Genomic DNA, 72,089 nt, shown 5'->3' with positions numbered 1-72,089 from the left:
ATATTACATTATATAATTTCACTGCAGGTTTAATTTTAATTTTTTTGTTCCTACTTTATTTTCTATATTCCTCTTATATTAATTTGAACTGCGACCGAACACGAGCGCTGCTCATTCGGTCCTCAAATTTTGTTAATATTACTGTATCCTCTTTTTATATTGATTGTATTATTTTATTCCTATTTCTATTGTTGTAATTATATTCTGTATTATTATTCTGTATTATATGTTCTGTTGTGTATTATTATATAAATTTGTACGTGACCATGTTATAGCATCTTCCGATGCATTTGAAAATTTGAAATATAATAAAACAGACATATAAATGAATTAATATACTCAGAGATTATATGAAAGAATAAAAAATGAAAATAAAAAATGACTGAAGTTTACAGATTGCATAAAACACTTAGCAATTAGCCAGCACTATACATTAAATTGATGTTAATCATAACCATGCATATTAGCATTTTTTAATGCATCTGGAGACCGAGAAATACATTTAGAATTTCTAGTATAAAACTTTTTTTGAACTCTCAATTCTTTAGTAGGAATACAAAAGCTTAACAGATAATGTCACTTGGTCACCTTACAAAATAATACGAGTATGTAATCAAGTTCTTGTCGCCTAGCATATAAGCTTCCACATTTAAAGTATTCATTATTTACCTCATAGCTATTACCAGAGGAAATTGGTAAAATCTATATGCACATAAGGATATACTTTTTCTTTGGATATTTTCCATTTTCACTGAATCGTCCACACCTGTGGAGTAACGGTCAGCGCGTCTGCCCGCGAAACCAGGTGGCCCGGGTTCGAATCCCGGTCGGGGCAAGTTATCTGGTTGAGGTTTTTTCCGGGGTTTTCCCTCAAACCAATACGAGCAAATGCTGGTTAACTTTCGGTGTTGGACCCCGGACTCATTTCACTGGCATTATCACCTTCATATCATTCAGACGCTAAATAACCTAGATGTTGATACAGCGTCGTAAAATAACCCAATAAAATAAAATAAATTCACTGAATCAGTAGCTGTAAGAGATCTCCAAACTATATAGCATATTCAAATTTTCATCTCACTAATGTATAGTATAACATTAACAGGGAGTCTGATGTAGAAATACTTTAAGTTATTGACCTTATTATACCTAGCATTATTAAGGAATGATTGTAATCAATATGGTTATGGAAATATAATTTAGAGTCAAGTAAAACATCAAGGTCTCTTATGCAATCTTTTCTGTGGAAGTGGATAAGGAAAAAAATAATATCTACAATCCTACCATTCCCTATTACCTCAAAAAGTACCAGCTAGAAGAACTTGAAGTAATCGGACTTCTGGTTGGAGCAAGAGGTACCGCTACTCTCTTCATGAAAGATGTGTTTAAGAGGCTTGGAATACCTACATCTATTATTCCGATTGTAACTTTAGCTGCATTGAAAGGATCAATTGCTCTACTACAGCATCACCTATATTCGAAATGAAACCAAGTTCATTAGCATTCTTTACTTTTTTGTAACACTTGCCTCGCTAAAACTAGGTATATTTCCACCAATCACAAAATGTATTTGCAGCTATACTTGTAGGACTTTCATTGTCAAAACAAAATTAATGGTTCACTGAACTTGTAAACATTTATACGGTTAAGTACTCTTTGTCCCTTGTGGCAGCTCACGAATAGTGAGAAGATTTCTAAATTTCAAATTTCAAAGTACATTGTTTAGGAAATAGTTAAATTATAAAGAAGTAGTTTTATGTGTAAATGAAGTACAAAATATTTGGTTTCATTGATTATCATCCCGTTATCAATAGACCATTTTGCAGTTGAGTTGATATCATCTTGAAGAATTTGACAATCAACCGAACTTAAGATTTTACGAAAAATTGTAAATTCATCAGCGGATTATAAACAGTCGGAACTTTTACAAATATCATCAATAAACACTAGAAATAGGATAGGTCCCAGTATAGAGCCCTGTGGAACACCACATAAAATGTTGAATGGATCAGAGAGAGACTAATAATAAAATTTATTGAATCTCCATTTATTAATAAAATCCTATTTTAAAAAAGTATGTTAAGGTTATAATAACAAAAAAGGACCCTAAAACGATGTGGTGCATATTTTAATATGCGGAACATGATAGCAGAAGTACTTGCAAGACTGATTTTTCAAGTAGCACTGGCAGAGGTCAATTAATAATATTGTAATTACGCTGTACGTAGAACAAGTGACGACTGCACCAACTTGAAGACAAGATGAGGACCATATTATTGTTGAAGTTTTTGTTTGTTTGTTTGTCTGTGTAAGAGCGTTTCCATGTCAAAACACTGAAGTTGACAAACACATCAAAACAAACCAATCATGGATATCGAGTGGGTGTGTGTATTTCCTTCACAGGTATTTACTGATTGGGATGTTTCTTTCACATACAGAAGTGAATTATAAGAGAAAGGAATTCGTTTCTGAGCGCAAGCCTCCTCTTACTATAAAATGGGTTTCATGATCTCATTACAAGAAATGTCAAGAGAAAGTATTGTAACAAAATAACTGTGCATACAAGGACTACAAATTACACATGTCTGCCGCGAATGGATGTGATAAGAATCATATTCAACTCTCAACAGTAATTAATATGATTTAAATGGGATTGAAATGAGCATTTTCCAAAATTTGAACATTCGTAACTACCATCAGTTTTTCTCCTGATGACATACAATAATTCATCATTGTGCAACAAAATACAAAATAGTAGGAATAGTAGTCGATGTATTACGAATATCCGTGGCATTTGATATTGTTTTATTTACTGAACAAATAGATTAGTAAAGAAATGTATTAATAAATAAATATATTAATTAATAAATAGATTAATAAATGAATAGATTAAAAATGAATAGATAAATAAATTAATAAATTGGTAAATATATTATAAAATAAATATATTATTAAATAGATAGATTAGTAAATAGATTATTGAATAAGTAGATTATTAAATAAATAGTTTAGTAAATGGATTGATTAATAAATAGAATAGTAAATAGATATATTAGTAAATAAATGGATCAGTAAATAAATACATTATTAAATAGAGTAGTAAATAAATAGTTTAGCAAATAGATATATTATTAAATAGACTAATAAATAAATATACCAGTGAATAAATAAATTATTAAATAGCATAGTAAATAAATAGTTTAGTAAATAAATATATTATTAAATACAGTAGTAAATAAATAGTTTAGCAAATAAATATATTATTACATAGACTAATAAATAAATATACCAGTGAATAAATAAATTATTAAATAGCATAGTAAATAAATAGTTTAGTAAATAAATACATTATTAAATACAGTAGTAAATAAATGTACCAGTGAATAAATAAATTATTAAATAGCATAGTAAATAAATAGTTTAGTAAATAAATACATTATTAAATACAGTAGTAAATAAATATACCAGTGAATAAATCAATTATTAAATAGCATAGTAAATAAATAGTTTAGTAAATAAATATATTATTAAATACAGTAGTAAATAAATATACCAGTGAATAACTAAATTATTAAATAGCATAGTAAATAAATAGTTTAGTAAATAAATACATTATTAAATACAGTAGTAAATAAATATACTAGTGAATAACTAAATTATTAAATAGCATAGTAAATAAATAGTTTAGTAAATAAATATATTATTAAACACAGTAGTAAATAAATAGATTAATATGTAATTACATTATTAAATAGAGTAATAAATATATAGATTAGTAAATATATTATTAAATGCAGTAGTAAATAAATAGATTATTAAACAGATTAGTAAAGAAATAGATTATTAAATAGAGTAGTAAATAAATATAGTAGTAAATAAATAAATTATTATATAGAGTAGTAAATAAATAGATCGGTAAACAAATATATTATTAAATACAAAAGTAAATGAATAGATTAATAAATGAATATATTATTAAATTCACTACTAAATAAATAGATTAGTAAATAAATATATTACTAAATACAGTAGTAAATAAATAGATTAATCTGTAAATACATTATTAAATAGAGTAATAAATATATAGATTAGTAAATATATTATTAAATGCAGCAGTAAATAAATAGATTATTAAATAGATTAGTAAAGAAATAGATTATTAAATAGAATAGTAAATAAATATATTACTAAATACAGTAGTAAATAAATAGATTAATATGTAAATACATTATTAAATAGAGTCGTGAATAAATAGAATATTAAATAGAGTAGTAAAGAAATAGATTAGTAAATAAATAAATTAATAAACAAACAAATTAATAAATAAACAGATCAGTAAATAAATAGATTATTAAATAGAGAGGATAAATATATAGATTAATAAATGATTAGATAAATAAATAAATACATTAGTAAATTAATTAATTATTTTGTACAGGCTTTGCTTCTACAGAACTAGAGTTGAGTTCCAAGCTGCGGCCGCATTAACCCCAGAGAACAATAAAAGGGATGTGCCTTGCTTTTGTTTTGGTCTGTGTTGACCGAGCTCTTCTGTTTCACGGCGTCCTTGATGCAGGTCAAGGTGCACAAACAAAATTTTCACCTGCAGGAATGCCAGTCAGCTCTCTTCTGTGTTACGTAACCAGATCGGCCCCATTAAACGGTGACTACAATGTATTGACCAGAGTTAACAGCTGCTCTTGTGTCTGCACGTTGCATGTTCATTTCTGCCTGCCTGTCTGTCTGTCTGTCTGTCTGCTATATGTCTGCCTTCCGTCTATCCATCCGTCTGATGTCCTTTCTCAGCTATAACTGGAAGGCTAAATTTATCAAGAGAACAACTGATATATAGGACCAATTTCAGTCTATTCACAGCCACTTTTCTGTTCTGTCTGAAACAACAACAAAAATGGAAGTACATTATTCTCTACGTTTGTGATATCAAAGCACTCGCATTATTCTGACCTTGACATCGTGCGCGGACATCAAGCGCTAAGTATGGAAAGAGGAAGGGTTGATTATATGAATAAGCAGCCTGTTGAATTAAGAAAACAGTGGTGCACAAACTTCAAACGGAACGTGAAATTTTATGTCGTTATTTTTATATGGCTTCTTTCTGTTTAATATTATCTATATTGTCTGTAAAACAAAAGTACTAACACTGATTTCTTAATATTGCACTTGTGTTTTAAATCTTAATAACATAATAGAGAGTTAAGAAGGAATATTCACTTAAATTCCATAGTAGTATAATATTATATTGTATTAAGTGGATGAAACACATCATTCATAAAGAAAGTGATATTCCAAAGAAAAAGATTGAGTATGACATGATAAGTTGGAATTTATATTGATGCTATCTTTAGCCTTACAAAAGTAATCAATAAACTAAACAAAACTATATTACAGTACAAAGCAAAGTTACCTAGGTACTGTATCTGTTTTAAGTGTAACTAATATTACATAACAAAACTCTTATCGCATTATGCTTTTAAGGTGATATTTGAGAGCAACTTCCTATCATCAGAATATGAAATTATTTTCTCGAAATGTGCTGAAGCTATAGAGCTGACATTTTTACAACACATGGGCACGTATCTTTTGCTTATGATGTAACAGTAGTTGCTTTGTTAATTCATTTCCTTACAAACAATTTCCATGCGAATATTTTCAAAATGTTCAATACACTATCTTCAGTAATACGTATATACGATATATTAGATTTACGAAAACATTCTGTAAGGCTACTAAATAAATAGGCTTATACCTGAAAATTTCACTTTTCTATACGAAAAGTTGATAAAATATTTCTTTTGAATAAAAAAATCAAACTTGAGAAAAATGAGCATTAAAATTAAAACTTACATTCTTATAATGCACTTATACTTGTCAGGCAAATCTAAAAATTAACATGGATACAGTTTTAATAAGTTCTCTTCCCTTTATCTATTGAATCAGTGCTGGCCATCCCTGAATATAGCTCGACCAAGCGGCATATACCACCTCTTTCGTCTGTCTCTTTTCTTTCCGCTGTAAAGCGCTCAGGCTCTCCTCAGCTCTAAAGCGCGCGCTTGCTCATATGGGCATTAATTGACATGCCTGCTCTACTGTAAGAATCCTTATTCTTAGTTAAAAATGTTTTTGATGTTTGATCCCTGAAACATAGGCCTATGCAAAAAAAAATTACGTTTGTATAAAACTTCATTCAGTGATTGCATAAGATTTTGAATACCATTTTGTTTGTAAGATAGGAAAATTGTTACATTCTAAAGCAGCATTAGGGGAGAGTCGGGTAGTATCGGACATCGGGTAGTATCGGACAGTGCGTTTCTTTCATCTACCACCATGTGGTAGTACCTGAATGACATGGTTACGTTTCTCTATGCGACATCACAGAAACGTAACCATGTCAATCAGGTACTATCATCGTGTAATAGAAGAAAGAAACTCACTGTCCGATATTACCCGATGTCCGATACTACCCGACTCTCCCCTAATATTAGATGAGGAGTTGGCACAAAAATAAATATGGAATTTGTGCCATGCACCTTTGACTTCTTGTGATGTGGAGAGATCATTCTCGGTGTAAAACAATCTGTTTTGTAATAGACCTAGTAGCTTCACCATGGAGAATACGAAGATGACATTAATGGTTTCCTGCAATTCTCAGCTTTAATATGCAAAAACGACAGAAATGTTTAATATTTGAGTAATATAGTCAAATTCAGGTTTGTCATGTAACTGTATTTTATAGCAGTGTACAATGTTTCAAACAACTTGCAGTAAATTGTGTATGCATTGAGGTTTAAAAAAATTGCCATCTTTTCATTGCCTTTAAAAGTAAAATTATTTACGAGTTGTTATTTTGTTTACTTTTTATTGCATATTTTACATTTATACTCAGTGAAACGTACAGCAGAGTCCGTATAGGTCAGTTTCTGTCAGATGCTTTTCCAATTCACTGCGGGCTAAAGAAGGAGATGCACAATCACCTTTACTTTTTAACTTTGCTCTAGAGTATGCCATTAGGAAAGTCCAGGATAACAGAGAGGGTTTGCAATTGAACGGGTTACATCAGCTTCTTGTCTATGCGGATGACGTGAATATGTTAGGAGAAAATCCACAAACGATTAGGGAAAACACGGAAATTTTACTTGAAGAAAGTAAAGCGATAGGTTCGGAAGTAAATCCCGAAAAGACAAAGTATATGATTATGTCCCGTGAACAGAATATTGTACGAATTGGAAATATAAAAATTGGAAATTTATCCTTCGAAGAGGTGGAAAAATTCAAATACCTGGGAGCAACAGTAACAAATATAAATGATACTCGGGAGCAAATTAAACACAGAATAAATATGGGAAATGCCTGTTATTATTCAGTTGAGAAGCTTTTGTCATCTAGTCTGCTGTCATAAAATCTGAAAGTTAGAATTTATAAAACAGTTATATTACCTGTTGTTTTTTATGGTTGTGAAACTTGGACTCTCACTTTGAGAGAGGAACAGAGATTAAGGATGTTTGAGAATAAGGTTCTTAGGAAAATATTTGGGGCTAAGAAGGATGAAGTTACAGGAGAATGGAGAAAGTTACACAACACAGAACTACACGCATTGTATTCTTTACCTGACATAATTAGGAACATTAAATCCAGACGTTTGAGATGGGCAGGGCATGTAGCACGTATGGGCGAATCCAGAAATGCATATAGGGTGTTAGTTGGTAGGTCGGAATGAAAAAGACCTTTGGGGAGACCGAGACGTAGATGGGACGATAATATTAAAATGTATTTGAGCGAGGTGGGATATGATGATAGAGACTGGATTAATCTTGCTAAGGATAGGGATAGATGGCTGGCTTATGTGAGGGCGGTAATGAACCTCCGGGTTCCTTAAAAGCCATTTGTAAGTAAGTATTTAATAATCCCTGCTGATTGATTTTATCTATAAAGGTAGGCCTACTCCATATGATAGAATAGGTAGAATAGTTCCCTTGTATATTATTTTCGTCACATCTGGTTTTATGTGTATGTACGTGTGTGTTTGTGTCTGTATGTGTTAAATTGTTAAATTTTTGCATACATTTGAAGGTAGATACTTTCGAGTGGAATAAACTGATTGCGATCGCATGTTAATTAACTTGCAGTTGTGTTTGTGCCAACGATCTCGGCCGATGTTTGAACCCAAGACCTTCGTATCTAAGGGGCTGACTGAGGACGACAATTTGTGTTAAGAACCACTCATTTAGTCACAATTATCTGGAAGGACAGACAAACACCGACCCTGACATGGACAATACAAACAGTTTTGCCAGGAACTGAATTTAATCACATTGACAATAATTGCGTTGCGGTTGAGTTTATGTAACTTTCAATGTGAAACATCGTATGTAAATGAGCACTGCGTACCGTGTCAACTCGTGCTTGACTCATGACGTAGCATAATTCGACACTTGAGATGTAAGACAAACAATGTTGGAAAATGCATTTTCACAGTTTACACTCGCGGAAGGTCCTAAACTGCGATACCTGAAGGTGTTCGCAAATAGTCAATATTGGAACAACCAGCGCGAACACTAAGGATCATAACATGTCATGTTTCTTGTAAAAGCTAATGACTTGTTTAAATGTTCATGTTTTGGGTACGAGCCCCTAGCACGTTGGACTTGTTTCAGAGCATGTATTACATCTGTTATTGTTTTAAGACCAATTTCATAGCACGTTTTCAGTTGTAGTACATGAAGTTTGTTTTAAAATGGCATTTCTAGCAAATCAGGCATGTTTGCAGACTTCCTTCTTAGTATATCAGACTTTTCAGACCACCTTCCTAGCACATAAACCTTATTTTCAGACTAACTTTGTAGCTCATCAGGCTTGTTTTCAAATGACCTTCCTAGCACATCAAACAATTTTCAGATCTCTTTCATAAAATATCAGATTTTTTTCAGACCGCCTTCCTATCACATAAACCTTATTTTCCAAACTATCTTATTAGCACATAAATCTTATATTCAGACCACCTTACTAATACATGAATCTTGTTTCTAAACTCCTTCGTAGCACATAAACCTTATTTCCAGACCACCTTTATAGCACATAAACTTTATTTTCAGACCACATTCCTCGCACATGAACCTTATTTTCAGACTAACTTTGTAGCTCATCACGCTTGTTTTCAAATGACCTTCCCAGCACATCAAACAAATTACAGATCTCTTTCATAATATATCAGATTTTTTTAGACTACCGTCCTAACACATAAAACTTATTTTCAGACCACCTTCCTATCACATAAACCTTATTTTCAAACTACCTTATTAGCACATAAATCTTATATTCAGACCACCTTACTAGTATATGAATCTTATTTCCAAATTACCTTCGTAGGACATAAACCTTATTTCCAGACCATCTTTACCACATAAACCTGATTTTCAGACCACATTCCTAGCACATGAACCTTATTTTCAGACAACATTCCTAGCACATGAACTTTATTTTCAGACCAACTTCCTGGCACATGAACCTTATTTTCAGACCACCTTCCTAGCACATACCGGTGAACTTTATTTTCAGACCACCTTCCTAACACATAAAACTTATTTTCAGATCACCTTCCTAGCACGAAAGTCTTATTTTCAGAACACCTTCATAGCACATAAACTTTATTTTCAGAACAACTTCGAGGCACATGAACCTTATTTTTAGATCACCTTCCTAGCACGAAAGTCTTGTTTTCAGACCACATTCCTAGCACATGAACTTTATTTTCAGACCAACTTCCTGGCGCATGAACCTTATTTTCAGACCACCTTCCTAGCACATACCGGTAAACTTTATTTTCAGATCACCTTTCTAACACATAAAACTTATTTTCAGATCACCTTCCTAGCACGAAAGTCTTATTTTCAGAACACCTTCATAGCACATACCGGTAAACTTTATTTTCAGACCACCTTCCTAACACATAAAACTTATTTTCAGATCACCTTCCTAGCACGAAAGTCTTATTTTCAGAACACCTTCATAGCACATAAACTTTATTTTCAGACGACCTTCCTAACACGTAAAACTTACTTTCAGATAACATTCCTAGCACATGAACTTTATTTTCAGACCAACTTCCTGGCACATGAACCTTATTTTCAGATCACCTTCCTAGCACGTAAACCTTATTTTCAGAACACCTTCATACCACATAAATCTTATTTTCAGACCACATTCCTAACATATAAACCTTATTTTCAGACCACCTTCATAGTACATACATAAACATTATTTTCAGACTACCTTTGTAGTACATGAACCTTATTTTCAGACCACCTTTCTTGCACATAAAACTTATTTTTGGACCACCTTCCTGATATACAAGCCTTGTTTTCAAACCACCTTCCTAGTACATCAATCTTGTTTTCAGACCATCTTCCTAACACATAAACCTTATTTTCAGACCACCTTTGTAATATATAAAACTTATTTTCGGACCTTCTTCCTACAACTTCAGACTTACTTTCAGGCCTCATTCCCAGCACAGCAGGTATGCTCGCGAGCATTTTTCTTGGCATGTCAAGTTGGCTTTCTTCTTTCCTTGCAATGGTTCTATCATTATAGTTTAGGATATAGCTGATCTTTCCTGTAAATGGAATCCTCGTTCAATTTAATTGATTAATTAATTAATATTATTTCTTATTGATATAAATAGATTTATGAGCAGGCACCGAACTTTAATTGAACATCATTTCTGTCTGTTATTTTACGGACAGTTTTAAATTATTATTAAAAATATAATTACTATTTTTATGTGTCTCACGCTAGTCATGATGAATCACCCTGTGTTGGCTGAGGTCCCATCCCCCAGATATTGGCATCCTGTTGGTGGGTTTAGCCCGCAGTTTGCGCATCCATTGTTGACTGATGGTCAAGGAGGGCACAATGCTGTCAATATTGTCTCTGGGTGACATCACGACACTTGTCGCCTACCTGCCACTCCCGGATGTAGACAAAATAACGAATATTTGATCTTTGAAACTACCAACTGGTTACACAGCTTCTGTCCAACATTGAATCGGCAGATAATGAGCGAAATAAACAACGAAACAAAAGTGCGTATATTTTATTATATTATATTGGAAGCTCAAAGAACTTGATTAAAACTTTGTAAAGCCTTCGCAGCACCTGTGTTTGATGTCAGACTAAGAGTCATCCTCATTATCAGACATAATATATCCTCTTACAATTCCAATAACTCTAAGGTCGTATACATTGAGTTGGAGGTCTTTTAATGTATTATTTTTTTTACAGTTCTTTGCTATATGTATGCGCATTCAATAATAGTTTATTATATTACAATACCCCTTCGTTTTTATAGTAAACCTTCAAGGTATTATTTCAGTGGTTCACCCAAACGTAAGAAATGCTTTTTCTGTGGAGCGTAAATAAAAAATGTCTTAGCTAAGATCTTCCTTACCTAGTCACCACTAGATTTAAAAATATTTCTCTGCGGAAACTAAAAAGAGTTTCTATATAGTAATCAACTTCACTTTGCCATATGTTTTTCTGTATGTTACAGTTCACTTACTTACTTACAAATGGCTTTTAAAGAACTTGGTGGTCAGAGTGCTGCTTTGGAGTTAAATCGCTCGCTTGAACTCGGTCGAGTGTCGCACCCTCGAGTGAGATACGATCGGTCGTGATACGCTCGTAATAAATAGAAGCACAGTACAAGGTCATCTCACCGACATGTCTTATCTTGTATGGAAGGCGACAGATAAGATACACATATGTTTTGCTCACACGGTAAAAATAAGGCTTTATTTTCTGCGTTTATGACAAACGTTTAATGGAACAGTCAATGGAACGTACCAAAACAGGAACATGAAGTTATAAATAAAATAGTATGAAAAACTTCGATAAATAGTTATTATTGCTAATGAATAATTATTCAATATTTGATTTACCACATATATAATATGATAGGTCCATACATAGGCCTAGTGTTCCGCCTATATACTGCGACAATGTAGAAACGTTTTACAAAATATTATTGATATAGCAGTAGATTAATAACAATATTAGTACAGAGATAACGTCACAGAAAATATAATAAAACGAATGATCATGCTGGGCAACTGTTACCGACGCAAAGATTGATACACTAATAATTATTAGAGATTATTATTATTATTATTATTATTATTATTATTATTATTATTATTATTATTATTACTACTACTAGAAAACTTGATACAGTTCTTGCATTATCGTGATTGTGTTCTCCGTTTATAATAATTACATTTACATCCAATAACATCTATCAGATGTGGCAAAAACAAAATCACTCCTGTGTGGGGGAAAAAAAAAAACATTTACCTTCAACATTTATATTATATTTTAAAGCAAGTTTTGTAGTTGTACTTTGGCGAGGTTAGTTAAACACTGCAGTGTTTTGAAATGATAAACATCTATGATGTTACTACACAGTTCATCACTGTAACAAGAACGAATGTCTAACGCTCGGCTTATACCGTTCGAGGATTTATCGCTCGCGACAATTTTACTCATCATGCATGTGCGCTACCTATCGGATTATGCTATGAACTACTTGGCGCTCGAGCGAAAACGTCCGATGCAGACCTCTGCTGGTGGTTCATTGCCGCTCTCACATAAGCCCGCCATTGGTCCCTATCCTCCGCAAGATTAATCCAGTCCCTACTATCATATCCCACCTCCCTCAAATACATTTTAATATTATCCTCCCATCTACGTCTCGGCCTCCCCAAAGGTCTTTTTCACTCCGCCCTCCCAACTAACACTCTATATGCATTTCTGGATTCGCCCATACGTGCTACATGCCCTGCCCATCTCAAACGTCTGGATTTAATGTTCCTAATTATGTCAGGTGAAGAATACAATGCGTATAGTTCTGTGTTGTGTAACTTTCTCCATTCTCCTGTAACTTCATCTCTCTTAGCCCCAAATATTTTCCTAAGCACCTTATTCTCAAACACCCTTAACCTATGTTCCTCTCTCAAAGTGAGAGTCCAAGTTTCACAACCATACAGAACAACCGGTAATATAACTGTTTTATAAATTCCAACTTTCATATTTTTTGACAGACTGGATGATAAAAGCTTCTCAACCGAATAATAACAGGCATTTTCCATATTTTTCTGCGTTTAATTTCCTCCCGAGTATCATTTATATTTGTTACTGTTGCTCCAAGATATTTGAATTTTTCCACCTCTTCGAAGGATAAGTCTCCAATTTTTGTTTCCATTTCGTGCCATATTCTGGTCACGAGACATAATCATATACTTAATCTTTTCGTGATTTACTTCCAAACCTATCGCTTTACTTGCTTCAAATAGAATTTCCGTGTTTTCCCTAATCGTTTGTGGATTTTCACCGCAAAAAACAGCTTGTTAAGAAACCTAACAATAACAAATTTACATTATTCGTATTATTATAAATTAGCATCAAACAAATAATTGCAAAATTTATCGTAATTATAAGCAATTATTATTATTTCCTGTATCTCACATGATTCATAATATGATGTTAAATTCTACTGCTTCTTGCAGTAACAAACATCAACAATTCCGTATTGAATTTATTGTCAGAAAGCATTTAGTCGCTCGATGTACTATTCGTTACCATGGAGATGATGTTTAGTTTGTATGATTTTCAGAAAGTTTCTCTTTAAGAAGTTGTGTACAAGAGTGTTAACATGTATGTAAAGCGGCAGCAAATGTGATAAAATTTAGAGTGAAATTGGTAATTGTTCTATTTACTGCAAATATATAATGTTTGCGTATTTTATTTAATAATTAATTAGGTTATTCTTGTCAGATCCTCATTACGTCCTACGAGCAGATATACTGATTTATGCAAAATGACGTGTGCAATTCAGCGATGATCCAACAGGAGAAAACGCTTGTTTCGTAGCTTTTGTACAGAAAAACTGTGTATTGATATTGAATTTCACTTCAATTAATATTTACTGTATTCAGTCCAGTAGCATGTAGATTTCTCTTCGTGAAGTTCAATTCTATTTCTTCAATTAGTATTGCCAACACTGATATATGTATTACTACTACCAAAAGATTACTGATGCTGCTACTACCATTTCTACTAGGTCTACTGCTAACATTACTGCTACTACTGTAATAGTAGTACTACCACTATTACTGAAACTCTATAGCTAATACTGCTTTACTACTAGACTAAAAGTTTAGTACTACTGCTGTATTATTATTATTATTATTATTATTATTATTATTATTATTATTATTATTATTATTATTATTATTATTATTATTCAACTGTGAAGTCTTCGACTTGAATATTGAAACTCAATAAATTATTTCTTTACCATTTATTCGTTCAGATATTTTTGCGGATGCCATCAAATTAGAACTCCTGAATAAACACGGTCAAGGTAGAGTAAAGGTTAGGTTAGGTTTGATTAGGTGCGTAGTATTATTACTATGTTGGCGACACTGAAACCCACTGTCACATTAAGGAAATATGGCCGTATTCTTCATTCACGCACGACGATTTTTATGTAGGCCTATAAGTAAGGTACGTATTTAGGGCGGGTTGGTTGGGATACGGCTCTTCCAGTGATCACATCAATTTCTAATAAATCAATACTATAAATCCAAGGAATTTTCAAGATATTTTAGCAATTTCCTATAGTGGCCGGGACATAAGTAATCTTCACCAAAATATGTGTTTAATTAATTATTTATTTATTTACATATTATTTATTTATTCATTCATTCATTCATTACTCTTTCATTTATTTATTTAGTCGCCCGTTAAATTGTTTATTTAATGGTTTATTTACTTATTTATTTATTATCTGTCTATCTATTTATTTACTTATTCACTTATTTATTTGTTTGATTTTTATTTATTTACTTGCTTGTTTATTTATTTATTTATTTACTTACTTTACTTATTTATGTATTTATTTACTTATTTACTCACTACATTATTGATTTATTTATTTAGTTATTTATTTATTTATTTCCATGTTTATTTATTTACTTACTTCCTTATTTACTTACATTCTTGATTGATTAATTTAGTTATTTATGTATGTATATTATATGCTTATTTATTTATTTATTAATTATTTTCTTAGTCACTTTTCTTATTCCTGTTTATATATTTATTTACTTGCTTCCTAATTTACTTACGTTTTTATTTATTTATTTATTTATTTACTTATTTATTTATTTATTTATTTATATATTTATATATTTATTTATTTACTTATTTATTTATTTATTTACTTATTTGCTTACTTCCTTTGCTTATATACTTAGTCATTTATTATTTTATTTATTTATTTATATATTTATTTATTTATGTATTTATTTATTTATTTACTTATTTATTTATTTATATATTTATTTATTTATTTACTTATTTATTTATTTATTTATTTATTTATATATATATTTATTTATTTACTTATTTATATATATATTTATTTATTTATTTAATTATTTATTTATTTATATATTTATTTATTTATTTATTTATTTATATTTATTTATTTATTTACTTATTTATTTATTTATTTATATATATTTATTTATTTATTTATTTATTTACTTATTTATTTATTTATTTATATATTTATTTATTTATTTATTTTTTTGCTTACTTCCTTTGCTTATATACTTAGTCATTTATTATTTTATTTATTTATATATTTATTTATTTATGTATTTATTTATTTATTTACTTATTTATTTATTTATATATTTATTTATATATTTATTTATTTATTTATTTATATATTTATTTATTTATTTACTTATTTATTTATTTATATATATATATATTATTTACTTATTTATTCATTTACTTATTTACTTATTTATTTATTTATTTATATACATATTTATTTATTTACTTATTTATTTATGTATTTACTTATTTATTTATTTATTTATTTATTTATTTATTTATTTATTTATTTATTTATTTATTTATTTACTATAGTCCATTGCATAATGTGGGCGAGGCTACTATATGAGGCCTCCCATCGGATGTGCACATCGAGGTCCTTGGTTCGAGATATGTCGTCGAGCTGCATAATGCGCTGGTTGGGAAAGACAGCCGTGGTGACAGGTGCAGGTGGTGCCATCGGCTCTCTTGCCTGCAAGAAGCTGGCGCTGCTGGGCATGAACGTAGTGGCCGTGGACCTCCAGAAATCCAAGGCGATGGTCAGTCTTCATTACTGTTTTATACCAACAGAACATCGTCATCTGCCATTGCCATACTATCATTTACCATATACCGTAATTAAGTATATGTAGCCTGTATAGTATTTTAATAGTATTTATGTCAGAATATCAACCATGTATCATTTATCATATCACATCGAATATTTTATCAATATACAGAGTGTCCCAAAAATAAACCCACAAAATTTTCTTAGAAGTTCTGTAATGTAAAAAACACAAAAGCAAAAGCTTTCAATCTTCCAACTTAAATACATCTTGAGATATTAAACAAATATAATTTATGGTTAAGCAGTACATCATAGATATCGGACATTCAATTTCTAACTTGCTGCAGAACCAGAGAACGGCCCGCCATACACTGCCTAATCCCCTATGGGTAAAGTCAAGTTTACATAATTTTTTTACTATTAAAAACTGGATATGATTTGAGCGAAAAAAAAAAAACAAAACATTCTACAAATAACACAAACCCTTTCCCTTCTTTAAGCCTCTCCGAGATTGTCTAACTTTCTTTCATTATTGAGAATGGTCTTTAACAAATTCACAGAATAATAACTTGAAAAATATTTAAAATTTGACTGTGGGGTTTTCATTGGCATATTTATTTATTCTGTGACTGTACAACTAATCTGTCGGTCTATTTTTGAGACAACCTGTATATCATAAAATTATACATAGATAACATACCATAAATCAAAAATGTCATGCACCTTATTATCCAGACTCTTCAGTAGGAATAGTATACAGGGTGTACCGTAAATAATGTCATTAGTTTCAGGTGTTTATTCTTTGAGATATTTCAAACAAAAAAGTTTAATACAATTGAGTAGCTAAGTTCCAGAATTGCCTAAGCCACAATTACACTACAAAGTGACCTCGTTTCTTAGAACTAGGCCTGTACGCTCTCGATTGGAAATTATTTCTCATTTACTCTAATCTAATATTTATCTAGCACATTTACTTTGGCACACACACACACACACACACACACACACACACACACACATATATATATATATATATATATATATATATATATATATATATATATAATTTGAAATTGCAATGAAAATTACAGGAAAACGGCTGCACGGATTTTAATGAATGACCTGTCATTTTGAAGCTTGGCATCCAAGGATTTTCAGAAAAACAGTAACTTTCGGTGAAGCGTTAGTTTTGCTACATAATTTTCCTATTTTCCAAAATCCATCTTTTGTCAGTTTTGAGAACTAATTGCATTTCAGAATAAAACAAAACACATACTACAATAAACAATAGGCTATTACATGAAGGCCATGACCTGCAGGATTGCTGACATATTTAGAGTTCAAATTCAATTGGTTATTAAAAACTTCAAGACTTACTAAAAATAATTTACAGGTCTGATTCTGCGGTGTGTAATTTTCTGAGTACTGCTGTGTATTGGATATTAAAATCTTCTTCCCTTCCCTTCTAAGAAGGGAACGAAGTTTCCAGATTAGCGTTCGTCTGTAAGATATTTTTTTTTTTTTACATTTTAAATAGCATTTTTATAGTTTTTTGGGCATTTATGAATTGCATTACCGCTATTTTTATTTTAAATGTAGGCTACACAAAATACTAAAAATGTGTTTTTAAGGAACAAACATTGTTTTTAGACATTTATAGTAGTTTATGATTCATAGATCGTAATAGATCGACTATTGATCAGATTTTTTGTATTCGACAGATAATGGAGAAAAAAATGGGAGTATAAGGGTACAGTGCATCAGTTATTCATAGATTTTAAAAAGGCATATGACTTGGTTAAGAGGGAAGTATTATATGATATTCTTATTGAATTTAGTATTCCCAAGAAACTAGTTCGATTAATTAAAATGTGTCTCAGTGAAACATACAGCAGAGTCCGTATAAGTCACTTTCTATTTGATGCTTTTCCAATTCACTGCGGGCTAAAGCAGGGAGATGCACTATCACCTTTACTTTTTAACTTCGCTCTAGAATATGCCATTAGGAAAGTTCAGGATAACAGGCAGGGTTTGGAATTGAACAGGTTACATCAGCTTCTTGTCTATGCGGATGACGTGAATATGTTAGGAGAAAATACACAAACGATTAGGGAAAACATGGAAATTTTACTTGAAGCAAGTAAAGGGATCGGTTTGGAAGTAAATCCCGAAAAGACAAGGTATATGATTATGTCTCGTGACCAGAATATTGTACGAAATGGAAATATAAAAATTGGAGATTTATCCTTCGAAGAGGTGGAAAAATTCAAATATCTTGGAGCAACAGTAACAAATATAAATGACACTCGGGAGGAAATTAACAGCAGAATAAATATGGGAACTGCGTGTTATTATTCGGTTGAAAACCTCTTATCATCCAGTCTGCTGTCCAAAATCTGAAAGTTAGAATTTATAAAACAGTTATATTACCGGTTGTTCTGTATGGTTGTGAAACTTGGACTCCGACTCTGAGAGAGGAATATAGGTTAAGGGTGTTTGAGAATAAGGTGCTTAGGAAAATATTTGGGGCTAAGAGGGATGAAGTTACAGGAGAATGGAGAAAGTTACACAACACAGAACTGCACGCATTGCATTCTTCACCTGACATAATTAGGAACATTAAATCCAGACGTTTGAGATGGACAGGGCATGTAGCACGTATGGGCGAATCCAGAAATGCATATAGAGTGTTAGTTGGGAGAACGGAGGGAAAAAGACCTTTAGGGAGGCCGAGACGTAGATGGGAGGATAATATTAAAACGGATTTGAGGAAGGTGGGGTATGATGATAGAGACTGGATTAATCTTGCAGGATAGGGACCGCTGGCGGGCTTATGTGAGGGCGGCAATGAACCTTCGGGTTCCTTAAAAGCCATTTGTAAGTAAGTAAGTAAGTAAGATATATCTGTAGGTGAAATTGTCGAACCAAAACATTAACTACAGAGTGATTCATTTGGGTATGAATAAAATAAAAACATTGTAAAACATTTGCTATTGAACTTTATTTGTTGAAACTTTGTGCATACAACACTGAAAGATGGGAGATTCCTCAGAGCTCAACATGATCCCCATTGCACACCCTGCACAACTCATAACGGTGATGCAATTCAGCCCATGTCCGTTGTAACATAAGAGGGGTGATTTGTTGAAAAGCTTGAGTAATTTTTATTCTCAGACATCAATGCTCCTGGGTTTATGTGAATAGACAATATCTTTAACAAAACCCCAAACGAAGAAGTCAAGAGGGGTCAGATCTGGGGAGTTTGGGGGCCAAGCCAAGAGGTAGCTGCTTCTCATACTGGGTTTCGCCTGCGACCTCCTGCATGTTTTTTAACACAGAATCTGTTTCTACAAATGTTCGATACCACAACATTATGGAATCGTATTTAGGTAATTTATGCACACCATACTCACGTCGAAATTCCCTTTGAACACTTTTAACACTCTCAAATTTAACATACCAAAGAACACATTGTGCCCGCTGTTGATTTGTAGTAGCCATTTTAATCATTTACAACTTTCGTTTATCGTTTCAGATTATGCATTGTTGATTGCCATATATGGAAACTCCCATCTTTTAATCATAATATAACCAGCAAGAAACTTTTCCTACTAACATAATAGCTTTATAATAATAAATTAATATTATCCATACCCAAACGGATGTGACTGTATGTTCCTAAGTTGGTACAGTAGAGCGTAATGGGCTATTCCATATGAAATCGATCAGTAAAAAACCTCGCACTTTTTTGTACTCTAATTTCTTCCCTACTTATACAAGGTGCTGAGGAGAGTGCATTTTCAAAAATATACTATCGAAAGATCGAAAGTCAAACGGTTTTCGTACTATTGAGCGACAAATTTAGCGTATTTTATAAAAGCAAGCCTCTTTCAGCGCTCAGAACTCTGGAACCATTTACTGCAGAACATTGAACGAGAACTTATTTTGAAGCTGACATTTGGTAGGTTATGTTAAGAAGTAATCCTTATTTTTTATTGTACACAGAGAGACAGATAGTCTGATTTTACTTGTTTTTAGGCTTTTTTGGCTATTTGTAAAATTTTTAAAAAAATATTGAGAAAAAACCTTGCATTATTAAGAGGGATTCGGCATTGTTTGCTTAGTGGCTCGGCAGTAAGTTTCGAGGGTATTAAATAAATTATTTTCACACACCTAGACTTGAACGGTACAGTACCGCACGCACTGGCCGAGAACTGAAGATAAGCGAGCGATGGGCGTCATTTTACTCCTGTGTTTATGAAAACTTGTGATAAAGCTAGCCCAGCCATGACTGCTAGACGACACATCACGTGTTTGTCTCCTGGCCTTGCTTGCCTTGGCTACCTCCCGCCTCACAGTCAGCTGGTTAGTTCACGCGCGTACTATTTATTTTCTTTATTTGATATTTTCAATACTTTCTTATCAACAGTGCACCAGTAAAAAATGTGTGTTTATTTGTACTTTCAATGCGGAATCTAACCATATATTTTAAAAATATTTGTTCGTGGCCAAAGGCGTCTTAATGAAGAAAAATCTAAATTTCTCCATTTCCATAAAAAGTAAGAAAATCTGTTTATATGTCAATATAAACTTTAATTTCTCAGCATCAAAATAAACCATGATTTTGATCATTGGGTGAAAGGGTTTCGGAGCAACAACAGTTTAAAGTTGCTAATTTTATGAAAATACGATAAATTTAAATATTTTTAATTTAAACACTATGAAGTTCTGATGCCTCAAACTTTGCACAAAGCATTGTATCACAGTTGTCTACGGACAGAAAAAGTTTCATTGTATTTAAAAATTGCAAGGTAAATTTTCTCTATATTTCGGTCGATTTGAGATGGAATAGCGCAAATGAATATCTGATTTGCCCTCGATATAAATAAAAAATGGCGAATTATCTCTATTCATTTAGTTAAATGTTAACTCACAGGAGCAACTGGAAGCGGAGTTGCAAAACGCGGCCGGCAGGCTGTACTTCGAGTCCTGCAATATCACAGACGACAAGAGTGTGGCGGATCTGTTCTGCAAGGTGGACGAGATGTACCAAGGCGCGTCCGTGTGCCTCTGCTGTGCGGGCATAGCTCTGCCAGGGTCCATCATGAGTGAGTCTACAAAGCATTACATCTCTTTTAGGCATCTGATAACTTCTCAGCCCGTTATGGGACTCACAATATTGGCTGGAAGCTAAAAATTTTATAGCATACATTGCTAGACAAGGCTTATTTAGTTAGGGTATGTTAGATCGCCTGGGTTAAGCGGTTTATGTTAGTTTAAGGCAGCCGTGGCGAGAACGTGACTCGCGAGACATTGTGGCTCGCAGTGATAGCTGTGCATTTCGCTTGCTTCTAACCTCCGCCAACCCCCACCCTCTCACTCACTGGAGTCAAACTCCGTTCCATTTGTATTTGTCTCTGACCTGCGAGTGGCATATGTCTCTCTCGAAACCATGTACGAAAGTTCCAAGTAGGATGGGAGGACGCATTTTTTTGCTGTCAATATGATGAGAATATTAAATGTATGATTTGTTCACAAGTATTACTAGGAAAACGGTTGTATAACATAAAACGGCATTATACCACATGTTACTGATGAAACATTAAAGGGTTAAGTGTTATTGTTGTCGTCATCATCATCATCATCATCATCATCATCATCATCTCTGTACGTCGACCCTTTTTCAGCAGATGTACGAATAATGCGGTTAGCTCTTCAATTTGAACTCACTGATTTACTATGTGATGTCAAATGAAAGCTAGATGTAAGGACTTGACAAATGTTGAACTTTCAAATCTTTGCCAAAAAATAAATATCCGAAGCTTCGTTCTTTCGCTTGCTCTGTTGAAGCCATGTTCTTTACAACTTACGTTTGTGAAAAATTATTTTCAACAATTAAAATAGTAAAAACCAAATATAGATCACGACTGACAGACAAATACCTTCGTGATCAACTACGACTGGCAGTAAGTGACATAATTCCTGATTCTGAAACTCTGTCGCAGAGACATTCTGAAGACAGTTAATTTTAGGTTGTGATATTGTTCATTTATTGTTCATTTCTTTCTTCGTTACATGTACTAAACATTAGTTTGTAGCCTTGTACTGTATAAAATTATATTTAAGTGCTTGACGTAAGGAAAATGAAAATCCGTTAATAAGTCAGACAGTTGCTTCACATCCCCTTCGGGTGTCCGCCTCCCTCCACAGGTGCTATGCACGTTGCATGTTACACAGTGGCTCGGCGGACGATTACATTTTCGCCACCGCTGGTTTAGGGCAAATTAAGGAAAGTTTACATTAGAATTCTAGATAACACTGGTCTACAGTGATTTTGATACTGAACAAAAACAAGTGTACCAACCCTAATTTGAGTGTGCCGATTACAGATCTGAAGTCCGTTTTTTTTTTCTAGCACATAACAATTTTAAAATAATAACCTTTTAATTTTTGAAACAAGCCACACGTTGACGCAAAAAAAAGATATTTATTCCACCCCTTCACATTAAACCTGGCCTGATGAAAAACTTTATGCGGGCTATGAATCATGATTGTGGTGGCTTTAAGTATATGAAGGAGAAGTTTGGGAGAGTGAAAAGTGATGCAAAATTGAAGGCAGGAATTTTCGTTGGGCCAGAGATTCGACAGTTGATGTGTGAAACTACGTCCAGGTCAAAACTGAGTGCTTTTGAACTCGAAATTTGGGACACATTTGTACTAGTGTCAACTAGGTTTTTACGAAATTATCGAGCTGATAATTATGCTGAGCTAGCATAAATGCCTATAGCATTTCAGAATGTAGATTGTCGCATGTCTTTAAAAATGCACTTTCTTCATTCACACATTGAGTTTTTTTCCCCATCAAATCTCGGCGATGTAAGTGACGAACATGGTGAGAGTTTCCATCAGGACATATCAACGATGGAATCCAGGTAACAGGGCCAATACGGTCCGAGCATGATGGGTGATTTCTGCTGGTTCAACCACATGCCAACATAAGCGTAAAAGCAAAGGTCTCGAACACTTTTAACAGAGTTTTTAGTGCTTACTACATATTGGAAGTGTATATCTTCTTACAAATGTATTTAAAATAATATAACATAACAATTTGCAAAAAATATATATAAACTAAGCTCAATTTATATCTCTGACTTTACGATAAAGGTATACAGGGTTAGTTAAAAGTCCCGCACCACCTAAATAACTTTTGTGCGAGATCGTGCGTATTTGCTTGTTTTCCGCACAGAACCAATACGCGGTAAGTGTGAAATACCACATTCAGTATTCCCAACGTAACACACATAACAATTTCCCTCTTCTTACCGCTTAAGCGCGACATTCATTTTACTGCTTTAGGCTTTTAACATATTATTTTTAGAGACGTTTAACATAGTAATAATTGTAAATTGGAAACTTACCACTGCAATTTCACCTAAATTGCAATGTTAATTATTGTTTTTAAATATTTGCAAAATTTAAGTAAAGTCTACTACTCCACATAACTTATTGCATTCCTGATACAAGTAACATTAAGGTACCCGTGAAAAAAATCAACGAGATTCCAGATGCCGATGTTATTACTGCAATATGTTATATAAATAATATTGTTAAAATATTAAAATGAAAAATAAATCATTACATAACCTTAGCGTTTGTTTTAAGTTCGCATTTATAGACTGGGGAAAAAAAAGACAGACGTATATCACGGCCTGCTGGAGTATAGTAAACACAGAAAACATTTTAAAGCAACAATGTTGAAGAAAAATATTTCGGTGTTCCGAAGTTGGCGTCATTAAACAGAAACCGACATGGAGATTTCATTGCAACTAATTAGAAATTCGTCTTTCAGGTATGTAATAAACGATCTTCGCACAAAATAATGTACGATACACGAGCGGTATGTTTGTTTTCATGTTCTCGGAAATTAAAAAAGCTCAACTACGTTTCGCTTTTTCAATCTTTTCCTCGACCATGAAAACGTCAACATACCGCTCTTGTAACGTATATTACTATTGAAGCATACGGTTCAGTGACATGAAACTTGGTATGTGAGGATAACCATATGCTAAGAACTCAATAATGGTATTACGAAGTTTCTTCTACTTCCTGTTTAACCGGAAGTAACTCCAAATCTCTTATCTTAAATGAAACAACCAATATATGTTTTTATTTTTGAATAAAGCTCATTAAGAGCTTTTCAAAAAGTACACACACTCCATACTTCTGTACAAATTCAGTGTTGCTAAATAAAAATGGAAGTGGTGCAAGATATTCCTAAAGCCTGGTTAAATCATTCCTTAAATGGTTTCTATGATCGAGTGACACATTGTAAAGCAGCTGAGGGCTACCAATTTGAACACATAATTTAGAAGGTGAGCTAGCTTTGTTTTGTTTTTGTTAAGGAAGGAGTATTTTATTATTTTAATATTCGATACACTTTTCTGTTTTCTTGACTTAGCAACACTGAATTTGTACAGAAGTATTGAATGTGGGTACGTTTTGAAAAGCTCTTAATGAGCACTATTGAAAAATAAAAATATATATTGGGTGTTCTATTTAAAATAAGAGAGTTGGAGTTACTTCCGGTTAAACCGGAAGTAGAAAAACTCGGTAATAGCATTATTGAGTTCTTAGTATATGGTTATCCTCACATACCAAGTTTCATGTCACTGAACCAAATGCTTCAAAAGTTATTTAGGTGGTGCGGGACTTTTAACTAACCCTGTATACTGAATTGTAAGATTTAGAATTAATGTTACTGTCCCATAACTCGAAAACCTGACGTGCTATGATAAATCTGATTACAGATCTGGAATCAGAGCATCAATATCAGTATAAAACACTTGAAATTTCCTCAGTAGCAAACAGAAAGTTTTTTTTTAATAGACCAGTGTAATAGAGGTCCTAATTGAATATTCTTTGGGCAACTTATGATGGTCCTGTTTCTCAGGCGGGGAGTACAAAAACTGGCGTTCGCAGATGGACGTCAACCTCATGGGTATGACTCTCTGTTCCCGGGAGGCTATCAGTTCCATGAGCAGGACCGGCAAAGAGGAGGGACATATCATCCATATCGGCAGGTGCGCGTGCATATAGTGTTATTAAACTTATTTCAATACACAATTCTCAGCTTAAAACGCCAAAAAAATTAAATAAAATAAATGGCTATAATTAAAAACTTATACGACAAGCAGAAAGTAATAAAGTTATTATTATTATTATTATTATTATTATTATTATTATTATTATTATTATTATTACAACTTATTTACAAATGCCTTTTAAGGAACCCGCAGGTTCATTGCCGCCCTCACATAAGCCCGCCATTGGTCCCTATCCTGAGCAAGATTAATCCAGTCTCTATCATCATATCCCACCTCCCTCAAATCCATTTTAATATTATCTTCCCATCTACGTCTCGGCCTCTCCAAAGGTCTTTTTCGCTCCGGCCTCCCAACCAACACTCTATATACATTTCTGGATTCGCTCATACGTGCTACATGCCCTGCCCATCTCAAACGTCTGGATTTAACGTTCCTAATTATGTCAGGTGAAGAATACAATGCGTGCAGTTCTACGTTGTGTAACTTTCTCCATTCTCCTGTAACTTCATCCCGCTTAGCCCCAAATATTTTCCTAAGCACCTTATTCTCAAACACCCTTAATCTCTGTTCCTCTCTCAAAGTGAGTCCAAGTTTCACAACCATACAGAACAACCGGTAATATAACTGTTTTATAAATTCTAACTTTCAGATTTTTTGACAGCAGACTGGATGATAAAAGCTTCTCAACCGAATAATAACAGGCATTTCCCATATTTATTCTGTGTTTAATTTCCTCCCGAGTATAATTTATATTTGTTATTGTTGCTCCAAGATATTTGTACTTCTCCACCTCTTCAAAAGATAAATTTCCAATTTGTATATTTCCATTTCGTACAATATTCTCGTCACGAGACATAATCATATACTTTGTCTTTTCGGGATTTACTTCCAAACCTATCTCTTTACTTGCTTCAAGTAAAATTCCCGTGTTTTCCCTAATCGTTTGTGGATTTTCTCGTAACATATTCACGTCATCCGCATAGACAAGCAGCTGATGTAACCCGTTCAATTCCAAACCCTCTCTGTTATCCTGGACTTTCCTAATGGCATTCTCTAGAGCAAAGTTAAAAAGTAAAGGTGATAGTGCATCTCCTTGCTTTAGCCCGCAGTGAATTGGAAACGCATCTGACAGAAACTGACCTATACGGACTCTGCTGTACGTTTCACTGAGACACATTTTAATTAATCGAACTAGTTTCTTGGAAATACCAAATTCAATAAGAATATCATATAAAACTTCCCTCTTAACCGAGTCATATGCCTTTTTGAAATCTATGAATAACTTATGTACTGTAGCCTTATACTCCCATTTTTTCTCCTTTATCTGTCGAATACAAAAAATCTGATCAAGAGTCGATCTATTATGCCGAAAACCGCACTGATGATCTTTCAATAGTTTCATCTACGTACGGAGTTAATCTTCCCAAAAGAATGTTGGACAAAATTTTGTACGACGTCAACAAAAGTGATATTCCTCGAAAGTTACCACAGTTGGTTTTGTCCCCCTTCTTAAAAATAGGTACAATTATGGACTCCTTCCATTGTTCTGGTACAATTTCCTTTTTCCAAATAGCAAGTACAAGTTTATAAATTTCGCTATATAATACGCTTCCACCCTCTTGTATTAATTCTGCTGGAATTTGATCGATACCTGGAGACTTGTACTTTTTCAGATTTTCTATCGCAATTTCGACTTCTGAAAGCGTGGGTTCCGGTATGAATGGCTCAGCAGTTTGTATTTCAATTTCGTCCCGATCATTTCTACTTGGCCTATGTGTATTTAGTAGTTGTCCAAAATAGTTTTTCCATCTGTTCAGGACTGAATGAGTGTCTGCAAGCAAGTCACCATTCTCATCCTTGATCACGTTTACCCTTGCCTGATATCCATTTTTAAATTCTTTTATACTCTTATATAAATCTCGAATGTTTTTATTCTTACTATTTGTTTCTACCTCATAAAATTATTATTATTATTATTATTATTATTATTATTATTATTATTATTATTATTATTATTATTAATCTATCGCTATTTTTTATTATTATCATTATTTTATTTATCATTGTTATTATTGTTACTACTATTATCATTATTATTTATTATTATGTTTATTATTATTATTATTATTATTATTATTAATCTATCGCTATTTTTTATTATTATCATTATTTTATTTATCATTGTTATTATTGTTACTACTATTATCATTATTATTTATTATTATTATTATTATTATTATTATTATTATTATTTATTACTATTATTTTTATTGTTATTACTGTATTGAAAACCGAAAATCGTAACAGACCAGCTAGTCTAATACATGTTTTGGGTCATTATTATTATTATTATTATTATTATTATTATTATTATTTATTACTATTATTTTTATTGTTATTACTGTATTGAAAACCGAAAATCGTAACAGACCAGCTAGTCTAATACATGTTTTGGGTCATTATTATTATTATTATTATTATTATTATTATTATTATTATTTATTACTATTATTTTTATTGTTATTACTGTATTGAAAACCGAAAATCGTAACAGACCAGCTAGTCTAATACATGTTTTGGGTCATTATTATTATTATTATTATTATTATTATTATTATTTATTACTATTATTTTTATTGTTATTACTGTATTGAAAACCGAAAATCGTAACAGACCAGCTAGTCTAATACATGTTTTGGGTCATTATTATTATTATTATTATTATTATTATTATTATTTATTACTATTATTTTTATTGTTATTACTGTATTGAAAACCGAAAATCGTAACAGACCAGCTAGTCTAATACATGTTTTGGGTCATTATTATTATTATTATTATTATTATTATTATTATTTATTACTATTATTTTTATTGTTATTACTGTATTGAAAACCGAAAATCGTAACAGACCAGCTAGTCTAATACATGTTTTGGGTCATTATTATTATTATTATTATTATTATTATTATTATTATTATTATTATTATTATTGCACAGCGTGTCTGGGCACCGTGTAAGCGAGAAGGAGGACCTGCACTTCTACCAAGTAACGAAGCACGCCGTCAGCACGTTGGGGGAGGCTCTGAGACTCGAGATGGCCGTCCACGGCTGCCCGTTCAAGATCACGGTAAGCGCACACTCCTACGATGGGTCCACGAGTCACCTTAGACGTACACGACATGATATTTTATAAAATTAATCCTCAATAGACAATTTCTTCAAAGCCTAGAACAGGCCTGCACAAACAGCGCTCAACGAGCGCGCGCGCTCCTTCGGAGCGGGAGAGCTGTGTTTACCGCTCGCCGAAACGGAGAGGAAGATACGTCAGAATGACATAGACTTGCTATAGGTAGAGGAGAGGGAAACGACCACTCAGTTATCTAGTGGAGTGCAGTGTGTAGGCCTATTCTCAGTAACTGTTTCACGTTGCTTACCTACTGCTACAGTACAGTATGGAGGAATCTAAAAGACGGAACATAACATTTAACGATTTACAGCTCGAACTTATTGATCTTCAATGTGACCTAAGGGCTGAAGATCGTTTGAATAATACTACTAGCCTGGTTGAGTTTTACAAGACTAAACATTAGCAATAATATCCACGACTACACAGGCTGGCTGTGAAAATGATTGCTATGTTTGGCTCAACATTTATATTTGTGAGCAACTGTTTTCTATAATCAACTTTAATAAAGGCAGACATCGAACATCTGTAACTGATGTTTCATTACGATCAGTAGGCTACTGTTCCTTTCAGATGCCAACAGCATAAAACCTCGTTTTGATGTACTGATAAATAAAAACATAACAAAATGATATTTTACATTTAAGTAGCTATAGAATTTCTATTATTTCTATAAAATAAATATTTCTTTATTAATTAATAATAGTCCAAGATAGTTTTGCAAACACTGAACGGGAATTCATTTCATAAGCACTCGTAATAGTACTTCCTTTTGTGTACATTTTGTACGAGATCACCCCCTTCTTCCAGTCCACCCTCATACTGAGCGCAGCTAATATCTGCATTCCGCTCATGAGCTGTGAGCCGGATCGGAGAGCGCAAACCTTGAGCAGGCCTGGTCTAGACAAACAAGCTGAATTATATTACGATTGCACAACAATAGAAGGGTTTCCAAGGCCTGCTCTATACGTTATCAGTATTTCTTTTGTTTTCAACCGAAGTTCTAGTAAGACAATAAATTAATTCATATCGATATCGACTAGATCGGGATTACCAACGAACGCTTCTGTAGGATTACATCGTGTCTACAATTTTAATTGTGACATCATATTCCTCAAAAGCTGCATATCTACCATTAGATTCGTAGTAAAATAAAAAAAAAGAATGTTATTAAAATTTGTTCATATTCAGAAGTTACCACTGACAGTATTTGCCTTTAAAGTAGGCCGTTTATGTATCTCCAGACTCGTGTTTGGAGTTTGCTTATGAAGGACTCTCCTTGCTGTTTCGACTACTTCTCTGTCATGACAGAGGTGCAGGTAATCTAAAGCAACTTATGCAGGCGCTTCAGAATATAATGTTAAAGTACTGGCTTACACAAACAAGGAAACTGTTAAGGAGATCGTGTCGAAACCTCCCCTCAAACAACGCACACACCATCTTCACAGCAGACAAAGAAATATAAAAAAAATTACCTGCCCATACTAACTATAAGTGTGTGGAAACTTGACTGGACTATCGCATTAAGCAATATGACGCGTTTTTGGGAAGAGTAAAGGCTGGTTCACAATAAGCCGGGAACGGAAACGAGAACGAGAAAGGAAGTGTTAAAATAAATTGTTAAATAGTTAATTGTGAATGCTCACATTTAAATGCATTTATTTTAAAATTATTTCCGTTCTCGTTCTCGTCGTTTCCGTTTCCGGTTTTTTGTGAACCAGCCTTAATTCATTTGTCATCTTTCGTGAAAGCCTACGCTGTTATTTCACATGCGAGATGACCTTGTACACTTAATACACTTTGTCAAAACTACCTACTTAATCCTTAACTTGGCAAAGCTTCATTTCTCACACTTACTTACTTACTGGCTTTTAAGGAACCCGGAGGTTCATTGCCGCCCTCACATAAACCCGCCATTGATCCCTATCCTGAGCAAGATTAATCCAGTCTCTATCATCATATCTCACCTCCCTAAAATCCATTTTAATATTATCTTCCCATCTACGTCTCGGCCTCCCCAAAGGTCTTTTTCCCTCCGGCCTCCCAACTAACACTCTATATGCATTTCTGGATTCGCCCATACGTGCTACATGTCCTGCCCATCTCAAACGTCTGGATTTAATGTTCCTAATTATGTCAGGTGAAGAATACAATGCATGCAGTTCTGTGTTGTGTAACTTTCTCCATTCTCCTGTAACTTCATCCCTCTTAGTCCCAAATATTTTCCTAAGTACCTTATTCTCAAACACTCTTAATCTCTGTTCCTCTGTCAGAATGAGAGTCCAAGTTTCACAACCATAAAGAACAACCCGTAATATAACTGTTTTATAAATTCTAACTTTCAGATTTTTTGACAGCAGACTGGATGACAAAAGCTTCTCAAACGAATAATAACAGGCTTTTTCATATTTATCCTGCGTTTAATTTCTCATTTCTCACACTAGTTTATTAAACCGTGTCGGACCGTAAAGAAAACAACTATCGCAATGTCCATATTTTATATGTTGTACAATATTTTAGTATTGTGAAATTTTAATTTTACTACCAATTTTTTGTCAACAACAAAATTCTGCAAGCAGGACAATGCAATGGTGATCTGCATAATCTTTTTCTCGTTCATTAGCATTAAAGCCCAAGTGTTTAGTTTTATTAATCACTAGCCGTACCCGTGCGCTCCGCTGCACCCGTTAGAAATAAATATAAAGAAATCCCATAATTAAAAAATGATATTTGATCCAGGGAACATTCGTGTTTGATAGAAGGATAAATCGTTTAATATACTACTTAATTTAAATTGTGTTTAAATAATTAAAGTGCGATAATTTTGGTCCAGAGAGCACTCATTTGGTGCAATGACAATTCTTTTAACATGTTTCTCAGTTGTTATTACATGCAACCATAGTTTAATGAAGATTGACATCATTTAGATTTAATATCTATACTTTATTTTACTTGCTATATGTTTCCATTGAATTATGGTAATAACTTAATTTTAACCCTTGTTTTCTACGTATTCAGTAAATGGCGCTTGGCCCACTATGGTTCTGAACCCTTCAATAACTTAAATTATATTATATAATATTACATATTATATTATACATTACATTACATTACATTACATTATATTATATTATATTATATTATATTATATTATATTATATTATATTATATTATATTATATTATATTATATTATATTATATTATATTATATTATATTACATTATATTATATCAGAAGTTACTGTAATAACATTATAGCATTATGTCCATCTAGAGAAACTACACTTTCCAATGGTGAAATAATAATTAATTATACAAATCGGTTAATTCAGCTTCCGATATTACTTCATACAAACACAGAAACATTCTCTGTAGGCTATCTTTCATAGCTTTCGATTGTTGCTGTCCAAGGCCACTTATAGACGAAGTCATTTGTTTTTTAATTCATCACACGGCCTTAGATGGCAGTTATTTTAATTTTGAAACTCATTTATCTCATTAAATATCAGTCCTATCAAAATTTTTCAACGAATAAAACTTATCGGAAATGATTGTTAAAGAAATTTTTGTTATGTAACATTTTTCATAAAAATCAATAATAAGCGAGATATTTCGATTTATTTAATTCAGGCCCCCTTATAACCCCCCTTTTAAATAATGTATTTTGAATGCCATATAGCCTATAATCTAAGTTACAACGAACTTAATTTATATTCCAATTTTCATCGAAATCCGTTCATCCATTATCGCGTGAAAAGGTAACAAACATACAGACAGACAGACATACAAACAAAAAATTTCAAAAAAGCGATTTTCGGTTTCAGGGTGGTTAATTATATATGTTAGGAACAATTATTTTTGGAAAATCGAAAATTACCAGAAAAATTTCGGCTACAGACTTATTATTAGTATAGATTGTATGATGATGTGCCGCAGCAAATCTGCCCCGGCTACGTGGACACTGGTCTATGGGACACGATGTACAAGGGGCAGGAAGGAAGCGAGCAGAAGGTCAAGGATATCAAGCCGTCGTCTACCGACAAGCTGCTGGACGCCGACGACGTCGTCAACGTGGTCCTGTTCTGCATCGCCACTCCCTCACACGTCGTCATCAATGACATCATAATGCGCACCATGGGCACCACCCTCTAGGTACGAGAATTCACTTACTTCCATGTGAACACAAAGGTACAAGGATTCACTTGCTTTCATATGAACACAAAGGTACAAGGATTCACTTACTTTCATGTGAACACAAAGGTACAAGGATTCACTTGCTTCCATGTGAACACAAAGGTACAAGGATTCACTTGCTTTCATATGAACACAAAGGTACAAGGATTCACTTACTTTCATGTGAACACAAATGTACAAGGATTCACTTGCTTCCATGTGAACACAAAGGTACAAGGATTCACTTGCTTTCATATGAACACAAAGGTACAAGGATTCACTTGCTTCCATGTGAACACAAAGGTACAAGGATTCACTTGCTTCCATGTGAACACAAAGGTACAAGGATTCACTTGCTTTCATATGAACACAAAGGTACAAGGATTCACTTACTTTCATGTGAACACAAAGGTACAAGGATTCACTTACTTCCATGTGAACACAAAGGTACAAGGATTCACTTACTTTCATGTGAACACAAAGGTACAAGGATTCACTTACTTTCATGTGAACACAAATGTACAAGGATTCACTTGCTTCCATGTGAACACAAAGGTACAAGGATTCACTTGCTTTCATATGAACACAAAGGTACAAGGATTCACTTACTTTCATGTGAACACAAATGTACAAGGATTCACTTGCTTCCATGTGAACACAAAGGTACAAGGATTCACTTGCTTTCATATGAACACAAAGGTACAAGGATTCACTTGCTTCCATGTGAACACAAAGGTACAAGGATTCACTTGCTTCCATGTGAACACAAAGGTACAAGGATTCACTTGCTTTCATATGAACACAAAGGTACAAGGATTCACTTACTTTCATGTGAACACAAAGGTACAAGGATTCACTTACTTCCATGTGAACACAAAGGTACAAGGATTCACTTACTTTCATGTGAACACAAAGGTACAAGGATTCACTTGCTTCCATGTGAACACAAAGGTACAAGGATTCACTTACTTTCATATGAAGACAAAGGTACAAGGATTCACTTACTTTCATGTGAACACAAATGTACAAGGATTCACTTGCTTCCATGTGAACACAAAGGTACAAGGATTCACTTGCTTTCATATGAACACAAAGGTACAAGGATTCACTTGCTTCCATGTGAACACAAAGGTACAAGGATTCACTTGCTTCCATGTGAACACAAAGGTACAAGGATTCACTTGCTTTCATATGAACACAAAGGTACAAGGATTCACTTACTTTCATGTGAACACAAAGGTACAAGGATTCACTTACTTCCATGTGAACACAAAGGTACAAGGATTCACTTACTTTCATATGAACACAAAGGTACAAGGATTCACTTACTTTCATGTGAACACAAAGGTACAAGGATTCACTTGCTTCCATGTGAACACAAAGGTACAAGGATTCACTTGCTTTCATATGAACACAAAGGTACAAGGATTCACTTGCTTCCATGTGAACACAAAGGTACAAGGATTCACTTGCTTCCATGTGAACACAAAGGTACAAGGATTCACTTGCTTTCATATGAACACAAAGGTACAAGGATTCACTTACTTTCATGTGAAGAAAAAAAAAAGTGGCAAATTGAAACTTATGGCGCGCACCATGGGCACCGCCCTTTAGACACAAACTCTCAGATTGAAACCTAGGCGTGGGCAATGAATTTTTCAAATCAAAAATACAGTGTGTCCACAGAAACATTTGCTAGTGACAAACCCTGGACTTTCGTTATGTTTTTCCCTTTACTGTAACGAAATTTCATATTTGCAGGATTTCGGACTACATATTGAGAAGAAGTATACAGATTCCTTAAGACTCTGGTTCATCACCAGAAAGGAGGACCATTTAAAGGGATTTGAAACTGTAAATAAAAATTAAATAACTGAAGTGTGACAATATCTAATAAAGTTTTTTACTATATGAATGGACGGTAGTTGTATTTAGTATCGTTTCTACAACTGTCTGAACTTACACACTTGTACATTAGCCAGTTGACAAATTCTTATAAATCAAACTGATTTTATAATCCAAGCAAATTTATAAGACTCATATTGGGAAAGGCAGCTTCAGTATGGAGCGATTATGAAGTAGTTTACGAGAAACACCAATACAGTGAATTTTAATACCCCGTCTTGTTTAATTTACATGAAATCATTGGAACTCGATGATTCCCTGTCACTTTTTGTTAGTTTATTCAGGTATTCAGTCCTTACCGTAGACCTGTTTCTTCATTAAGATCATGTACAGAGTGATTTATATAGAACTGACACATTTCTTTCATTAATTGTTTCAAAACGAATTGTGCTAGCGACAACTTATTATACCTAAAATGTAGAGGAATTTTGGGAGATTATTTACCTCTATAGCAAATGTTGAAAATGTCCTCCATCCTGCATAAGGCACAACTCAACACGTCGTTCCATGTTACTGGCCACTCGTTGGAGGACTCTGTTGTCAATAGCTTGAATCTCCTTTTTGATGTTGTGCTTCAGATCGTCTAATGTCTGGGGACGTGTGGCGTAAACCCTGTCTTTTAAGTAAGCCCATAGAAAGAAGTCCGGCGTTGTCAAATCCGGAGATCTCGGTGGCCACAGGTTCCTGGAAATTATTCGGTCGTCAAAGAAACTTGCAATTAGTTCCATGGATTCATTTGATGTATGGCATGTAGCGCCATCTTGCTGAAAATATCGTTGACTCAGCTCTATATCGTCCAGTTGCTCAACAAACTCCATTAAAATCAGTCGGTACTCTGCAATGTTCACAGTCTGGTTAAAAAAAATTGGCCCCACTATTATCTGTGCGGATATTGCGCATCAAACTCCGATTTTAACCGGGTGCATAGGTGCTTCATGGATGACGTGGATTTTCGATGGCCCAATGGCGTGAGTTCTGTGAGCTCACATAACCGGATAAATGGAACCATGCTTCATCTGTGAACCATGTGATGGACAATATGGCAGGATTTTGCACAATGAACGTCTGAAACCAACGACAATAATTCAATCTTTTATCCTTATCTGTAGCTGATGAACAACCGTAACCCTATATGGCTTTAGGCTGCCAACAATAGGAATAAAACATAAACATCTGCGCATCTAGTGACAAGGAATCGAAACTCCAGAACATTCTGCTTAATTTGGTGCTAAAATTGGGTCATTGAATGAATTTCCAACGGAATAATTAAAGAAAGAAATGTGTCAGTTCTATATAAATCATTCTGTATCTTACCATCTGTTTATGGAACGTCCAACGTTCCCTTTTCCTTTCGTTTCGTAGCGTAATAAGATGGATGGTATTGTGTCCTCTTGTAGCTGATTTATTCTTTATCTAAGATTTAGTATGTTCAGAACTTTTCTTATATCTTCATTCATTTTACGTCAAAACTAGTCACTCCTCTTTCTGAATGTAGGAACGTCATCTCTTTCTCTATTTTCATTTTATCTGATCGATTAAGTGTTCAAGTCTCACTTGTATATTTCGATGGTATTTGGGTAACAGAAAATGTCATAAAAATGAGTGGTAGGCCTACAGCTAATGTGCTAAATTAGAAATAGTGGTACAGCATTGAAAAAGGTTGAGAATCTCTGGTATAATATTTATTCATATGTATAAAATTAATTCCTCATTAAATGATACACAACAATGCCTCATATAAAGTGAAAATGTACATAAAATTTGTCAAAATAACCGAGATACGACGATTTTCCCACTTAAATATTTCAAAGCGTGTTTACCTTTATAAAGGTGATATAAAAGTTATAAGCAAGTTAAGAATGCGTTTGCATTTACAAAAACAATATACACTTATGAAAAAAAAATTATTTGATTAACAATATTTTCACCGTTACAATTACACATATATAAAAACTGGTATAAAGGACCATTCTATGCTAGTAGGGTGTATACAGAATATCTTACCCATTTCTATTCACATAACTTTACTAAGTTCTCCTAACTGGTCTATTGCAAAACAAAGTATCATAGCCTACTCTAGACTAATATCCCTCTCATTCTTAGCTTATCGATATCTACCAATTGGTGGACAGGATATTGTATAAAAAAAGTAGAAATGATGGATCAACATCGACTCCGATTCCATTGTTGGCGTATATCGATTCTATGAATTTGTGTACGAGATATTGTATGAAACGGAAACAAAAATGTATCATGGATGAATCAACATAGCCTGCCATTTCGATATTGGTTTATCGATTCTATCAATTGTTGGACGAGATATTGTATGAAATAGAAACAAACATGTGTGCAGGATGGATCAACAACGCCTGCTATTGTCGGTTTATCGATAGCTACCAATCAATGAACGAGATATTCAATCATAGAGAGAACTTTCTTGAACATTACATAACGAGAGAATATATTATTTTAGTAAGCACAGAAATTTATATTATTATTATTATTATTATTATTATTATTATTATTATTATTATTATTATGTTAATGGTGGTGATGACGGTAATGTAACGAAAAATTAATAGAAAATTATTTCCTAACATCTGATAGCTATTTAAGAGGAAAATTTACACTCTGATATGTCTTATACAATATATGACGTAATAACATGTCTTGCATGAAAATATAGCGTGTTGTATAATATTCACGTAATAAAACTGTTTATTTCATAACAGCATCCAATAATATATTATTTTATACACAATAAACAAATGATCACATGAGCTACTCAATATTACTTCTCAATTTACAGAACCAAAAAGCATAGACACTTATACGTAATTGATTGGTCGTTTAAAAGTTTTATCTTTCGCTAAACATATTCAACTTTTTATTAATAAGTTATAAGGTCAATAAATAATCCATAAATCTTACGCCTTGTGATCATAAAGTTGCATGGCATGACAACACATGATGATGACACATAACCTGTACACGAGAGCTTGATATATACAGAATGTTCTAGTAGAATCTGTACAGGAGCCAGGGAATATTTTTGGAAGAAGGTAAACAAAAAAGTTCATAGAGGTGTACCGTCAAAAGGAATGTCGCAATGGCAAAGGAAGATTTTAATATAAAAAGAAGCATCTGCGAACCTCCGAAAAAAGAACTAAGAAAGAGACTAGTGAAGTGCTTCGTGTGTAGTGTGGCATTGTATAGGGGGCAGAAACATGGACATTACGACGAAGTGAAGAGAAGCGACTAGAAGCATTTGAAATGTGGATATGGAGAAGAATGGAGTGTGTGAAATGGACAGACAGAATAAGAAATGAAGCTGTGTTGCAAAGAGTGGGTGAAGAAAGAATGATGCTGAAACTGATCAGGAAGAGGAAAAGGAATTGGTTGGATCAATGATTGAGAAGAAACTGCCTACTGAAGGATGCACTGGAAGGAATGGTGAACGGGAGAAGAGTTCGGGGCAGAAGAAGATATCAGATGATAGACGGCATGAAGATATATGGATCATATGAGGAGATTAAGAGAAAAGCAGAAAATATGAAAGACTAGAGAATGCTGGGTTTGCAGTGAAAGACCTGCGTTTGAGCAAAAAAACTACGAATGAATAAATAGGTGTATCATCTTGTCTTAATTTTAATAATATTTTTCAGGACTCTGTTTACAGCTAACTACGAAATTTGAAAGCTATATTATAGTTAAGCAAGTTGTAAAATAGTTCTGCATAAAGATATGTGTTTTTAATTTTACAGTTTTTCTTAGGTAGGGACAATTTTATTTAAAAAAAATTAAACTGGAATTGGTGTAAGTATACTATTTTATTCTTGCGAAAAAGATATGGCAAAATTTTCATCTGAAAATTAATAAATATTGTGTTCAACTTCAAGGACAAATTTTTCAACATTTTACATTGTAAGCTCGTACCGGTACCTATGGTTCATGAAGCTGTACTTTTGTTTGCAAACTTCTATACTATTTCTATATTATTTTGTCAACATAATTACAACTTCTTTTCTTAATACTGAAGCAATCATAGACCCATAATACAAAACTCTAATAATGTTCACACAAACTTGTTTTGTTCAAGATGACCACCGAAACAAACTCTATTAAGGGGAGAGGATGGTATTTTTTGGTGAAAAATAAGTAAATTAGAAAAAAAAATTTAAAATACTCTGTCATATGTGTGGAATGCATAGCATAACATTTTGTGGGTATTTGTGCCCTTATCAGATGTTGAGTCGCCATTTTTAAACTTCCTGCGTTATGGATTTTTAAATCACTCGCCCACTTTTATTGTTGTTTCCGGTAAATTAAATTTTCAAAAAAAGATTCTTTAAAATACCCTTTGATATGTGTGGAATGCATTGCATAACATTTGGTGGGTATTTGTGCCCTTATCGGATGTTGAGTCGCCATTTTTAAACTTCCTGCGTTATGGATTTTTAAATCACTCGCCCACTTTTATTGTTGTTTCCGGTAAATTAAATTTCCAAAAAAAAATTTTTTTTTTCTTTAAAATACCCTTTGATATGTGTGGAATGCATTGCATGACATTTTGTGGGTATTTATACCCTTATCGGATGTTGAGTCGCCATTTTTAAACTTCCTGCGTTATGGATTTTTACATCACTCGCCCACTTTTATTGTTGTTTCCGGTAAATTAAATTTCCAAAAAAAAAATGTTTTTTTTCTTTAAAATACCCTTTGATATGTGTGGAATGCATTGCATAACATTTTGTGGGTATTTGTGCCCTTATCGGATGTTGAGTCGTCATTTTTAAACTTCTTGCGTTATGGATTTTTACATCACTTTTATTGTTGTTTCCGGTAAATTAAATTTCCAAAAAAAAATTTTTTTTTCTTTAAAATACCCTTTGATATGTGTGGAATGCATTGCATAACATTTTGTGGGTATTTGTGCCCTTATCGGATGTTGAGTCGTCATTTTTAAACTTCTTGCGTTATGGATTTTTACATCACTTTTATTGTTGTTTCCGGTAAATTAAATTTCCAAAAAAAAATTTTTTTTTCTTTAAAATACCCTTTGATATGTGTGGAATGCATTGCATAACATTTTGTGGGTATTTGTGCCCTTATCGGATGTTGAGTCGCCATTTTTAAACTTCCTGTGTTATGGATTTTTAAATCACTCGCCCACTTTTATTGTTGTTTCTGGTAAATTAAATTTCCAAAAAAAAAAAATTTTTTTCTTTAAAATACCCTTTGATATGTGTGGAATACATTGCATAACATTTTATGGGTATTTGTGCCCTTATCGGATGTTGAGTCGTCATTTTTAAACTTCCTGCGCTATGGATTTTTAAATCACATACCCGCTTTTATCAGTTTCCAGTAACTTCATTTTTTTTTTTTTTGCTACATTGCCAGACAAAATGTATATAATTTCTGAACTATTAAAGATACTTGCATGAAATTTAGAACACCCATTCTTTAGATTATTAGGAAACGTTTCTCTGTAACAGAATTTTGTTAATTGATTTCATTTTAAAAATACGTCCGTTTGTTTGCAAGAAAGGAAATCAGAAAATTGTTATTAAATTTTAATTGTTTATTTTACAAACGTAGGGACTAATATCAAAATTCCGTTACAGACAGTTTGTAGAACATGCTTTTGCAAATACATTGCAAAAACGGGTTAGATATATCGGTTTTAGTACAATCCTGCATTGGGTATATTTTTTTTCAAATTTGGGCCCCCAAATATTTTTTTTCGAAATATTTTGTTTTGTTGAGTTGCCACAGCTATGAGCTCTCCACATACAAAAAATTAATATTTTACACCAAATAGGAAAAAAGTTAAAAAAAATACTATCCTCTCCCCTTAATACAGCTGTAAATTCATGAGTCAATCTTTATGTAAAAAAAACTTAAGATTATAGTAAAGTAAAAGGAAAGAGGGTAATGAAAATATTGTCTTAGTAACTGATAGTATTTATTGATTTGGAACATATAAAATACATACACTTTTTACAAGAGATTTTGAACACTTGAAATCCCTGAAACTTTGTTTAGAATAAGATTTGTGTAACAAATACCACTTCATTCACAAAAGGCTGGATTTTTTTAATATACAGGGTGGACGGAGTTCAATAACAGTAACTTCACAGAGTAAATACTTAAGATCAAAGGGACAGAATTTCCTTTTACCATTTACGTTATTTTTTTTTATTTACAGGAAAATCGACTTTGTTTTATATAAAAAAAATTGCAACATCATATAAAATAATTATTTCTGGGAAATCTACGAGCAAAGAAACAAAACAGATTAAAATTTTTTCCATTCGAAATACCCTCAGGATTGGATCCTTGAAAGGACTGTCATTGAACACCCCCCACTCTATGTAAAGTGTTTTAACATAATTATTTAAAATTAAAACACTACCAGTACTCTATTTTCCAAGATGATTGTGGAATGAAGATAGACAACAGAATCCAAACATGAAATCATTCAGAATCTTAATTCTTCTAAGGAGGTAGAAAAATTCTCCATCATATTCATAACAATGCTGAATAAAACGAATTTGGGTTCACAGAGACAAAACCGTTATGCTATAAATAAGAGGAGGATAAGAAGACGAGATTAAATGAGGATAAGAAAAAGGAATAAGCCAGAACAAATGAGAAAAAGAGTAATTGATTAACTAGCGGACTTACTCGTGTTAATTGTGTAAGTCTGTGCGGCTTACAGCGGTTTCGGTGCTTCATCACACCATCCTCAGAGCCTACTAGATCTCGGCATCATCTAGAACTTCTCTGCCTGTTATGTGGGTGCGTACAAACTCACATGTAATAGTTGCGACAAGTTCTACATTGGACAGACAGGCAGATCATTCCAAACACGCTACAAAGAACACATTAAAGCAATAACCAGAGGACACAATACATCTACATATGCCGAACATATAACTAATGCTAACCATACATACAATAACATAAATGCGGACATGGAAATCCTACACATACAACCCAAGAACCAAAAACTCAACACACTAGAACAATACGAAATATACACACACACTAAAACACACCCTGATCAAATTCTCAACACACAGATCAATTTCAGAACACACAAACTATTTGACTCCACTTTTCAACACCTTTCAACAATCAAACGCCCCACATAACAGGCAGAGAAGTTCGAGATGACGCCGAGATCTAGTAGGCTCTGAGGATGGTGTGATGAAGCACCGAAACAGCTGTAAGCCACACAGACTTAATAATTAACACGAGTAAGTCTGCTAGTTAATCAATTACTTATATTCAAGTGTTAAAAGTAGTGTACGCAAGATTCAAAATGGAGAAAAAGAGGGCAGAGGAACCAACAAAGAAGAAAAAATAAAGAGGACAAAAAGATGAGGAAAAGAAAGATAAAAAGAAGCTCTGATGAGGATGGAGAAGACAGAAGCTACCACTTTGGGTTCTTATTACCTCTTATTTGCTGATAAGAGGTTCTGCCTATTATGGGAAAGAAGTGAAGCATCCTCTGTCTATGATGAGACATAGGAGAGGAGAGATTAGAAGCAAAGTGTGTAGGGTAAGCTCGTGTCATTGGCAGATACGAAGTCTGGCAGCTGAGCGACCTATAACCACAAGCCAGAGAACTGTGATCATCAATGATTGAAGAAAAGCCAAAAGTGTAACATTAATTTTCACCCTGATCCATGTTTAAGACAAAAATTACTCTTGTAGCATATGTTCTGGACTTCTATAATACCATAATAAAATTCTGGAACTACTATTTAGAAAGTCAAAATAGCAAATCTTAAAGAAAGCTTATGCAAACCAATTACAGGATGAAGTGTACACAAATTGAGTAGATACTAGTAGTATGAAGTACTGATACTAATAATTGCTGTGGTTCATACCTACAAGTACTAGTTTTTACTTAATTCTGTGTGAATAATCTTTTACTAGTAGCTTACTTATAAGTCAATACTGGATAAACTCCAGTAACTACTTCATATTCAATTGCTCAAACTGCATATAGTGGGCCGTGATGTTTACAACAATTATCAACACAGATTATTTGAAGTTGGCTATGATTTTATTAAATAAGATAAATAATAAATAATAAATTTAAATAATCAAGACCAATGAACTAATAATTTGGAGCGCGCAACAAGCCTTTGTAGGGCTTAACCCATTATATCCCAGTGGCAACTAAAGTTGCCAAGGCAAAAAATCTTTATTGATTGGTCAGTTGTAAATTTGTTCATTGTTCACAACAATTGGTGTAAAGATTCAATTATCCTCCTCTAGTTCGAGTTGAGTTTTATCACATCCGTTCGTTATGTCGTTAGTATAGAAGAAATTAATAAGGAGTGCGCACACAAGATTCTGGACTGCTACACATTCCTTCAATAATGTAAATAAAATTATATCTAAAAATTGCTGCACAACAATTTCAATTACATAAATCTAATAACAATATGTGCAATTTTATTATACTAAAAGGTTTTTAATTTACGTGATTTGAATTTGTATGGCAACTTCAGTTGCCAGTGGGCACTTACGATTATTTGTTTATTCATTTTACATATTCTTCAAAATTTTACCGTTGCTAACTCTGAAAACGAACAATGACATAATATAAATTTATTATAGCAATTCTTTTCTTCACTACTGACTAGTTCGTAGTTCGATTCCGTGCTGTACTACATTTTTATTTACGTAATATCTGGTACTAATATATTTGATTTTCATCTGTTATTGTATTATCGTTATGTAAATAGGCTAACTGTAAGTATAGAGGTTTTATACATTTATTATAAAATAATTGGAATAAAATTTGAAGCTAACTACTTCAAATCTAAAATGGAGCTTCGAAGCAACGCTGAAGATCTACTTAGAGAAACAGTAAAATCTCGTTTAGATGGTCTCAGAACCTTTTTCTCTACAGAATTACTTGAGCTTATAGGTATGGAAACCAATAGATATGTGGCTCAGCATCTTATGCATAATTTGAATGCCTCAAGAGAAGAGATTCTTACTCTAATCGGTATTCTACTTCAAGAAGGCTTTACTGTAGAAGCGAACGGATGTTCATGTGCCAATAGTGTCAGAATTTATGCGACGCAACCGATTTGATGAACTACTGAGATTCCTTCACCTACCAATTATGACGGATTAGATGGTCCTGATTCTCTCTATAAAGTGAGACAACTCTTCCATATACTGAACGCTTCCTTCAAACAGGTGTCTCCTGGCAAATGTGTAAGCATTGATGAAAGTATGATTTCATATTATGGACGTCAATTCATAAGGGAAACGTCTGTGTGCTTCGGATTCGAATTGTGGGTTGCTGCTGATCCATCTGGGTTTATCTTTCATGCTAAACCATATTGTGGAAGTTCAACTCGCCTTCCTGAAACAGGTCTTGGCCAAGGAAGTAATGTTGCTTTGGGATTGGTTGCTCATGTGCAGTTACCACAAGGAATATAGCTCTACTTCGATAATCTCTTCACAACTGTTGGACTGATGTAAGGACTTACTAACAGAAGGCTCGGAGCCACTGGAACTCTACGGGAAAACAGAATCACTGATTCAGTGAATCTGCCTGATAAAAAAAGCTGGAAGAAAGTATCCTGAGGTGAAATGGCATCCTCTATTTGCAACGATTTGCTGGTAGTCCGATGGAATAACAACAGTGCCGTTACAGTTATCACAAACTATCATCCTGTTGATCCCATGAGAAAGGCAAGCAGATATTCCAGAGCTGATAGGAAGAAAATTTCTGTCAACGTTCCAGGACCTGTAGCGCAGTATAATACCAACATGGGTGGTGTTGATATTGGTGATCAGTTTATAGCTACTTATGTTACAGCATCCATACTAGGAAATGGTGGTAGCCATATTTCCGATGGGCAGTGGATGTAACTTGTGTTCAAGGATCGAGCAAATGCTGAGTAACTGTCGGTGGTGGACCCCGGACTCATTTCACCGGCATTATCACCTTCATTTCATTCAGACGCTAAATAACCTAGATGTTGATACAGCGTTGTAAAATAACCCAATAAAATAAATAAATAAGTGTTCAAGGATGGCTTCTGTATCGTATATTTGGGAATGACATCTCTCTTCTTGAATACAAACATCAATGCGTCATTCATCTCCTGAAGTCATATGGTTGTACAACAAACTCGCCAGGAATCCGTCGCTCCTTATCATTTTCCGCAGTACTGGATGAAGTGCGTAAGGACGATAAAGGCCACATAGTCGAGAAAGGTCTATCCAAGTATCGAAGATGTCACGTATGTGGTTCTCGTACAAAATTCGTTTGCAATAAGAGTGATGCTGCGCTTCATCCTGATTCGTATTTCAGAACATTTCATGATGCATAAGGACTATTTGGTAGTGAATAAAATCGACTTTTCCCTTATATCTGACACAAAAATTATGGACAGAGTGTAAAGTAATAGTCTAAAGTTATGTAGTGTGTGTAAATTTGTAAGTGCTAAATAAAGCGAAAGCTTTTTAGTGAAGTAAGATGCATTTATTTCACAATAACAAATATCAGACATGCAAGTGCCCAGTGGCAACTAAAGTTGCCAGCCTAAAATGGACCCTTCGGTTGCAGGTACATGAATGAAATAAAATTATAGTGATTAGGGTTCTTCCAGGATCACATAACAGAAATATGACGCCAAAATCTCACACAGGGAATTACGGGCATTAATGGGTTAAGAGGGAAGTAGGGAAGAAGAGTGTCCATAAAGGGCCCTGTACACACTCTTACCTGAAGGTAAGTCAGTACAGACTTATCTCCAGGAGATATGTCTGAATTGGATGATTGTCCTTACATGCTCAGACTGACCAGCGAATAGGGATTATAAAGAATGGACACTTCGCGTCGGTACCTTTGATGTAGCCGGACTGATTTCAGTGACCTTTAAGCCAGCTAGAGCGTTAGATTATGCTTTCTCCCTAGAGTTGGCGCTGACATCACACCAGCTGGCAGTCGACACAGCGGAAATATAACACATACAATTAACACATCTAGGTACATTATGTACTCAAATAAAATAAATTGGATCCATAAAATAATAAATCCGTCATTAACTGTAATGTCTAGACTCTAGAGTTTCTTTATAATGAGAGTTGAGACGTTGACCCCAACAACAATTAAAATATGTAATGATTTGATAGCGCTGAAAATGGAAAAACACAACTCTTACGAGAAGTAAAACCATATACCTATATTATATTATATACAAATATTAAACGAATTCGATACCTAATTTTATAATGTATTATATTATTTTATACTATAATTTATTATATCTGAAATATAAAATATTATTATTACAACTAGTTTGTCACTGAGAAATAAGGAAAAGCTGTTAACTTGAATTTATTTGAAGCAAAGCGTTACTGGATTACGCAATAAGGTAGGCGATGTTTGGATCCTGTGCCTTAACTCTATTCTCAATTAATTATCTTAGCGTATGCTCGATTACACTAACCTCTAGCGCTTGAAAGTGGAACTAACCGCTGGCGCACAGAGAAACAAAACACAGGAAAATTCGCTCAGTGTCCATTCTTCATAATCCCTATTCGCTGGACTGACCTCCTAGACTTATAGTTCACCAAGAAGTCGTAAGAGGTTGTTGAAGTCAATTATTTCCCATGGAGAAATGTGATCACTCGAGAAATACTATTCCTCCATGGTTCTCCGTTCATTTCTTCCTTAGCGCCATTTTTAAATAGTATATCTATAGTTTCGCTGTTATAAGTGTTATTAAAACTTACTTAATTTTCTCTGGAAAATATTTACACATTTCTATAAATTCTAAGACAAAATACCCCTCATTTCTCGTCAAAAACAACAACTGAATAGACTATAGTGGACTTTATGTTGTCAGCAAACAGCTGGATACATCAAGAAGACTGATTATAAATTCTAAGAGAAATGCATGAGAATAATTCCTTAAATTTTAACACTACAATCGGAAAATGTCGAGCAGTCCTAGAAGTCTAAAAGACTTACCTCAAGGCCAAAAGCCTTGATACTTTTGGCTCATATATGAGGAGACTTGCCTCAGTCTTAGCATGTATGAGGCCCTTAAGATTTATATAACCTCAATTTCTGTTTAAGAAATTTAAAAAATTGTTTAGTTAATTTGAGTGATAATTTAATAAATTTTAGTTATTCAGTGTGTGTTCTGACTCAGATAATAGTGTAAATAATGAGAATAATGCTCAACTTGAATTTACATATTATAGTTTATGCAGTGAACACTAATTTTAGTCAAGGTAGAATATCCATCGGCCACTGAACGAATATTGCACACTTTTATCACCAATAAACCAATTTTCAATACTTTTATCACAGCCACAAACACATTTCAAATAGTCCACACCTGTGGAGTAACGGTCAGCACGTCTGGCCGCGAAACCAGGTGGCCCGGGTTCGAATCCTGGTCGGGGCAAGTTACCTGGTTCAGGTTTTTTCCGGGGTTTTCCCTCAACCCAATACGAGCAAATGCTGGATAACTTTCGGTGCTGGACCCCGGACTCATTTCACCGGCATTATCACCTTCATTTCATTCAGACGCTAAATAATCTAGATGTTAATACAGCGTCGTAAAATAACCAATAAAAAAACCCACATTTCAAATAGCAGCCATTATAAATAAAAAACTTGAGAACTGGACATTAAGATTGATTGATTGATTGATTGATTGATTGATTGTATGTAGTATGCTATCCTATTATTGGCTAATCACTGTTTGCTAGCACATTAATATTAATACCGGTAATTATTATTATTATTATTATTATTATTATTATTATTACTGATGGAGGAAAGGTAGACTTACAGTCTAGTGCATACAGTCACAAGACTCAATACGTAGGGAATATGCATCCAATAACAGTTGAACTTTAGTTGTTAGCCACTAGGATCGCAACTATCGCACAGTTTATTGTTCGTAGTACTCTCAGTTGGTAACCGCTTGTAGCATTGTATCGCGAGAAATGCAAAAACTCACTTCAAGCTTCGTGACTGTATGTAGTAGACTGTGGCAGAACTATGACAAAGGAAAGAGGAGTGCCAAAGACATAAACATGTCACAAACGGTCTCTGTCTGGGATTTGAACTCAGTTCTTCAGATTCAAAACCAAATACGAATAAGAGAAATAAAGAGAAATCCATTCTTGATTTTTTTATTTATTTTTGAAACAGAAAGTAAAATTTTTTAGGTTTTTCATAGGTACATTCTAATCTCTATATTAAAAACAAATAACTGCTTTACATAATATCTAAATTGCAGTAAAGTTAGTTACAGCTCCTCTGTATTTTAAAGTACTACTATAGCTTGTACAACAACTAGTTGTATGTCAATGTTCGTATGTAACAAGTAAAAACTGTTTTGTCACGAGAGTAATAACATTTTTTTTATACGTGATCAATATGCATAGCACAAAAATCCCCAGTTTTAATGCCCAATATCTTTAGCATCATCAATTAATCTTCCACTCAAAAGAAGCCCTCCAAAATATATCGTGAATACATGTTTAAAAATCATTATATAAATGTCGTGCACAAACTTAAAAAAAAAAAAAAAAAAAAAAAAAAAAAAAAAAAACTTTTTTTTATATTTATGTTAAAAATATTAAAAAAAAAAATCAAAATTAATCTGAATACAGTACACAAAAAGTTTTCCAAAATGCATCTTCAGATATAGTAAATGTTTCTCTACAATGATTTCATTGCATTTAATAAAATAATAACTTAAAAAAGAAATGTATTTCAATATAATGGAAGACAGACATATTATGTGTACTTTTATTCCAGTTAGATAATATTTAAAGGAATATTAAGATCCCCAGCACCTCTACGAAACTGCACCCAGTGTGTGAAATGTTAAAAAATGTGAGTATTTTCAGATTTTATCTATCTTGATGTCAAAATGAAAGTTATATCATGTACTTTTGTTGTTTTTTGATGAAAACTATTTTAGTTTCAATTTTTATGTTCTACAGACTATATTTTCCATTACATGCCATAAAATTCATGTGAATTAAATATTACTGATGAATTTTGTTACAGGAGTTCACTGCATCACATCCTGTATCACAAGGAATATGCTGGATCTTCTGTAATGGGTGAGATTAATATATTCCTATTCCATGGAAGGTGACATTCTTTAAAACAAATATTTCAGAGACTCAATCCCCCTACAAAGTATGGCATTGTCTTATATGAAGATGTAACTTCATGTTAAAACTATCATTTGCTGTTGTTTGGTATGTCTTCAATAAAAGTTTACATTTCACAGATATATCTGTTGGCTTTGTTGTCTTTTATAGTTACATAGGTTGGATAAAAAGTAATGGCAACACTGCTGTCACGTGACGATGGTGCGTTCGAAAGCTGCCAGCTGTATGGACATGAACAAGGACTGTTAGATGAGTTAGTGCAGCCAGCGGCGACAGTACTCTGTCAATCTACTGCAGTGTGTAGAACGTTCACTTTAATAGGGATAGTGCGAGCGCCCTAAGACCATCCTTACAAAACTAGAGCAACATTCCTGGATCAAAGTTGAAATGGCACGAGGTCACAGTGCACGAGAATGTTTTCAGGACTGCGTAAAGCATGTGCCGATGCAGCGTTGCCATATCGCACAGTTGCACGATGGGTTAAAGCGTTCCGGGAAGGCCTTGTTGCACCGGTACCAAAGGGAAGGTGACGACTATCTTGGACGAATCGTCGCTATGGACGAAACCTGGACTCGCTCATATGAACCAAACTTGAAACGCCAATCAAATGAATGGAAGCATCCCGGTTCTCCTCGTCCAAAGAAAGTGCTCCCTACACAAAGTGCTGTGAAGGAGATGTTCATTGTGGCGTATGACATTGATGGGGTAATACTGCACCACGCTGTACCTCCAAGGCAGACGGAAAACGCGGACTACTGGAACATCCACCGTACTCACCCGATATGATCCATGCGATTACGATCTTTTCACCAAAGTGAAAGAACCACTGCGAGGGACCCGGTACAATACCAGAGATGAACTTATCCGTGCTTTAGGGCGATCAGTACGGAACATGAACAAAGATGGACGCGCTGATGGTGTACGACACCTTCCAAACATTTGGCAAAAGGTAATAAATAAGGGGGGCGACTATATAGAAGGTACGTAAATGCTGTACCCCTGTGAATAAAGCCATTACTTTTTATCCGACCCTAATACAAAGCTTTACCAACCCAGATAATTGCTAAATATTTATATCTCATTTAATATTTGATGATACTCTGTTTCATGTCTTTACGCCTAAATATTAAATTTTTAATTGATACCCCTTTAAATATTTCATGATGAGTGCATCTTACATATTGTAAAGTGTAGTAACATTTAACAATAAAGGCTGATCTCTTTTAACAGTTGATTTGCTTCCTGAAACAATGATTATAATTTCTTTATGGCACAAGAATAAATCAGAAACGGTCTCCATTCATTTGGCAACACCCTTCTGGTAACGAAGTGCCAAAGAGTCAGCAGGGGGAGGTGCCATCGGTTTCACATCTCCAAAAATAGGGGCTACATTCCTTTTTGTCCTAGGACTCACTCTGCCATGACTGATTTTCTTGTGGGACAAAACATTTCCCGATGTGGCTGGATGTCTCCTGACTCCGGGAAAAGAGTCTAGAGGGATGGATACCTGAACCTCCGGTTCCTGGAGTGACGAAGGAAGCGTTATTGGAGGCGTCTCCCTCGGACGAGATTTTGGGACGTCATATGGCAGTTGGCACACTGCACAGCGACTGACATTCCGGTGGTCTTCATTTAAAGACTTGAAAAACAGCCTGTCGTCAAGGGTGAATTCGTGGACACCTGCAATGAAACGAGGATCTGTTACTTGCTGTAAGGTGAAAGGAGGTAAGAATCATATGGAATTCTTGTTTAGGGTAATGACCTGAATGTCAAACACAATTTAATACTACTAAAAGGATCATAAAATTAATATGCAATATGAAAACTAAAACTTATTGGCCAGCCTCATGGTTTAGCCATCATAGCTTCTGGCTATAGTTTATGAGGTCCCGGGTTCGATTCCCGGTTAGAGCACAGATGTATGGAAGGGTTACGTGAGATATGGTCCACTGTGCAATTGGTCCTCTCTACGAAAATGTCCAACGTTTAGAAATGTCCACATAGAAAATTCGTCCATGCTATAAAAATGCCCTTACCTGAAAAGGTCCACTGTCAGCAAGTCCTCTCCTTAAAAATGTCCTACGTTTGAAAATGTCCACATATAAATTCGTCCATTTCCCTAAACTGTCCGACAAGGAAAACTGCAAGGAAAGTGCCGAGGAATTTATTGTCATTTCAATTATGTTATATATATTACATATGTAATAGAAAAAATACATCTATTGTTCATCTTGAGGGTCAGTATATAGTAATTTCAAATCGTATGATGTCGCTCTAAGAATCGAAACATTTCATTCCTATCTTTGTAATCTTGGTAATTGCCGACAATGTTGAAAATTCTTGTTTGATTATTTACTAGTTGATTATTATTTGTATGCCCACCAAGGACCTAAATGTTCTGTTTCCGATTCTGTTGTTGCAAATGGCTAACGAATCGCCAAATGTTCACGTGATGTGCCTCTACAAGTCGTTGGAATTGAGACTGGAATCCTTGAACCACATTATTCGTATGCTGTCTGCCATTAATTACTAATTCATAGACTTTCCATGTCTCAAGAGAAAATTAGGGGGAACTGCTCGCCTTCGCCCTCTTGCCGGATGACCAGTAATATATTTAGGCCCTCATTATTATTACAGTTAGTAACTCATTTCTGTTGAACAGCTTTGTATGTTGGGCCTTTTTGTATGGACCTTTCGTATGACGGACTTTTCCGTATGATATGCTTTATAATATGGTGGACCACATAGACGTTGGGCTTTTTCATTCCATGGACGAATTGTATGTAGGACTTTAAATGTTGAACTATTTATTTTGTGGACATTTTTTGTGGACCTTTTGTACTTGTGGACATTTTTGTTATGGACCTTATAACCTGGAAGCGTATGGAAGTTCTTCCATGGTCTGGACTTTAGGTTAAGTTTAGATTTAAGACCTTTCCTGGTGCCACAAAATCATGATTATCTTATCATATCATTGGGGTAATGTAACTCCACCTTCCAGGAGTCCTAACCTCAAAAGTGGGTTACACCTAGGCCACTGTTAGGACAGAAGAATGGTGCATATTACAGTTACTTTCTGGAACACCATTTACAACCAGCTGTTCACCGTAAACGTCCAAATCTCCTGAATTCTCATCTTATTGTGCTACATGATGGTGCTCGCTCTCACATAGCTGCCCCTGTAGTTAATTTACTTCGCAGATGGAACTGGGAAATTCTAGAGCATCCTCCTTACTCCCCAGCTATGAGCCCATGTGATTTTAACCTTTTTGCGAAAATGAAATTATCACTTAGAGGAGTTCGCTTTAGAACCAGACAGACAATTATAGCAGCAGTGGAGCTGTCTGTTCGAAGATTAGTAAAACAAGACGCTGTGGATGGCATCTGTTGTCTCCCTGAAGTGTGTAGGCGGGTTCTTTATGTTGAAGGAGATTATTTGTGAGCACTGCAACAATGTGACTGTTCCAAAATGTTTTCTTTGTTGTTAATTCAAATGTTGCCACTAATTATTGAAATACCCATGTATTATCAGACTCCAGAACAGCAATCAGGCAATAGTATCAACAAATCATTCCAGAAATAGAAAAAATTAAAGAAATACATTCTACGAGGCGTGTTCTTAAAGTACTAAGTTCCAAAAGGGTGTAGTAAGTAAAAGGGAAGATATTTACAAACCATTTTTATTGCATTGTATTCCCCACACTTCAATTACTTCTCAACATAATCTCCACCATTATTGAGGCATTTACCGAGTCGTGGCACAAGTCTTTCTATTCCCTCATTGTAGAATTCGCCACCTGCGATGCGAACTACTCCCGCACTGCTGTTTTCACTTCATCATGGAAAATTCAAGGAAAGCGAAGAAATTGTGAACCCCCTGTCCTCATAAATTTTTTCATCGACAGCACGCACCAAATCGTCATTGATCAAAGATGGCCGACCGGTACGCTGCTCGCCATGCGGCTCTCGTTGAACTTCCTAACCATCTCTTGACCATTCCATCACTAATGGCATATCACCATACACCTCACAAAGTTGACGATGAATGTCAGCTGGTTTTATGTTTCTCGCATTCAAGAAACGGATAACAGACCGCATCTCACAGTCGAAGGGGTGCTCGATCACTTTAAACATTTCAACTGATCACAACTAACCACACACACGGACTGAAGCTCTGAAACTGCATGCACAGCTTGCCTTAGGACTGAAGAAGAAAACACGCATGCGCAAAATAACGATTGCAGCGATGCGACGGCTATAATAGAATACTTACTTTAAGAACACGCCTCGTATGATTAAACAAATTCGAAATCTAAATAAATATAATTCTTCAGTGGATACCTGCACATTGTGGCATAAATGGAATGCATTTATAATGTTACATTTGTTTGGATAAAATTTCTGCACATTTGAAGGACAAATCTAAAATTATTTCAATCATTTATTATCATAAAACACTGCTCTCTTAAATTGACTGAGCATATTGGGTATTCATTCAATAGTTTTCCAAAAGTGCGTATGTAAGTATTTAATATAAAACAATTTTTATGTCGAAAAGGAAGCAAAAACGAGCAAAACAGTATCAAACTTTTTTGTTTTAAATATATGAAAGAATAATTCTCTGAAATGAATGACATTACTTACTGTTCACCCTGTATAAAGGAGAGGATATATCAACTGAACAGAACATGGCTTATATATAAAATATTTATAAGAAAGGGAATAAAAATGACTTCAATAATTACAAGTCTTGATAATCCATGTTGAATCTTTCGTACACTACTTTTAACACTTGAATATAAATAATTGATTAAACAGTGATCTTACTCGTGTTAATTGTGTAAGCATGTGCGACTTACAGCTGTTTCTGTGCTTCTTCACACCATCCTCAGAGCCTACTCAAGGCTCTGAGGATGGTGTGAAGAAGCACCGAAACAGCTGTAAGCCGCACATGCTTACACAATTAACACGAGTAAGATCGCCATTTAATCAATTACAAGTCAAACACCCTAAGTTAAGTAGATAGTATGGCAGTATTTTAAGGGCTAGACTAGAGGAAGAATATTCCACTATGGAAGCTGAAAAATAATCAGGATTTAGGACAAGGAGATCTACAATACTATAACACAGTTAATGTAAAAGAAATTAATTGATTAAATGGCGATCTTACTCATTTTAATTATATAAGCATGCGTGGCTTACACTGTTTCGGTGTTACTTGACACCATCCTCAGAGCCTACTAGATCTCGGTACTATCTCAACTTCGCTGCCTGTTGTGTGGGTGCGTTCGTGTGATGAAGAGTTGTGTCAAATAGTGTGTGTGTTCTGAAATTGATCTGTATGTTGAGAATTTGATTAGGGTGTGTTTTGGTGTGTCTGTATATTTCATATTGTTCTAGTGTGTTGAGTTTTTGGTTTTTGGGTTGTATGTGTAGGAAGTGCAGCGAAGTTGAGATAGCGCCGAGATCTAGTAGGCTTTGAGGATGGTGTCAAGTAACACCGAAACAGCTGTAAGCCACACATGCTTACATAATTGACACGAGTAAGATCGCCATTTAATCAATTATTTATATTGAAGTGTTAAAAGTAGTGTACGAAAGATTCAACATGGATTATTAAAAGAAATTGTCTGAAACTCTCAGTGAGTGTTGTTTTCTGGTCAACATTTCGAGCACTAGTTGTAATGTGGTAAGTTAGATTATTTTTTTAATTCTATTTATTAACAATAGCTGTTCTTTTGTTCTGTGCATGTGCATTCTATGGTTGGGGCTTTTTTCTCTGTGTAAGTCCATAGTGTAGTCTCAGGTCTTATGCTGTAGCTTGCCGGGAGCTGGCATGCAGGAACTATGTGGAAAATTGCAGGAAATTCTCTTCAAAATATGTGACTGGTTCTCAGTCAATAAATTGGTATTAAATTGTAACAAAACTAACATAATTCAATTTAAATCCTGTGCAAATTCAACATCGCAAATTTCTAGCGCAATAATTAACAACAGATCCCTATTAGAAACAACAACAACAACCAAATATCTTGGCTTAAAAATCGATAATGTGTTAAATTGGAAAAATCATATTAGAGAAATTACCCCCAAACTAAATTCAGCTTGTTTTGCTATTAGAACTATGCAAAAGATAGTAAATATCAATACCTTAAAAACAATATACTTTGCATACTTCCACTCGATAATGAGTTTTGGAATAATATTCTGGGGAAATTCCACAAATAGTAACAGTATATTCCTACTACAAAAAAGAGTAATTAGAATAATAGTAGGTGCCAAATCTAGGGAATCGTGTAGGACTATTTTTTAAAAATTTCAAATAATGCCCATGGCTTGTCAGTATATCTTTTCATTAATAATCTTCCTCGTACTGTATGTAATCGTGAAAACTTTGTAACTAATTCAACAGTTCATAGCATAAATACACGTCAAAAAATGACTATCATACTCCTTCGGCAAGTCTATCAAATGGGAGTGCGTTATATGGCAGTAAAAATTTTTAATAGCCTCCCTATCGATATAAAAAATGAAACTCAAAACATAAAATTATTTAGGGGCAAATTAAAGAAGTATCTAATTTCTCACGCCTTCTATTCTGTAGGTGAATTCATGACATTCAATAACATTTCATGAAATTGATACTAAAACTTTGTGTTGTACTACAGAGTGATTTATATAGAACTGACACATTTATTTCTTTCTTTATTTCAAAACGAATGATGCTAGCCACAATTTGCTATACCTCAAATGTAGAGTGTCTTTGGGAGATTACTAACCTCAATAGCAAATGTTGAAAATTCTTTATTTATTCGGCTGGAAATTCACTTAATGACCAGTTTTTAACGTCAAATTAAGCAGAGTTTTGATTCCCTGTCACGAGATGCGCAGATGTTTATTTTTTATTCTGTATATTTGTCATATTCTTTTAGAGATCCAGTTGTTTCCAATTTGTTTACCAATCCCAGTATTGTGTTTCTTTGAGGGGATTACGAACACCAAATTCTCTCTGGCTTGCCCTTTGAGTAGCTGTAATTGAATTCGTAATCCAGTATTGCTTCACAAGGAAGAGCCGTTGATTTAATGTGTACTGCATTTTCAGTGACTAAAACAAAATGTCGAAAACAGCTGTCAACAATAAGGAATAAAGAATAAACATCTGCGCATCTCGTGACAGGGAATCAAAACTCCTGCTTAATTTGACGTTAAAAACTGGTCATTAAGTGAATTTGCAGGCGAATAAATAAAGAATTTTCAACATTTGCTATAGAGGTTAGTAATCTCCCAAAGATACTCTACATTTGAGGCATAACAAACTGTGGCTAGCATCATTCGTTTTGAAATAAAGAAAGAAATGTGTCAGTTCTATATAAATCACTCTGTAGTACACTATATTGTAAATCTCGTCTGTATATATTTCATCTAGACTGTGACTATAAATTAAGACTTTATAATAATATTAAGTTTTTTGACTTGTTCCATATTCTAGCTGTAAGCAATGTATCAATACCATGGAATGTTAATAAATACAATACAATACAATAACATGCTGTGCCTTCCCTTCCCCAGACAAGGTATGCATAATAATGGTTGGGATTAGGCAAATTTTTTCTCTCAATTGTCTAAACACGCAGTTATATAACACAGAACTGTTTCATCACGAGTTCAGACACTGTAAGAGGTTTAGAACTATTGCATTACAAGAAAAGAAGTCAACATACATTTATGTGGGCAAGGCTGACATCCTTCTTTACTCCTGGCCCTGGTCTCCAGGCACACGGGGTCAGCATGAGGATGGGCGTGGCAGTCAAACCAGTGCGACTGTCGAAACTCATTGAGCTTGTCAAACCAGGCGGACTGTCGTTTGCAACAGCACCGACAATTGGCAAATTTGCCCTCCTGCTCTTTGTCAACCATATCTGCCACGGCATCACTGACTATCAGAGGTGCCCTTGGAGCACTCGGGTGTTTCTGACAGCTGCAGTTACAACAGCACTCACAGACGGCACTGCCATCGTCATGCTGAAACAGACCACAATGAGGTACCGTAAACTGGGGTAAAGAGGATCACATGTGGTAAAGTGGATCATATGTGTATTGTTAGATATGTCAGTGCCATATGGATCCCACATGCAAAGAAAGATTTTCTTTTCATGTGTGATCCATGTGGCGCTGCCTTATCTAGGCAATACACGTATGATCCACTTTACCACATGTGATCCTCCTTACCCCAGTTTTCGGTATAACACAAAAATGACAATAATTGTGTACGTCTTGATTATGATTCTCATTTGTTTTAAACCTGCTTCACTATGGTTAGTATTTTGTACAGCAGTGATTAGTTTCAAAGAATTAAAAATTAGAGACTTCTTGTGATGAAGTGTTAAGTTTCACATCTATATGCTTACTTACTTATTTACTTACTTACAATCTTCTATGCCACATCAATAAATTTAGGAATGCAGTTATATTGTCAGACTCCAAAGCAGCTATTCTATCAATAGTCTCTAAACGCACACCTTCATCTCAAACAGCAGAAATAACTAAAATGCTCTCTCAATTAATATCACTCAATAAAAGAATTGTATTCCAATGGATACCATCCCATTGTGGAATCCTGGGAAACGAGAATGCGGATGCTTTAGCAAAGAAGGGCAGCACTGCTACTTACAGACCTGTTACTAAATCTACGTATTACTCTGTGAAGAGATTTATTAAATCTACATACTTAGACTTCAACAAATAAAATTTGATAACACTATCTCAAGGGATAGGGATATCTGCATCATAATCCACAGTTAATTCCCGATTTACCACGAAAATCGTCTGTAGCTGCATTTAGATTGGCAACAGGCCATGATTGTTTGGCCAAACACCTGCATAGAATTGGAATATATCAGTCCCCTAACTGCCCATTGTGCAACTCAAACCAAGAAATGGATTCGGAACACCTCAAAATCTGTGCTTCAGTGGCTGGTCATGATAATATCTTTGAAAAATATTGGAGTGCAAGAGGTCAAATGACTTTATTGTCAAACGCCTGGCATTAGAAAACAACAACTTACTTACTTACTGGCTTTTAAGGAACCCGGAGGTTCATTGCCGCCCTCACATAAGCCCGCCATCGGTTCCTATCCTGTGCAAGATTAATCCAGTCTCTATCATCATATCCCACCTCCCTCAAATCCATTTTAATATTATCCTCCCATCTACGTCTCGGTCTCTCCAAAAGTCTTTTTCCCTCCGGTCTCCCAACTAACACTCTATATAGGCCTATGCTAAGATTTAATTTTTCCAACATTTCAGAATTCAGTAAAACTTCATTTAACTTAGTTATAAGTTTTTAAGGGGTCTGAAGAAAAAAACGTATAAGTGAGAAAAACATAGAACTGAAATAACATTTAATAACATAGAGATAGGTTTGGAAGTAAATCCCGAAAGGCAAAGTACAAGATTATGTCTCGTGACCAGAATATTGTACGAAATGGAAATTTATCTTTTGAAGAGATGGAGAAGTTCAAATATCTGGGAGCAACAGTAACAAATATAAATGATAACGGGAGGAAATTAAACACGGAATAAATATGGGAAATGCGTGTTATTATTCGGTTGAGAAGCTTTTATCATCCAGTCTGCTGTCGAAAAATCTGAAAGTAGAATTTATAAAACAGTTATATTACTGGTTGTTCTGTATGGTTGTGAAACTTGGACTCTCACTTTGAGAGAGGAACAGAGACTACGGGTATTTCAGAATAAGATTCTTAGGAAAATATTTGGGGCTAAGAGGGATGAAGTTACAGGAGAATGGAGAAAGTTACACAACACAGAACTGCACGCATTGTATTCTTCACCTGACATAATTAGGAACATTAAATCCAGACATTTGAGATGGGCAGGGCATGTAGCACGTATGGGTGAATCCAGAAATGCATATAGAGTGTTAGTTGGGAGGCCGGAGGGAAAAAGACTTTTAGGGAGGCCAAGACGTAGATGGGAAGATAATATTAAAATGGATTTGAGGGTGGTGGGATATGATGATAGAGAATGGATTAATTTTGCTCAGGATAGGGACCAATGGCGGGCTTATGTGAGGGCGGCAATGAACCTCCGGGTTCCTTAAAAGCCAGTAAGTAAGTAAGAAATTTAGAACTTCATAGTTACCGGTAAAGTTATCTTTGAGTTTATAATACAATACTCAAATTTATAACACATATTCTTGAAGAATGTAAAATTATTTGTAGGAAATCTTAGCTGCTTAGAGTGAAAGCTGATATATTAAATTTCAAACTCCATTCCCGAAAATATTATGAAATTGACTTACTGAACAGTACACAGGCTCTACCATGTTTTTCCCATATGATTTTCATTTAATAACATTAGACTATTTTACAAAAAATGTCAGTTATTTTGGACTGTTTGCTTTCGTTTGCTAATACTAAAGAATAAACTATGGCCTCAAATTGTGATAACAATTTGTGTTCTTACATATTCACAGCAAACCTAATGATAAGGAAATTGATTTAGACTGTACACCATGTTCTGCTTAGAGATATCGAGAAATAAATGCTCGTGATTTAAAATCAGATGAAGATATTGTTGTGATTTACATCTGACAAGATACAGAAACTGTCCAAGTTTATGCAACAATGGTTTAAAAACAGCTATATGTTCATGTGCATGCATACCAATGTTTAATGCGGAAACATTACTCCGTCAAGCATTCTGTCATTGGGTAATTTATTCTTCTTCATGTATAGGGAACGTGTATTTGGACATGTTGCAGAACTTTGTTGTTGACCAACTCCCCATGATTGGTTTTTCATTAACATGTAGCTCTACCCCACAATATCATTTTGATAAACTAAATACTTTCGAAATTAAAAAACAAAATATAAACTCAGTGGACACTAAAAATGTGAATTTCGAATTTGAAAATAGGCTATATAAAAAAACTCTCCATTTATATGTTTAAATTTAAAAGTGACGCTATTCAGTTCTTTTCTAAACATATCTGAGATGTCATATAAAAAAAGTCATGCATGAAACTTATATTTTGCAAATGGAGATAAATTTTGAAAATATCCAAATTTTTATTAAAAAAATTTAATGGGCCTAACTCAGAAACCATTCATAAGAAACTTACATGCGAGAATACTTGTAGAAAGGGAACGAGGTGTACAAAATATGAAGTCTACAGCCTACAAACTGGCTTCAGCAAAATAAGTTACAACTGAATATTAGTAAGACTGTTTACATACTCTTTTTAACAATAGCAGTGATCAAAATTCTACTCCTATCAAAATAAATGATAAAGACATAATGGAAGTTAAAAATACAAAATTTCTAGGCATCTGGATCGACTCTGCTTTAACCTGGAACTATCATGTTGAGAAAACTATAGAAAAATTGAACCGCTATGTATATGCTTTCAGAATATTAAACAAAACAACCTCTAATGAAGTTCTCAGATCTATGTATTTTGGCTATGTACATTCCCAGATTCAGTATGGCATACCATTATAGGGTGCAACAAGCAAAATTACGGAAATTTTTAAGCTACAGAAGAAAATTATAAAAATTATGAAACAAGCACCTATAAGGTCGTAAAGTAAAGAAATTTTTAGGGAACTCAAAATTCTGCCAGTACCATGTATATACATTCTAGAAACAGTGTCTTTCATTCATAAAAACAAAGCAAAATTCAAATTGAATTCAGACTACCACATGTATCAAACAAGAACATCAAGTCATATCCATCTGTCCACTCATAGAATAACCACAAGTCTTAAAAGTATTTTATATAGAGGCATAAATAAGTATAATAAAATTCCAAGCTCCATAATAAGTAGTAAACAAAAGAAGTTTAAAAGTATAGTCAACAGGTTGCTGCTGCATCATATGCCATATACTGTAGAGAAATTTATGTCTTTAGACCTTGCGGAAAGTGCCTATTAATGTGTAATTGTATCATGTCAGCAGATGTCCTGCAATAACAAAGCTACATATTCATAAATATGTCCATAGTATAATCAGAAACTAGATTAAGACTTAGAAATAAGATTGACGAAGCCATGATTTGTAAAGATCTTTATGGTGAATAAATTACTATTACTAGGCCTACTATTACCGTGAAAATTGTAGAAAATAGAAAGTTTAACCATTACCCCTCCCTCTCATTCAAAATAAATTTGTACCTAATAGAGCAAAAGTACTCAATCACATTCAGCTCTAAATTTACTATAATTTTCATTTTTACCAATAGCTACCGGTAGAATCTACCATAACTTTTAACTAAACTTATTTTTTCGATACATCTACTGCATATAAACTTAATAGACTAATATTCTGTCTCATTTTCATACCTCCCAACTTTAGGCCTATAGCTACATTTTGTTACAGAAACTAACCTTTTGTGTTGCTCTGGAGTCTACATTTTCCTTTTCCTCACGAAAAAGTTCCTTCTTTGATTTATTCTTCAGCACACGACAGTAGCAGTGCTTCTTGTAACAAGCTCTTTTCCTATCTGATTTTTTCTTGACTTTCTTTGTTTGCGAACGTCTGGGATGTTCTCGTTTTGTAGACGTCTGCTGCACCATGTCGGGTCTTGCAGAATGAAAAGGTCTGTCTTCACCCTGAGTCGGGCTCGATCTTGGAACTCTATAAGTAGCAGTGTTTGGTATTCGCCTTGTAGAAGGTGGTGATTTCTTAGAAGGTGATGCTGTCAATGGCCTTATGTTTCCTGGGGCAATTAGATCACCAACAGCTTGAGATCGCTGTTTCAATCTCCGTAGAAATATAGATTCAGGAGAATAATTAATAATTGCATGTGCTGCTGCTAAGGTTTTCCTTTGTCGTTCACTATCAGTACTTTTGTCACTGTCACTAAATGTCTGTGGTAATGAATGTGATTCTTCTGTTTCTTTATCTTCAGTATCAGGCCTGGTTTCATCTTCCTCTTCTTGTGATGTAATGCCAGAAAGAATCCCATGCAGACCTTTACTAGTTTTGCAATAACAACAAGTACAATCTTTGGCATGCTCTGTTACATCAATTGCAGTCGACGATTTAAATGAATTTTGAGAACCTTTGTTAAGCTTGTTGTGTTTTCTTTTGGGCTTCGATAAAACTTTAGCATTGTGCCTGGTACGTTTCGCTGGGGATGTTATGTCTTCTAATTTTTGTTTATAGTCATCACTTATGTCATGATTATCTAAACTGCTGTCACTGCAATTATAAATATCAGCACTAAGAGCAGCTGAGACTTGGCCAGAGTAGTTTCTTGCTTTCCAAGCATCATATTTCCTTTTCAAAGGCGAAGGTGGTAGCTCTTGCCAAGATTTATCTGATGATTTTGCTGTTCTGGAAGGAAAATATGAAATAATAATAGCAACACCGTCTACTGAGAATGAAATTCGTAAAACTGTGACTTACTTTATAACCTACCTGGCAGTACGTTTTAATTTCTGTAACCTCCGTTCAAGTAGAATAGAATTAGATTCAAGCTGATCAAGGAGAGCACGATTTTTTTCTCTTAATTTTACTGCCCTCTGAGTACATGGAGAACTCATATTTCAATCTACAGCTATACTTTTATCTCCACAAACGTTGTTAACTTGGTTTCCCTTGTTATACACAAATAACATGATCAAAATTTAAAAGTTATTATTACAGGATGTTAAGGTTAGGAATTTCTTCACCATATTGTGATAGGAATTTGTTAGGTGAGATATGAGTTTATTCGATAATATTTAATTTTATTCATAGTTATAAAAACTATTAGTATGGCATATTTGAATTTTGATGATAGTATTTTTATCAATATTGTATTGTACCATAGAATTTTGAAAGGTTAGGGACATTGCTCAACGCGTCATGTTGGCTATCCTGGAAGCAAATGTCGCCGCACAATAAACAGTAAAATGCTAGTATGCGTGTGTATGTGTTTGCAAGTTTAAAATTTTTTATATTTTACCGAAATTACCTCGTTGATTTAATATGAAGGAATAAAAGGCAGTTAATATAGAAGTAAGTAACATAATATTTAACCAGTAGAAAATATAATAACATTGCTGTAAGCGATATTCCTTTCGTATTTTTGCAATTAATATTCGCTCCATGTCGCATGTACATATCGTTTTATTATACAACAAAGAGATTGTGCAGGAGACAAATAAATGTGTGGTTATTGATTGTAGTTCCTTGGTAGCATCTTAAATGTCTTACAAACTACGTTTTTTTGTAATAAATTTAGTCTTGCTGATAACATAACCTCTTAACACAGCGATAAATAAAACACTTTTTTTTTATGAAGTTTGACAAGAGTGAGTGTTTGTTACGTACTGTTTCAGATTCAGATATGAATTTCTCACCATTTGGGGGCCACTTCCCCGCAATGCACCAATTTGCGGCAGCAAAATTTAGTAATGAACAAATACAAGCAGGAACGATGCTTGTAACGAGCTCCTCGGATGGAACCATACAGTACATTCGGCCAGAACACAATGGTGCAAATTTCTTTCCACCGAGTGCGAATAGTAATCCGGTCCAGGCAATACCAGTGTCCATAGCTACATCAGGTGTCAACGTTCCTGTTACGGCAGCTGCCAGGGGTATCACCACTGTCCAACAACAGCAGCAGCAACAACCACCACTACCACTATCACTACCACCACCGCCGCCACCACCACCTCCTCAGAATCCTCAGCAACATCAACAGCAGCATCAGCAACAGCTGGCAGCAATGGTGAACCAATCAGCAGGCAGTGTAAAATATCACCACCCTCCTGGCACGTTACTGAGCTGGGGGGAGGTACCCTTAATGCATCATTTTAACGAAGCAGGTAAAAATATAACTATTAATGTCCCTTACCCCAATCCAGCTATGAATTCGGCAACTATTCTAGCCGTTCAGCCAACGCAGACACCCGGTGCACCAGCGATGGCGGCATCGGTCTGGCCGGTGAGGTTGATGCAGAATGTGGCGACCATGACAGTCGACGAGTCTGAGCTGCAGCCTCAGGACCTCTGCAAGGGGGGCGAAGGCGTCAAGACGAAGTCGGACATGGCGAAGAGAGATAAGGACTCTGGGGAAAGTGACGACGAAAGTGACGACAGCACCAAGTCAGATGCGGAGGGACCGTCGTCCACTAGTGAAGCGGAGCAGGGTCATCAGAAGCAGGCGGTACACGTGCCCGTCAACATGACTAACGGCGGTCACCCAGAATGCCATCAGATTCAGCTGCAACAACAGGGATCTGCGATGGCGGACTACCTCGCTAGACTTCAACCCTCAACAATACCGTTAAGTCTTCAACATTTCCTGAAGTACCAAACTAACAATGTAGCTGTGCCGGAGATTAAGAGAGAAGGCGATGGGCCTGTGATGGTGTCGGGCAGCATGGCTCCAGTTCAGGAAACAACAAAAAAGAAAAAAAAGAAAAAGTCTCTTAGGAAGCCGCCACGACCGAAGCCCGGCGAGATACGGCTTTCGACAGCGCTGGACGGCTCGACTCTGTTCTGCTGTCCGGAGTGCTACATGGCGTACCCCGATCGAGATATGTTGGAGCAACACCTGGCGGGGCACAAACAGGAGAGACGGTTCGTGTGCAATGTCTGCGGAGCGGGGCTGAAGCGTAAGGAGCATCTGGATCAACACAAGCGAGGCCACAGCGACGAGAGACCGTTTGTCTGTACTGTCTGCATGAAGGGCTTCAAGAGGAACGAACACTTGACCCGTCACTACGTGATCCACTCGGGCAACAAGAACCACGCCTGCGTGGAGTGTGGCAAGGCGTTCTCCCGCAAGGACCACCTGCACAAGCACGCCCAGACGCACATCGCGAAGCGGGTGAAGGCCGAGTTGAGCCAGGCCGCTAGCACCACGCCCACGCCACCCATCACCCCCCATGCACTGCATCAGCAGCCTCTGACTCACCCCCTGCACCTGCACCACCCCATGTCCTGAGAGCCTGCCACTGTCACTTGCCACTACTATGCTTAAGAGGTTTAGTCTCCCTGCCATCTGCCCACATTCATGTTTACAGTTCTCGAAGGAAGGAAACATTGCTAGCTTGTTATAGGGAAAATAAGTGTAAAGTTTCAATTCGCTTCTCGACACATAAGAACATGTTCCAGTCTTTGAGAATTCAAGTAGGTTTTTTCTTTTACTCTCCTGAAATAGTAATATGCGTTACAAGAGCGGTGTGTTGAAGTTTTCATGTTCGAGGAAAAGTTTGAAAAAGCGAAATGTAGTTGAGCTTTTTTAATTTCCGAGAATTGAAAGAAAACATACCGCTCGTGTATCGTACATTATTTTGTGCGAAGATCGTTTATTACATACCTGAAAGACGAATTTCTAATTAGTTGCAATGAAATCTCCATCTTGGTTTCTGTTCAATGACGGCAAATTTTCAAAACAAAAATATCTATCTTCAACATTGTTGCTATAAAATATTTTCTGTGTTTACTATACTCCAGCAGGCCGTGATATACGTCTGTCTTTTTTTCCCCCCAGTCTATGGAATCTTGTTGATGTTTTCACAGCTTCGTTAATGTTACTTGCATCACGAATGCAGTAACTTTAGCGGAGTTGTAGAGTTTACTTAATTTTTGCAAATATTTAAAAACAATAATTAACAGTGCAATTTAGGTGAAATTGCAGTGGTAAGTTTCCAATTTATAATTATTACTATATTGAACATCTCTAAAAATAATATGTTAAAAGCCTAAAGCAGTAAAATCAATATGTCACTTAAGCGGTAATAAGAGGGAAATTGTTATGTGTGTTAGGTTGGGAATACTGAATGTGGAATTTTAGACTTTCCGCGGATTGGTTTTGTGCGGAAACCAAGCAAATACGCACGATCACACACAAAAGATTTATACAGTAACTGAGTAAAAAAAACTGTTAAGAACATTGTTTTCATGTTTTTAACAGTTTTCTTTACTCCCCTGAAAAAGATTCATAAATTCTCTGGTATTGTTCAATTTTGACATTAAATCTGTGGCCGGGAGGAAAAAGGTCATAAGTAAAAATTTCATACTTTTCAGGAGAGCAGTAAAAAGATTGAAATTGGTGCCAATTATAGAGTTTTTTAATTAAGAGGTTTTTCCTGGATATTATTTGTTTATATTTCTTCTAAAATAGGTAATGTTGCTCATTTAACAATTTTCTTTGTTATTTCCAAAAATAGCCGCACTTAAGCCCTTTTAAGACTAGAAGCCAAACTGAGTAGAACGGACTTTTAAACATAAGACCTTTTTCATGTCAAAATGAATGAGAAATGTAAATTATTAGGAATGCAAAATGGGTCTTAAACAATTATAGGACTGTTTACCTGGTGCTTAAAGTTTTAAAAGGAAAGGGCATCAGTATGTGATAAAATGGCTAAAATACAAGTTAGACCTTTTTGATAGGGAAGCATGGAAAGTAAACATGTGATGTTTGTAAGGAATAAAGTATTAAATATTCTTAAGTCCTTTATTCTGTGTGTGCTCGATTCAAAAAGTACTCTGGACATTTGGTAACGCTCTATAAATCCAGTCAGGAGTCTTATTTGACTTTAGCCGTTTTACCAGATTGTAGAGAATTGTTCCTGCTTTCAGAATAGCCTATATAAAAATCTCATTTTCACAAAAAATTGACTTAAGACCTTTTTCCTCTCGGCCACAGAAGTTATGTATTTGTTTTGCACTACTCCAAATAGGGTTGCCAACCCTCCTGTATTTCCCCTAATTTTTAAGTCTTCCTGCTTCCGTATTTTTCTTTTCTTGGAGCATTTTTCTCCCTTATTTTTGCATAATATAAAAATCATTATTCTAAGCATTTGATTTTGCTATGAATGATGATTGTTTATATGATGAGCTTTGTTGTTCAAGAGATGCATTGAAATGTGCAGTCTGTTTAGAAAGTAAGTTAATGCTTGCCAGAAATGGATTTTAGTGTTCATCCATTTAAAATCAATATCATTAGGCCTATTATAAATTTGGAAAAACTGTCTAGTTTTATTCTATGCATACCAATAGTAATGATTATATAGAGACGATGTTTTATCTCATGAACAATAATTGGACAGATGTTCAAAACATGAGCACGACACATCTAATCAAATCAGAGCTGCATAGCCTACTGCAGTTAATTTCAACCACAGTCTGGTATATACAGTCACGAAGCTTGAGGTGATTTTTTGCATTTCTCGTGATACAGTGCTCCAAGCGGTTAGCAACTGAGAGTACTAGGAACAATAGACTGTGCCAGTACTATTTTGCATTGTCTCTGATGAGGCGATAGTAGCGGTCCTAGTGGCTAGCAACTAAAGTTCAACTGTCATTGGATGCAGATTTCCTATGTATTGAGTTTCGTGACTGTATATACTAAACTGTGCTCCAACTATTACGTGAGACAAAATCTGTCTCAGAATAGGTACCATAATTTAAGCCTAGCTTCCGAAATGTAGAATACAGTTGTTTTTTAGTAACTGAATGGACACACAACAATGGTAAACATGGCCTACTGATATATCCAAAGATCCTACACACGCGATATGAGCACAGATGTTTCAAGCATGTACAAATAAACTTAACAAAAAAAAATTAACATTGTCATAAAAAAACCTATGAATAGAAATAATGAAGAAATAACTTAATCAGTGAGTCATGTTTAGAAATCAGCAGGCTTTGACAATTTCAGAAACAAGAGAACATCATTTATGGTTACAAAGTCAAAGTCAGATGCTCTCTTGTTTTACAAATTGTCAAAGGCTGCTAATTTCTGAACATGGCCCACTAATTAAGTTATTTGTCAATTGTTTTTATACATAGGGCCCAGATTTGTTTTGGAAATTCTGGAGTTGAAAGTTAATAAATATCCAATGTTACAGAAAAGGCAAGATGTTCAGTCAGTTGACATTTTTGCTAAAAGGCAGAAATTTAGTGAATGGGTGGGTGGAAAAGTGGGTTTTACACAGTTGGTATGAAAAATAGTGATTTTTTTTTTTTTTTTTTTTTTTTTTTTTTAGATTGTTGACAATTGTCATATCTTCATTGGTAATGGGTTTTTTTGTGAACTGATACAGAAACAAATTTTACCAGTATATTTTAAGAAGTCATACTATTGTACAGAGGTGAAAAATTTAGTGAAATCATGTAGGCTACATTGTGTAACCCATAAATGATGTTTCTTGACTAGCCTATATGAGTTCCTTCCATGAATTAGATAGAGAATGTGGGCAGGTGACAAGTTAAAACTAATTGTGAGTGCAAAGAATTATCTTTTGTGTACTCATATTGTGGTTGTTTGCAAGATGTTACAGGAAGAGGCAGCTGAAAGTGAGGTTTTTACATTAGGTCACCCTGCACCAACAGAAAATGCTAGCTTATATCTGATAAAACAGGAATTTGATTGGCAGTCTTTACACGCTTTTTAATGGTTTTTTATAAATGATCTAAAGACTACAGTATGTTTGACAGAAGTACATTGTCCTGGCTGCTCGTGTGACAAGAACCAGGTGGTGAAATATCCAAAAAAGCTTGCATCTTATTACAGTCACATTAAAAACTTTTTTTGGAACAACTGGATAATACCCACGGCAGAGCAATATCGATAGTCGACGTTACTCGCTGGCCACTAGTCACCGGGCCGTACCGAGCCGTGTCAAACAAAAGACAATCGAAATGGTGGTAGTAAAATTCGCGATTATATTCTTAAATAAATCACTCTATTAGTCAAGTGCAAGATTTATGCAGTACAACGACGATGTTTTGAATGCACTAAAAGAAAATGCTTATGTAGTAAGATGTTAAAGTAGGTTATGACAACGAAATAAAGAGGGAAAAGGTGTGGTTCACGGAATATCATTTAAATAACGAAAAGTAAATTTCTGGATAATGTTCACCAAAGCATTAAGTACATAATTATGACCGCGTTGCAGTTTTACTTGTGGCCTAGACAAAATACCTAGCCTTTTATGAAAAAAAAAAAAAAAAAAAAAAAAACTTTTAGGGGCCATGAAATTATTCACCGCTTTAATTATATTACCGTCTATCAATATTACGAAACAAAAACTGTCATAAAGGCCATGACCGACTTGAAACATCGATACCAAAGAGATAAATCCATGTGAGAGAGATTTTAGTTCGAGATAAAATGGACACACAATTTTGATGACCATACCGTTAGTAACTGGAGATCGCTTGTAAGATCTGTCTTAATCTTCTATGTAGAAATATCGTCCAAGCAAATTGGTGGTCCAGGGAAAAATCATTGCAATATATGAGAGTAACACTGGTGCTATCTCTCAGTAATGTTCAGAACAAAGGAGGTAGAGAGAAAAAGAAACAAATTTCTCCTTCTAACAACACCACAGACCAAAATCGTGTTCTTATGTTGGCAACATTGTGTATGTAGTTAAATTTGGAGGTAAACGTAACGGCACGGTTCAAAGCTACCGTGCTAATTCTCCAGTATAGGGTTTTTTTTTTTTTTTTTAACTAATGTGGGTACTTGACTGTTTTGTCATTCACCCATGTGAATCCAGTTGTGTAGACCAATTTAGCGATAGAGTCATTGCCCGGGATGTGCCAGAGGAGGCTGGTATACGCTACACATGAGATGAGATGATGGAGATTTGTTGGGATGCCACAGGGGAACCAGAACTCCTGGAGATAATCCCCGTGTTAGCTGGACCACAGGCTTGCCCAGCACAAATTATATTTTATTGGGTTATTTTACTATGCTATGGTTATCTAGCATCTGAGTGATATGAAGGTGTTAATGCCAGCAAAATAAGTCCAGGGTCCAGCACTGAAAGTTATCCAGCATTTGCTCTTAAATGGGTTGAGGGAAAACCCCGGAAGAATATCAACCAGGTAACTTGTCCGAACCAAGATTTGAACCCAGGCCCCTAGTTTCACTGTCACATGTGCTAACCATTACTCCACAGAGGTGAACAACACAAGTTATAAATTGGAGGTACACGGGTATTTAAAACTTGTTGGGCAAGCCTGTGGTCCAAGTAACATAGGGTTTTCTCCAGGAATCATAAAATTACTTATTTTGATAGCATTTTCGTACATTTCGCGTTTTATCATTACTGTGAAAATCTGCATCTCAAGTCATAATACAACTTGAAAGTAAGACCGCATAATCTTGCAGTGTAGGCTTTCACGGCCGGAGTCTATAGATGTAGATTCATTTTTCGGGCTGAGAGGCCGTGGTCTATTAGTTGGTTTTATACCAGACGTTTCGTCTGCAACTGCGGCAGACATCTTCAGTGGAGTGGTATCCGAGGTCGCAAGACTCTTCTCGGCATACCTGAGGCAACTGATCCTGTGTCTGGTTGTGCGGGCGTGTTTATAGTGCGGCTCGCGGGCCGAGGCCTGTTGTCGATGCGGTCCGCGCCGCTTTGTTCGCTGCTCCCGTTCTGGGTTCCGTCCTTTTGTTGTAGTGGCTTCTTATCTGTTCTGTTTAGGACCGGGTACCAACACTTGTTTAGCTTTACGCCTTCTTCCTTGCGATTAAAGTTGTTGTTATGTTTATGTATTTCGATCGCTTCTCTATGTAGACGGGGGAAGCGATCGAAATACATAAACATAACAACAACTTTAATCGCAAGGAAGAAGGCGTAAAGCTAAACAAGTGTTGGTACCCGGTCCTAAACAGAACAGATAAGAAGCCACTACAACAAAAGGACGGAACCCAGAACAGGAGCAGCGAACAAAGCGGCGCGGACCGCAGCGACAACAGGCCTCGGCCCGCGAGCCGCACTATAAATACGCCCGCACAACCAGACACAGGATCAGTTGCCTCAGGTACGCCGAGAAGAGTCTTGCGACTCGGATACCACTCCACTGAAGATGTCTGCCGCAGTTGCAGACGAAACGTCTGGTATAAAACCAACTAATAGACCACGGCCTCTCAGCCCGAAAAATGAATCTGCATCTAAGACAGCATACTTAAATTTTTTTTTGAGAATCAAAAAGTAATTTTAAATTGTGATAAATGGTCAAAGCAGTAGTAAACTTCAAACTGAGGCTGTGTCTCAAAGCTAAAGTCCATACTACACACTAGTGACTAGCAACTAGATGACTTGTAAACTGAGAGAATAAAAAGAAAGGAGGGAGTACTTCAAGCCAAATATGCTTGAAATTGGTGCGATGGATATGATGTCAAACTATACCTTTTACGCCCCATAATCCATTGCGAAATACCGCCAATTGCCAAATATTAAATTGCTAGTATCGGTTTTGGTCATATGTAAATGGATTAGAACGGATCTGGAGGTAACAGGGCTACTAGCAGATTATTATATCAATGTATGTTTCACTGTATATTTATTAAAAGTGTTATGGTTGTGACATGGACTGAACACTTCATTTCCACATTCTTTCTCTTACCAAGACGGATGTTGGCATTCCTTCATATGTTAAAGCATAGGGGGACATATCAACGGACAGATTTTACAGTTGAGCCGAATAGAATATTAGCTTATTTATAAAAATAACTCCTGCTGAACTTGACTACAATTTTGAAATATTCACAACAGCACGAAACAATTTGTAATTATTGTAATAATATGAACAAAACAGCCGATAAACACACCGGAAAAAGAGATGAACTTTGGGTAATTTGACGGCCATACTAGTACACCTTTTTGGTTCCACCGTTTCAAGCTTATGGTCCGGGGTTGCTTGTAAACTACACACTAGGGGGCTTTGGACATGTATGCTTCAACCATGGCCTTCTTCATAGACTATTTTTCTAAAAACCATGACATCATGGTGCAGCACTGAATTAAGGTGGCAGTGCCCTAATGTAGTTTCATTACGAGTTATGTGGAAAAGATAAAGGCTTAATATATTACAATAATGTTGAAAACATTGTAAAGAAAGTACTAACAATGTCAGTGTTCAAAGTTAACGTGTTATTCTACATTATATTTACATTATTTCACTTCCAAAGCATTTTCAGATGTCACAACCCCAATTGCTGATGAGGTATCCATGTTTGTTTAGTGAACAAGTCAGCAATCGAGCAAGCATTTTCGTTTACTAGCTACTACGGACTTGATTGCTATTCACTATGTAGCTTTGGATCATAACTTCTGATGTCATCCGGCTATTTAGTCAGTAATCTAGTTCACTTCAGCTGAAAATGTAGCTTTGAGACATGGTTTGAATATGATTTTAAGTAACTTTACTTCAATTTATACTAATAATGAAACCGTAAGTTAATCTACATTTTTGTGGTAATTTTCGCTTTTACAAAAATAATTAGTGTTAAC

At 34.7% G+C, this 72,089-nt stretch overlaps 3 protein-coding genes across 4 annotated transcripts; 2 read left to right on the top strand and 1 right to left on the bottom strand.

Annotated features, from left to right (window-relative positions):
* The first annotated feature begins 16,018 nt into the window (after positions 1 to 16,018).
* On the top strand, positions 16,019 to 48,836 carry LOC138700922 (dehydrogenase/reductase SDR family member 11-like). 2 transcript variants are annotated; one of them, XM_069827350.1, is made up of 6 exons: positions 16,019 to 16,238; positions 21,183 to 21,354; positions 25,197 to 25,326; positions 28,351 to 28,480; positions 32,473 to 32,688; positions 48,701 to 48,836. In XM_069827350.1, exons 1-5 carry the CDS (start codon positions 16,026 to 16,028, stop codon positions 32,686 to 32,688), a joined length of 861 nt encoding a protein of 286 aa, XP_069683451.1. In that variant the 5' UTR covers positions 16,019 to 16,025; the 3' UTR covers positions 48,701 to 48,836. The 2 variants fall into 2 exon arrangements, with proteins under 2 accessions (XP_069683451.1, XP_069683450.1); XM_069827349.1 differs by lacking the exon at positions 48,701 to 48,836 and adding an exon at positions 34,471 to 34,646.
* LOC138700919 (uncharacterized) lies at positions 48,809 to 62,461 on the bottom strand. The gene is made up of 4 exons (XM_069827347.1): positions 62,254 to 62,461; positions 61,218 to 62,169; positions 56,532 to 56,832; positions 48,809 to 50,490 (listed from the first exon to the last, which is right to left on the bottom strand). Exons 1-4 carry the CDS (start codon positions 62,376 to 62,378, stop codon positions 50,111 to 50,113), a joined length of 1,758 nt encoding a protein of 585 aa, XP_069683448.1. The 5' UTR covers positions 62,379 to 62,461; the 3' UTR covers positions 48,809 to 50,110.
* A 120-nt stretch (positions 62,462 to 62,581) lies between these two features.
* On the top strand, positions 62,582 to 67,727 carry LOC138700921 (uncharacterized). Its single transcript, XM_069827348.1, has 2 exons — positions 62,582 to 62,835; positions 63,159 to 67,727. Exon 2 carries the CDS (start codon positions 63,167 to 63,169, stop codon positions 64,772 to 64,774), a length of 1,608 nt encoding a protein of 535 aa, XP_069683449.1. The 5' UTR covers positions 62,582 to 62,835; positions 63,159 to 63,166; the 3' UTR covers positions 64,775 to 67,727.
* Positions 67,728 to 72,089: the final 4,362 nt, after the last annotated feature.

This window comes from Periplaneta americana, chromosome 6, assembly GCF_040183065.1.
Source record: "Periplaneta americana isolate PAMFEO1 chromosome 6, P.americana_PAMFEO1_priV1, whole genome shotgun sequence".
Taxonomy (NCBI): Eukaryota; Metazoa; Arthropoda; class Insecta; order Blattodea; family Blattidae; genus Periplaneta; species Periplaneta americana.
The sequence above is the reverse complement of the archived record's forward strand: the minus strand, read 5'-3'. Positions and strand labels throughout refer to the sequence as shown.

Coding starts and splice junctions, on each gene's coding strand:
- LOC138700922 (XM_069827350.1), top strand. CDS start 16,026: ATGTGGGCGAGGCTACTATATGAGGCCTCCCATCGGATGTGCACATCG. Junction 21,355..25,196: donor TCTGCCAGGGTCCATCATGA/GTGAGTCTACAA, acceptor CCTGTTTCTCAG/GCGGGGAGTACAAAAACTGG. Junction 25,327..28,350: donor CATATCATCCATATCGGCAG/GTGCGCGTGCAT, acceptor ATTATTGCACAG/CGTGTCTGGGCACCGTGTAA.
- LOC138700919 (XM_069827347.1), bottom strand. CDS start 62,378: ATGAGTTCTCCATGTACTCAGAGGGCAGTAAAATTAAGAGAAAAAAAT. Junction 62,170..62,253: donor AAATTAAAACGTACTGCCAG/GTAGGTTATAAA, acceptor TTTTCCTTCCAG/AACAGCAAAATCATCAGATA. Junction 56,833..61,217: donor ACTCCAGAGCAACACAAAAG/GTTAGTTTCTGT, acceptor GGTCTGTTTCAG/CATGACGATGGCAGTGCCGT.
- LOC138700921 (XM_069827348.1), top strand. CDS start 63,167: ATGAATTTCTCACCATTTGGGGGCCACTTCCCCGCAATGCACCAATTT.